This window comes from Amia ocellicauda, chromosome 16 (assembly GCF_036373705.1).
Source record: "Amia ocellicauda isolate fAmiCal2 chromosome 16, fAmiCal2.hap1, whole genome shotgun sequence".
Taxonomy (NCBI): domain Eukaryota; kingdom Metazoa; phylum Chordata; class Actinopteri; order Amiiformes; family Amiidae; genus Amia; species Amia ocellicauda.
The window spans coordinates 8991586-9063674 of NC_089865.1; the positions used below are offsets into that span (position 1 = coordinate 8991586).

Sequence of the window (72089 nt, forward strand, 5' to 3'; positions counted from 1 at the left end):
TTAATAAGCAAATTAAAGTCTTAATATATACACGAGAACGCCTCATGTTATAAAGATAAATATTTCAGCGAAACACAAACCATGGTTTTTAATAAATCCATATAAGTTTTCCTTTGTTTTAACCTTTCTCTACCTGATTTAGAGGTTACAGTCTTTTGGTCACATGATACCTTCTCAGAGAATAACTCAATTACTGTTATGGGCACATAAAATATTGTAGAGACAAGAAAGGAGTTATCATCTCTTTTATGTAACATTGATAAATTGGAGTATTACTACCACGACACACCTGCAGCTTAGACAAAACTGTTCCATATTTTCTCTTTGAAGTTTGAGGAAAAACAAAGACCGAAAATCAAAGAGACCTTTCTTGTGATAGGAGATAAATGGATAATCTGATCTCCCTTCTGTTTGGGGTATCAAAGGAGAACGAGTAAAAATATGTAGGAAACGTGCGCTGATGATATTAGCTATCTTATTTTGCAGCCTCTGATTGATTTCATTATTATATTGGAATGCATAAATAAATCTTCCAAGACTACAAAAGAACATGAGGTTTACATTTCTGCTCAGTTATACACTCTATATCCACTTTAAAGTGCAGGAAACCTATTTGTATCTGCTTTTGTCTGTTGGGTATAGATTTGACCTGTGATTCAGTTTATAGATAATTCGACAGGGTTAAAAAGCACACAACAGTAAGTGTAATAGCTATTTTATGCTTAGTATCATTCTCTTTACTTATATGATTTGGAATTGATAGCACACAATTCCCAAAGTACAGGGTGAGTAATGTATTGGGTTCATTATGAGTAACATGATGGCAATGAATATAGGAATAACTATGTGTACATCACAACAAAAAGGTAAGAATGTAATCTGTGCATGAGGTACTTATTAAGTTTCAAACCACATCATCAGAAGTTGTCTTTTTGCATGTGCAGACAGGATTCCCATGATGTGCACTTAGTTTTAACAAACGGGTGGGCATTTTGTGAGGATTTCTTGGAAGCTGCAGATTATGTAGAAATTGAGGGCAAGGATGGTGATAATGAAGCACATCATCAGATGACACGTACATGGCTATTAAGGCAACGCAAAACCGAAGCAGAAGCTGCCTGGCTGTGCTGTAACCCCTGCCACAACACTGGAGGTTCTGTTTAACAAGAATAATGACATTTGTCTACCCCAGCACAGGCTGTACTCGAGCTGACTGTCTGGGTGCCTTTACACCCGTCGAACTGGAGACAATCTGCAGAACGATTCCCATCCATGCAAATTGGATCATGGATAGTGGCGCTTTGTTCTTTCCTCTGCTGGGTCTGAGCAGTCTGCAAAGCATTTTGCGAAGTTTACGTTTACACAAGCACTGGGACATGGCTGTTTTTGAGCTGTGGTCTCTGGTACTGTCTGGATTGTGTAGCTATAGCTTCCTGGGAGACAGATGTATCACCGAGATCCACTGGCCTGATCCACGCAACACCGAATGTGTCTGGGAAGTCGGTGACAGTAGGATTGAATCCACGTATCTCTCCCAGCATGTTTCGAAGATAGTCATTCTCCTGATTAATAACAGACAACAAGAGGAGCCTGCAAAAATAGATTGGTTCCGTGACTCACAGCATGCTTTATCATTTATGGATCAGTGCCGCAGCTGGGGATAAGCCCATAGTTTTGGTGGGACGCAGGATGTTTACTGTATGAACTGACATAATTTACTGTATTTTCTGCTGCTTGATTTGAATTGGTCATTTTGTGTATTCTACCACTACGAATGTTTTAATGTGTGCTCGTACAGGCATACAACCAATTCTATGAACACATTATACAGACTTGCCTTTCCAAAAGTGCCCCTTTAAATGTCAAGGAATACCTATTGACCCATATGGAAAGATGGAAAGATCTGAATTCTGTGTAAAAGGTATACAGATACACTTCCAAGAGACATGACACACAAGTCATCCAAAAATATATTCTCTCTCTTTTTTTTTTTTTAAACAGGCAGAGATCACACCTTTGAACTGCTGAATGTAAGCACTCCCATCTTTTATGTACACGTGTTTCTTCATCTAATTTAAGCCACACAACTGACTGACAATGCATACCTTCTTGCAGATTGAACCTGGACTATATAGGATGGTCCCCATGTAACACCTGAAATGAGATCATCTCATTCCTGGGGGCTCTGATTTCTTTACAGTAAACAAAACACTTCTGCAATGTTTCCCTGTCACCCCCTCCCCTGCTCCCCTATACACAATCCAGCTTCATGTACAAATGATTCAACTTTTTGTGAGTGACAGTAAAGATGTGTGTGTGTGTGTGTGTGTGTGTGTGTGTGTGTGTGTTGGCCCCAAGCAACGTCACGTCGGGCGGGAGATGATTTCCCTGTAAAGAAAAAAAAAATAATTCTCACTTGAAGGGTGGAAAAAAAAAAAAGCTTTAACGGCACAAGTCTGCCTGGGATTGCTCCGATGTCTGTGCTGTACTTCACGCCTACCTGCAGCCGCTTCACCCCAGACGACTCTCAGTGTGGATGGTGGAGTGAAACAAACACACGTGGAAACATACTACACCTTTAACTCCAGCATTACCAGGAGAAGAAAGAAAAGAAAGAAAGAAAAAATGCTGATATTTCTTCACTGAGGCTGCTGGCTGCTCGGGTCGACTTGTCTGTAACTCCTGCCCGAGGTCTGGCTGCTTTCCATCCGCCCTCAGGCGCTCGGATCCCCGTCGCCAGATTGGAGTCGCGGCGCTGTTGGAAGTGCGGGTTTCTGACGGGGGACGGGGTTGTCACCTTGAGCGCAGTCCGCTCTCGTCTCTTGCTTTCCCGAGTCTGTGGCCGGGTTTTGCCGGGGAGATGATACTTCATTTACCCCGCTGATCTGCGCTGCAAGGACACGGAGGGCAGCGGCTCTCAGTGGTGCGTCTGAGGCGCAGTTCAAAGGAGTGCTGAACGGTGCTGCCGCCGGGGACTGTGCGGGACGCTGCGTAAAAAGCGCACACGATCACCTGGATTTCAGCGTTTGCGTGTATTTATTATTAGTATTAGTATTATTTTTGTTCCTGGTTATAACACATTTGCACTGCACAATGCTTCCTCTTTCCAGGACTCAGCTTGCCCTGTTTTTCATTCTGCTGTGTCCAGTCAATATCATTGGACTTTGGTGGTAAGTGAACTGAGAACAATGCGTTTTATATATCTGGTGCTCAAAACGAATAATAATCATTGTTTTCAGGAAGACCCAGTTGCTTCACTTTGCACTGCATAAGTCATTTTGATCTTCTGCAAACGATATAGTATTATTATGAACAATTATTGCACATGTTATGCTTGCTTGTCTGCTCAGATTTGGATAGTTAGCGGTCTGTGCTTATCTCCAACATCTCTTCTTCCTATATCATGTACTAGTTGCTACAAAGCACTGATCTTCAGTTTATGCCGAAATGATATACTTGAGCAATGTGTCCGTGTGTGCTATTGAAATTGAAACTGCACCACTGAATCCAACCGCGCTTCCCCTTTGGATGATCTAGTTTTTGCTGGGGGTGAACTGTAACATTGTCATTATGCTGCAGTTCATGATGGGGTTTTGTAGGTGTGTTAGGTGCACAAGCAAGCGCTAATGTGCTTTTACAAACTCTGCAGAAGTGCCCTGCACGAAGTAAAGTCAACATATGTGTGTCATATATGTGAGGACGACATTTACAAGTTATGTTGCATATAAGTCGGATTGATTTGTGATTGGATCAATGCAACATGTGCACCATTTCCTTATACTTGTGTGGAGATACTGTGCTAGAGTTGCCCGCAAATTCCTTCAATCTGGGTGTTTTGTGTGTAGTCTACTACTAGGTTTACTAAGAGTTAAGTTATAGCCTGTAGCCAAAGCTGTGAGACAGGAGAGGGTCAGAGTTGGAATTTCAGGTGGACCTGGAGGCAATGGATATGTCATCATAAAGCAATTCCCAATTCAGCATGCTGAAACTCCACTTTGTGAGCATCTCCAGTGGTATAAGGTCAAATAAAGGAGATCATGGAGATTCACACATTTTATATATGAACACAGTAACCATTTTCCTTGTAAATGAAAGGTGTTCAGTAATGCTGAACAATCAAAGACATCAGTTGTTAAAAGTGAATTAGGTCTTAGCTCCAACTAGATATGGGAGCACTGTGATGCAGCTCATATTGTGGTATGCAATGGAGATGCTTCATATGAAAGAGCTGATACAGTAAGTAGTTGTGGGACTGTATTCGTCTTACAGTGCAGGGTTGATTCAGATAGTATAGGTGGATGCTGCCAAAGTATGTGGAAATCAGCGTGTGTGTTTATGATAACTCTTCTTGGTACTTTTATGCATTGAAAGTTACTCTATCAGAATACAATTATGCTCTTCATACATATTGTCAGTGAGAATCATTTTGCTAGCTGTAACATCTGCTCTGTGAGGTATAAATGAAGTGAGATCAAAACTCTACTGGCTCCATGGTCCAATTTGTTCAAACAGGAATCTATGGGCCAGGCTTCTAAAGTTTAAGTGGGCCTTTTAGTTTTTTAAATGTGGGGTTTGACATCCTTAGTATCCACACTAATTTAGAGATACAACTGTGACAGGAGACAGCAACTTCAGTGTCGTGCAACTCTAACTTTTATTGGGGAATTATACCAAGGCTTGTGCCATGGCTTGGTGCCACAGACCACTGAATTGATCCCAAGCCACTCATTTGGTTTAGAAGCCTGTCTTGACTACTCCATATTCTGAATATTTACAGATACAAAATAATTTAGCTGTTTATGAGTGCAAGAAAAGGCTGCTTATGCACAATGCTTTAAATTATAATCTTTAAAACATTATAATTTTACTTTTTTGTGTACTTCTTTTAGAAAGCATTTCAGTTTTTTCTTTCTATTGATCTGATATCGTGCATAAAAAGAGGGAAAATTTCCATGGCTATTCTGTTATTCTTTACCATTCCAGTTTTGGGCAGTTTCAGAATAAGTCAAACTACTGAACTAAGCAAACTACAAACCTGTACATCATAGCGGTTACATTTATGATTAGAAGAAAGTGTCATCTTACTACAAATGAAGCTGCAACTGAGCACAGTTCTGTAGTTTTCTATTAGCGGGTGGGTCAAAGTTTTGATTTAATCCAGCCCTAAATATATATATATATATATATATATATATATATATATATATATAGCTTGCTTTACTAATATACTAATATACTGATGATTAATAAGGATGACATTTTATTAATAATATTACTCACTTTACTTGATCATATACAGACCAAAACTTTTGTAGCCACTGTGTTTATTCTGCATACAACTCATTCAGAAGATGCACAATATTTTTCAATTATATATTTTTATATTTTCAGGAGTCTCGAGGTTTTCTGTGAATGTCCTCTTTACAGTGGATCTAATATGTATCTATATACTGAATTTACAAAATGTATTGGAGCCACTGTATTTTTAACTCAATGCTTCTATCTCACTGAACTTTTATATCTGAAGGGTGAATCCTGAAGTGTTATGCCCCATTGTAAATTGAAATTGAAATCAATATGAAAATATGCTTAATCTATAGCTAATGCATTGATGGGTAAGGTTACAAAGACTAGAGCTTTGAATTAAGTCAGTAAGAAATTAATTGAGCTTGGCCAGGCCTCTTATCAGAGGGATACTGGGAATGCCTTCCTAATGGTTAGTGTGCATGTACATGGAAATCAGTGTTTCTACAAGGGGAGCAGTATCTCTGTTGTTAAATCACAGATTGTTATCCTTTTCCATTCAATACAGATTGGTGATTTACTGTGACATGTTATACACACCATCCTGATGCAACACATTGTTTACAATATGTAGAATTATATAAGTTCAGTTAATATGTTGTTACATAATGAAATATATTGATACTATTTAATTAGCTTTATCTTAATATATCTTATGATAGCAACAAGAAATGTTAAGTTGTATTGATCAGCCAAAGTGACAGCCATGTTCACAAAGTAGTACTGGTAGATAATCTATAAAAAGAGTCACTGTACCCAAATGTAGTCTACATGTACACTGTTTTGAGCAATTGTACAACAAAATAGAAAACAAAAGATTAAGCAAAATATGTCCATACACAAAGCAGGGCCCTAGTGTGAAAATATTCCTATGCCAGACATTTGACCAAGAAGTCTACAATAGATCCAATAGAGGTGGATAAAGGCTTAATAATATGCAGAATGTGCTGCAGACGACATCAGATTTTGTTTACGTTTTAAATACAAAAAATGATTTACACTTTTTAGAAATCATTATTTTACAATTAATTCATATAGTGTGAAACATCCTGTATAAACTAAAGGCCTTAAAAATATTTTTGTAATTACTTTGGGGGATTTATTTGATTAATTAAAGTATGATATTGCCATACAGATTTCACATTAAACATCTGTCGTGTGAGCATAACAATTCAGATTTGATTAATTATTGAACTAAAAGTTAGTTATATTTTTGTGTTTACTTTCAACAACAATGTAGTTTACTTACTCACTTGTAATTGTAACTTGTAAGTGATGGGCCGCATGTTTGAGGAATACAGAAGAAAGCCCAGAGGCAACAACTTAATTAAAAATGTGACCTTATTACATGTTGTGTTAAAAAAGGAGACCCCCTCCCCCCTCAGATTAAATTCAGGGCAGCACTTTGCTGAGATTAGATAGACCAATAAGATAATTTACTAGAATATCAATATTGTATGTATGTGTTTGTAATATTTTTGACTCTGAACTGAACTGAAATAATTAAAAATACAATGACAAAACTCACTCTTCCTGTATTTCACTTGGCAAATGTCTAAACACACTTCTAACAGGGCCTAGAATTGTGGTTAAGTTTAAGCAGAGTTTATGCTCATATATGGAGTGTTTGTTTTCTCAGGGCAGTGGGCAGCCCCTTGGTGATGGACCCCAACAGTATCTGCAGGAAGACGAAGAGGCTGGCGGGACGGCAGGCAGAGCTCTGTCAGACACAGCCGGAGATCGTCAACGAGGTGGCAAAAGGAGCAAAACTAGGGGTTAGGGAGTGCCAGTATCAGTTTAGGTTCAGAAGATGGAACTGCACCAGTCAAAATAAATATTTTGGAAAAATACTACAGCAAGGTAAGGCTGAAAAAAGGGAAATCTGTAAAGGAATGATCTTACAAGGGAGAACAAGGACCGCTCTTGTGCTTTGCTGGGTTTGCGCTCCGCTTTGAGAGAGACAGATTTACACTTGATTGCTCTTCTTCAGCATCAAATTGCAGATTTAATATTCTCCTCTAAATTGCCCCTTGTAAACATTCATCTACTCTGTCTTATGAACCTGCCAGACATTTGAAGTCACTCATGAAATCAATTTAGACCCCCATGCTGCAATTATTTTGCGGGCCTTTTTTACAGTATGCTCAATTCTTTGGGTATTTGACAATGAGAGGGTTTATAGTACTTGTGATTGAACAGCAATTGGCTAAGTAAAACATATTAAAAAAGTGATTTGTAGGAGGCAGCCAAAAGATTCACAAAACTCCCAGATGGGGAGATAACCCCTGTATTGTGTCGGACCTATTTGGGTAAAAATAAGTGGTATTTAGGGAGCCTGGACAAAAAAACAAACCCCAAATGTATCTGGCTATGATACAAACTATGAAAATGATTTGGGTAATTTTTTGGAGGGTTTTGTTTTTGTTTTTGTGTAACCCCTTGAATATTAGTGCATTTTACCATTCCTAAAATAATTTAAAATGTTATTGATTGATTATACTCTATCATAATCTAAAAAAAATGTTTTCATTAAAAAGGGTATTCATTTATATCAGGTGCAGAGAAAGAGGGAACAAATGTCAATAAATATTAGCTGACTTTAGTTTTGTTTTTCTATATTATTTCCAGCAACTGCAATATTGAAGTAAGATCCATATTAAGTTAAATATTGCATAATTACTGTAAGGAAATTCATACTAGTAATTTACTTGTCTACAGCTAAAAGGCTTACTTACTAAAGGCTATAAACAGTATTTTATACAGTTTTAGCTTTTCAGTAAATAAGAATATAAAACTTTAGCTGTTAGTGTCAGAGGCATTATAATCTGTGTAGAGAAAGTTTTATGATCTTATTCCCACCAGAGGGCAGTGCGAATGTAGTCTGCTATGGTCAGCGATGTTAAATCGTGTTTTGAGAAGGGTATGAAATGCACAGTAATACAGTACTAGTGGATTTCACAGCTGGCCTCAACCTGTGCTTATGCTGAGGTTCTGCTCAGTCACTTATATGACGCAGGGATGTCATTGCACAGCTGCAGGTGAAAGCGTGATCGTCAAACTACTAGTTATGCAAATCACCCCAGTGTAGTAGAGAAGAGTACTAATATAAAACTTTCAGTGCACTGTAGAACTATTGGGAAGTTTTTGATCTTGATCGAAACAAAGATACAGGAATGTTGCTATTGTTTCATTGCTTTTCCTCGTAACACAGATACATTAGTACATGTCAGTAAACAGAATTGTTATAAAAACGAACAAACTGCACTTTAAAAAACTAAAATATTTTTGCAGGGTTTTGCCTGATTCAAGGATTGCAAAGCTGTTGTTCACCTTTGTACAAATGTAAAGGAATTTCGCAACATGATTTGTTAATTACACAATGTCTGTCTTTTCCCATTTCTTGGCAGCAGCATTAATCACTTTTATGCTTATTCAAAGAATTTACAATATTACCCAGCTTGGAGGAAATATGCATGGACCTGTAGCTTAGATCATAACATTCATTGTAACGGGTTTTATGTTCCTTTCAGTGTTATTTTTCGCAGATAGTTTAGGAACAATACATTTCCCATCTTCATGTCATTCTGTATTTACCACCATTAATGCCGAATTGCTTTTTTTAAGAAAGAACATAATCTAAAGATAGGATGAACACATTTTCTGCAAGTGTAAATCCTGCAGAGAAATAAATACTTTCACAGTTGCGTATGGCCTTCTTAAAGTGGCTTACATTTTTCTCCTTTTGCAAAAATAACTTCAGGCTATTTTCATTTTTCCTCAAACATATAAACTAAACCTGTTGTTTTCTTCACCCTGGGGTGAGTCTGGTTATTGCCAAATTTCGCTTCAAGACCTGCTGACTGCTTAAACATGTTTTCCCTCTGTGTTGTAATGAAGTAATTAGGAATGCTTGAAGACAATATGTGGTTCTAATTTGAAAAATAATAATAATAATAATGCATGTATGTCTATAACGTTTTTTTTCTTTTTACCTCTACTGTACCCTTAGGAATGTATTTGATTATTTTTCTGTCAAATGTATCTGCTTCTGTCTGTTTCTCTGTCAGTCACGGTTTATAATTGTAAGACAGTCTATTTGTAAATATTTACCTTATGAAAGGGAATCAAGTAAGCATTTGGCTTTTTTCCCCCCTCTTTAAAAAAAATGAAATTATGTTTTCTAAGCTCAAAACACCAAACTCCATCATTGCACCGCTAGTATTACTGAAACATACCATAACAATTCAGGTAAGCATGCTGGATATGACATAACTGGCAAACAGTAGAAACTGATGCCTTCAAAACAGAAAATGTTGTTTTAACTGAACAAAGAAAATGTTGCATATGTTTCTGTTTCATAATTTTCACATGCTGGCCGATCCGTAGTCATGTGAATCCTTCAGTGGCTTTTGATAACCTTGAAACTGAACATCTTGTAGGCTTTTAATAGGGTTACTCGGGAAGGTTTATTGACAACTCTCCCATGCAGAACTTGTAGATCGTCCAGGATGCGTGCCTTGGACTTGTGAACTATTTCTTCAGTTCATTCCATTAGAGATTGAGATCTGGAGAGTCTGATGGCCAATTAGGAAGATTGATTTCAGGCTCCCTTATTCATTTAGTTGCTCACTTGGATGTGTGCTTTGGATTGTCATCCTACTGGAAAGTTCATTTACGAACAGGCTAACATATTCTGGAATCGAAGTAGCTCTACGTATGAGATGCAACCTTTCAGTGAAAAATGTACCCCAAACATCTCTAATTAAGTAATTATATATATGAATAATGAATGATACTAATACAACATAGGTTAATAAATACATTATTTTTTTAATGGTTAGTTTGTATGGTTAGTTTGTTATTTTCCAGAATAAAGTGAGTTTTTGGTACATACTTCAGGATGGTGTAGTTTCAAGTTAAATTGGATTTCAGGTATGCAACAAGATATCTGCAGTGAAAAAATGCCTAACTCTTATGGAGGACATCACATAGAGGCAAAATAAATCAATCATAATTATTCACACCTTTCAAGTTGTGTCTAATGTTCAGTAGAGGCACTTTACATTTTGGAAAACCTCTCTCAATTCTTTTGAACTAGTTTATGCATCATTGACTTAAAGATTGTGTATTGAAAAATTATTTGCTAATTCTTGCAGAAGCCCCTTCTGGCATCAGCTACTTAATCTGACAGGCCCAGACAGAGGCTGCTGGTGAAATTTGTTTGGAATTTGTGTCCTGAAGGAAAATAAAAAGGGAGTTGGTATCATGACAGATTTTAATGCCCCTATTTCTTAACCACCGTCACTCATTTAAACAAGATATACCTCAATGAGGCTGTCACATTAAAATTTGGCTCAGAAAGGCTTATCTAAGTATTAAATAAATATTAATTTAACCTTCTTTCATACCTTTTCTTGGAATTTATTACATTGCCGTTTTGTCAATTTCATATATTTTTTTTAAATCTCCTTTCATTATGCGGGCAAGTAACAATTTAGATGACAGATGTGGCTTGAAATTGTTCTTGACCTTAAGTGATAGTTAACAGTCACTTAACTGTATTAAAGCCTTGTTTTCCATCACTCTGTACAAGTTTTTCTTGAGCACCTTTGCAGTATTTATTCCTCTACCCTTCTCTCTGAGTGGCAGAAAGTAGTTTTTTATGTCTTATTCATTGGAACAAAAATAGCTTTAATATGTTTGGAAGAATAAGATTTTTTCATCTTGCGTTCAAAATGAAGATAAGAGGAACCACTAATACATTTTCGTGCTGCAGCTTAGTGGTTCACTATGTAATCAGTTAATTTATTGCTTATCATAGTTTAAAGGTTTTTTATTTGTATTGTACACCCCATATTTCAGGAGTACTTTGAATTGATACAGTGAGTGTAGGCCCTGTTTACTATGTATATTACTTAAAGTGTTTTTCAATTCCCTGAACTAAACTACTACCCTGCTGTAGTCACCTCTTCTCATACTAGTTCTGGAGTTCATTTTACCTGAGTGCCAGCTTTGCCACAACAAATCAGACACAATATAAATTACAGCAGCCGAATTACCACGGAAAACCTGCCAGCAGTTGTCAAGCATGTGAGATTGCCTCCCCTGTCCACTGATGCAGTACACTAAAGGAAATGTGTCCTCCACAAGAACAATAACAGCCAATTGCCTTGGGACTAGCATTGCAGTGTAAATACAATTAGAGGTATGAGCTGAACAAAGGTAGTGTGCTTATACAAAACGTGGCGCACCCCAACAAATGGCATAGGTGGAATTCCGACGGCCACATCTACGAGACCCTGAGAGGAAACTATAGGATGCATGTGCCGGGAGCCGAGAGCTGAGAAAAACAGGAGATGAGACTACGGCATACTCGAATCAAACCTTTATTACGAATGGTCAATTACAAACCTGGACCCTATCATTTTTTTTTTTGTTAATAGAAAGTACTGTGACTGGGTAGAAGTTAGTAATTTGTACAACATACAAACAATAGTATTAATATGATCTGTGTGTTGATTTATATGTAAATTGCATTTGAGAGATTCTGTTGCAATAACTTTAACGACCCACAATTCATTGCACCAGGTGTAGCGATAAAAAAGAGGTGCTCCTGAAATTGTCAACCATGTTTTGTGTTACAGACATCCGGGAGACAGCGTTTGTGTACGCCATCACTGCTGCAGGGGTGACGCACACCGTAACGCAGGCCTGCAGTATGGGGGAGCTCTTGCAGTGCGGCTGTGAGGCAACAAGGAGTCGCGCGCCTCCTCCCCCTGCAGCCGGGCCGGGCGTGGAAGGTGTGAAGTGGGAGTGGGGCGGCTGTGGGGACGATGTGGAGTTCGGGTACGAGAAGTCCAAGCAGTTTATGGATGCAAAACGGAAGAAGGGCAAAAGTGACATCAGAACCTTGATTGACCTTCACAACAACGAAGCTGGCCGACTGGTACAGTGAAACTATTTTGTTTGATTGTTTGCGTGTTAAAATAATGTTTCCCCATAGTTCAGAGGAAGTTTTATAAATGCATGGATAATCCATGGATGCAAATATTGAATTGGCATCTCCAGTAATTTTTCATTTAAGTTATGTGCTTTATTTCCGTTTACAGACCACAACAGATAGGGAAGCGTTCAAGTTTCACAAGTCTGATACAGAACAGATACAGTAACATAAAAAATCAATACAGTTGTAGTTGAAAGTATTCACACACTTAATTTGAAACTTTGTAAAAAAAAAAAAAAAGTTGTTATGTTAACCTATAACTAAGTCTTTATATACATACCTATAAAAAACACAGTGGCTTGCTCGCTATAAGGTGTATAGCTCACAAAATAGTTAATCTGAGACAGTGAACATTGGCTCTTTTCTGCACGGTTGACTGCAGCGCTTAATTATACCTAATGCCCGTACATTGTCCAGTGTTCACCTTTGCTCAACGTTTGTCAGTATCAATTTATCACTTTTTGAAATGCCGCCACACAGCTTAAGTCCTGCTTAGTGCGGGGTCAGATGCAGGTAAATGGGCAGGTGTGGGGTGTGGTGATGTGAAGAAGATAGATTCAGAGAGATCTGCAATATTTTCCACTGAATCAAAGTACATATGCTTCTATATAATAAGACAAAAGGAATAGTCCCTTCTTATGTTCTGTCATAAAGCATTTTAATTAAAACAGGACTAGAGATAAGGGAGTTGCATTTATCATGGGGTAATTCTCAAAAGTGTATATCTGAGTGATTCCTGCCATCAAGCATTGTAAGCTTTGAGATGGCTTGGAGGCAAGAGGGGTAAATTCTTTCGGAATATCGTCGGCTTTTATCTCACCAATCTATCTCTGTGTCTAACTACAGGCTGTGAAGAATTATATGAGAACTGAATGTAAATGTCATGGGCTGTCTGGCTCTTGCACACTCAGAACCTGCTGGAAAAAGATGCCTCATTTTCGCGAGGTGGGTGATCGCCTCCTGGAAAGATTTAATGGAGCTTTCAAGGTGATGGGAGGCAATGACGGTAAAACCCTCATCCCCGTGGGGCAAAACATCAAACCACCAGATAAACAGGATCTCATCTACTCGGCAGAATCTCCTGATTTTTGTTTGCCTAACCGAAAGACCGGCTCTCTGGGAACCAGGGGCCGGATGTGCAACAGCACCGCTATGGACGTCAGCGGATGTGACTTGCTCTGCTGTGAGCGTGGCTACAGAGATGAGACTGTGATATTTGAGGAGAACTGCTCGTGCAGGTTTCACTGGTGCTGCGTGGTACAGTGCCAGAAATGCTCCGTCAGGAAAGAGCTGAGCCTGTGCTTCTAAGACTTCGGAGACACGCAGAATGGTACATTTCTACTGGAGGCCCGACTGGCATGTTGACAGCAGTGCTACATCTCATATGAACCAGCAATAAACTCTGCCAGCTCAGGAGCAGGACAGCTGTTTACTATGCATTGTAATAATGATATTTGTAAGACCAAACATGTAATTTAATGAGTGTTCACAGGACATTAAGTGCAAGGAGAAAGAAGTGAATAGCAACATTTCATAAGGGAAGAAAAGATCAGTGGGAAAGAAAACGCATCATATATTCCATGATTCAAGAGTGACAGCTAAGGTCACTGTGATTTCACTTTGGTACTGTTTTTATTTATAATGGCTTAACAATAAGACTACTCATAGTAATAATCTGTGTAATGTGCCCACCATTGATTTTAAAGCACTTTGAATACAAGAACTGTATAACCATGATTTACAGACTGTGTTAAGGCTGTATGTATCATATGTTTTTTGTTTTTTAAGTAAATCATATTGTTTTGTAAAAAAAAAAAAAAGAAAAAGAAAAAAAGTCTGAATCCACCAGTGTATATTGAGAAGATCATTCGGGTTTTCAAAATTGTTTGATTATCACTGACTACGGGGCTTTACTGATGCACTTTTAACAATTTTTTGGTTGTGCGCCCAAAGCTGCTTTTCTTATCTTGTACAATGCAATATTATACAGAACGGCCAGGCTCCCTGAACACTACTATCTGTAGGTGGATCATGGGGTGTAAACTGATCTTACAGTCAGCCACTTTTAGTCAAACAACGTGATTGAAGCATGTTGCCAATTAAACAAGGAAGACACTATATACTTGTCTTTCTTCAGGCTTAGTCAAAACAACTAATAATCAACCTGCTCTTCACCTAGTCAGAACATATCCAATTTAATGACAGTTCTCAAAATATATTCCCAATAAATACAGAAAGAAACCTGGATTCTACCTAGAATTTGGGAAACTTCCATTGTGTACAATAAAATGAATACTGCAAATACGAATGTGCCCGTCATACACAAATAAAAAACAGAACATTTGGAATATTCAATAGTTAATGCAAAACTTAATAGTTTTCAGGAATGGATAAATGAACAAAGTTAAAAAAATGTAAAAAATGATGTAAGATTTCTGCTAAACCAAGTTTCGTGTCAAATGTATAAAGTGCACTGTGCATTAAATACTGTTTTTCATAATTTCATTATTTGCTGCATAGGATATACATTTAAAAGGATTTAGAGTGTGTAATAGCTTATTATTGTTATTTTTACAGTGGTATCTATGGCTTCTTCTTACACGAAAAGACGAGTACATAGTTCAGTTCGTGTATTTAAACTACGATTTGAGAAGCTGGTTTAATGTTAACGTCATATGTATTTTTCCATTCATCGGCCTTCAATGCAACATTTTGTTATTGTAACTGGTTGAATAAGACTGGATTACAGCTGAACAATGTTCACCTCAGTCATATACAAATAGAAAAAAAGAAGCTTTTCTACACTTTTGCTTCAAGCCTATCCTTTTGCAACTCAGCAGAAAAAAGGTGTTGTTTTGAGTTATTTATGCAGTTGGAAAAAGCTCCTTCTGTATTAGTTTGAGCTTTGCAAGTCGGCACAAGTTAACATTTTCCAGGAATTCAGCCTGTGGAGCCAACAGTGTTGAAGACAGAGGTAGACTACAGACAAGAAAACTGCCAGGAGCACTCTCTTGAAATTTTGACTCTCAACATGGGCAAACACAAGAATAAATCCATGGAAATGGATAGATTTATTGAACAGTTGGTATTAATGTAACAGCTAATTTTAATGGCAACAGTAATACATATATATATATATATATATATATATATATATATATATATATATATATATGTATATATATGTATATATGTATGTATATATGTATATATATATGTATATATATGTATATATGTATATATGTATATATATATATATATGTATATATGTATATATATATGTATATATGTATATATATGTATATATATGTATATATATATATATGTATATGTGTGTGTGTGTGTGTGTGTGTACTTTCCACAAACTAGCTCAGGAATCTCCTAGATTTAAATGAGAAGATTGTGAAACTAGTCTGTAAGCCTTCACTAAAACAAATTTGATATCTAATTAATGGCTGCCACCAAGATTATTATTACCAGGCATCAAATGCCATAATGAATGTTTGGTCATGCAGATACTTATCCTTTTGGGTGCTGGCCAAATAAATTAATACAGATCCTAGTGTAGCATTTAATTAACAGAAAGAACACAAATACAGTAGAACATTCTCCTGCTACTGGAAAAATAATTAAGTGTTCCTGGGGTAGTTTTTTTTTATTATTATTTTTTTTAAAAGGAAGACTACTCTATATAACAGGATCCTAGTGAAAGATGCCTATCAGATCTTTGAATGGATTCTGGCCATCTGCAACTACTGCTCTATGTAATTGAACTTTAGCATGGGCCAAAACACTAGTCTGATGATCTGTGTAAGTTTTCCCCACTGTAATGCATCTCTTAAGCCTTGATATTTCACTTTTCATATTTCAATGATTACAAGCCCTCTACTGTGAAAATGTGTTTTCGTGATCTCAGTCCCACTGATGTCAGAAACAGCCGTTGCACAGTTTTGAATTGTAATGCTATTATCACACTGCTGAATTGTTAGGTTTTAAAACCTCACAGAACACGTTACTTCTTTGTGTTTTGGAATGAAAATAGCTCCAGTCCTCAGACAGATTACTGAAAGAATATCTCTTTAGTCTGATAAAATCAGAGGGAAATAATAACAATAGGAATCAACAATAATTGTACACTAGCACTGCAGAATACAAGGTTAATGGTCACACTCCCCTGGATGAAAAATAAAAGTACCCCAGTGAAGAATACTCATACAGTGGTTGCTTCTATTTTGAAGAGTTGGCTTAACAACTCTTACTGTGTAAGAAACAGAACCATAAATATTTTTTTGTCACTCCTTTAGTATTGAACAGCTGTGCAGTCTAAACATATTGAAACTCAGGCCCTGATTAAATCAAATGTTTTTGACTAACCCTCCCATCACCAATTTCAAACCAAGTTCTTCGTGGTGGCTTTCCATTGGGTTCCGTTGGGTCTTGGTTTAATACAAAAGAGTCAGGCAGAAATCAAAAATTTGGGGGCATGCAATCACAGAGTGAAGGAATTTGTTAGGACAACATCAACATGATTATCAAAAGGGGCAAAATAACACCGTCTCTGCTCCTCAAAAAAAGTAAAGAGGTTCAAAACTGATATGTATTATCAGAAAGGGGAATGAGGAGGACGGAGTCTTGTGCTGGGGTTCGTTACCTTCTACATTGAATGGCAATGGAAATATTAACAATGCACACATATAAGAATGATATATTAAAAAAAGTGACATCTTGTTCTTCAAAATGTAAAAGTATTGTTTGGAAAATTCTCATATCTTTGAAAGTCACATTTTTATATGTGCTGTTATTTGAAAAACAGTATGGTAAACAATAAAGTTGATTCAATGCAATATTAAGAAATAAAGCAAATATCAGTTGTATAATATTTGCTTGTCCTAATACAGCAGGCATCATATATGATCTGGTGAAACATGCATTGTTTTGTGACTTTTTCTTGTTTATTGTTCCATATAAAACTGTACAAACAAACTCATTGTCATGCTGTATGTAAGGCTTTTATCACTTAATTTCATAATAAAAAAGTAAAAGACCCCCTGTGAAGAATATTAGTGCCATTGATCCTTCTGTTTTGAAGTGTAGGCCTAATGGGAATATTTATATCATTTATACCGAGTGAGTATTTTATGTGTGCTAAAGGGTCAGTAAAATTCAAAGAGCATTTGATCTGCATCATAAACAATATTGTTTGCATGCATTTAGGACTGGAATTTTGAAAGTAAACCAAACTTTCCTGTCTAAAGAACTGTTGATTGCTTTGTGTCCAAACATCATTTCTAGAGAGTGTTTATGATATGTGGTTAAGCTGTTTTCTACAGAGTCCTTTAGGCCTGCCAGAATATTTGCTCAACTAAATTCTGAGGTTCCTAATGTTTGGCACATAAACTTTCTTAACACAAGGTGGTGCCATTTGAACAGGGTGATTTTATTTGGAAATGCAGTGGGGAGAAAATACACATCTAGAATAATAATATAAAAAATACTTAGATGTTTGACATTGAAGCCTTCATACTTCCAATATATTTCACATTATAAATAGAATAGAAGTGCCATTTGTACTGTACTTCAGCATTGTGGGGTTAGGGGTATACTTTGAACTCCTCATAGCATTTGTATGCTATACAAATCAGAAATGTACTAAAAACTTAACTGTTTGAAACAAATCTTCTGTTACATTTTGGTACATCAAAATCAATTCTGTTGGAGATGTCATGTTAACTGAAATATACATGAAAACAATGTACTTTTAAATACTTTGCATATTATTTCACATTTACATATTATGAGTGTCAAGATTTATGCTGCTTGCTCAACAGTTCTTTGCAATTCCTTCCTCTAGCTAACAATTCCTAATATGTTGTTAAAGTGATTTATTAAGTTAAGACCAGATTGTAAAAATGTAATATTTCTTTACAACTTCATGCATAGACAATGCAGTTTCATTTTATGCACTGCCTGTCTCATGTTACTGTTATATTGTATAATGACTCATATGCAAATATTTTATGAATAATAAAAAAAGAGTACAAAATACCAAATTGCAGATTTATGGGAACATGTTTTTAATTAATGGAATACTAGTTGGGCATTAATAATACTATGTTTAACTTAAATGATTCAGAACAATATTCTTCTTGAAGTGGATGTTAGACATTTTACATTCCATCTCTTCTAATATTATTATTTATTATTATTATTATTAATTTCTTAGCAGATGCCCTTGTCCAGGGCGACTTAGAAAATATAAGTGCAATACAAAGTGATTATCAGTTAATGTATCAGTTAATCAGTTAATTTCATCTAATGCAGTCCTTTAAAATCTGGAAATAAAATATAAAATGTTCACATGAGTCGTGCATAGTGCTTACAATTTAAAAGGAGTGAGGAGGGGGACCGACCTGCAAGAGATTTTTAGGGGTTTCTTATTTTGTGGAGTGTGTTAGCCTTATCCACTTGTGAGACTTGAAATCACCAGGATCTCAGACATCTTTCCTTCCTTCCAGGAACCACAGAACTCTGTTTTAGCTTTTAATAGCTTAATCATTTAATAATTTATATGTCAGCATCTAAAGGATTTTTATCATAATTGGCCACCTCTGCAAACAACCATAAGTCAGAGAAATAGATAACGGTGTCTGATTACTTTCATATTGTTTGAAATGATGAAAATGTTCAAAGTGTTTTAGTCTTGATATGCATCTTGATGAACTCCATACTTTGTAATTTATTTTGGTTAAAAGAAACAAACCTCATAGTTAACTGATAAAAGTTTAATTTAATATAAGGAAATATGGAAGGCATACACTTGCATGTTTCCTGTTGTTTGTTTGTAAAGTGTTAAACATTATTTACAGAATTATTAATTTATTATGATTATGTCTATTTATTTGTAGTATTATTACAAATACAATATGTCTGTGGGGTGGGTGCTTAACAGCTAATGTATAAGACATACTAAAATGTCTATGTCTAGCCATCATTAAGGATGTATATTGGAAGAAAGAAAAAAAAAACGATTTTCACTTAATCTGGACTGTGACTACTTCCTGAAATTAAAAGCATCATGTATGCATTTCTGTCTCAGTCTTAGTGTAATTCACTAACACTATGGGGCCATTTCATTGATGGACATTTTAAACATTTATTTGAATGGAAATATTTGGAAAGTGTGTCATATTTGACATTCAGGGGGCTGAGAAACTCGATAGCTAAAAAGTTAATTTCCATGTGAGTAACTTCATTTGTACAGTAACAGTGTATTTGTCATTATGAAAGCAGTCAGATTGTGATTTGCTTCCATATTTTTCATTAAGTATTTGCTTTTCTGGTCTAGGGGGACATGACATTTCTTCTACTTCGACTTACTCCTAAGCACATTTAATTTACAACATCTTGAAACATTCAAACAAAGTGGATTATAAAATGTAAAAAACATAAACATCATTACTCAGTATTAATTGCATGTTTTGTTATTCACACTGACAACACTTGAAAACCACAACCTTAACTTATATTTGCCAAATCTCAGCTTTGAAGTATTTTATAGTCCAGCAGAGGGAGCCTCAGATTTGATAGTTGTTTGTTCAACCTTGTACCTTATTCAACAATACATGACAGAACATTCAAGATATAACCATAAACACCGAACACATATTAGTCAGAAACAACGTTATATAAAATTAGGAGTATTAGGAGGGCAATGTGCTTATAATCAATTTTTAATATGCTGATCCTCTTCAGTAAAATTATGTATATTTCTTTTTTCATGTACAGTCAAAGCCTAAGCCTAAAGATTAAAGACTTATAAGTTGTTATTATTATTAAGGCAAAATGTTGTTTTGGTATGAGTAGGTTCTTGTAATCCCAATGATCAAATCTAGATTCATTAGGTCTGGAAGACTATTTACACACTTACACACCAAATATTAGCTTTGTTTAAAACGATACAAGGATGTCATTCTTTGTGGTTTATAAAGCAGGTTAAACATTGACAGAAGTTATTATTGCCTTTTAATGAAATAGATAATAGCATGGGAGAACCACAGATTGAGTGAGATGATTTATTGATTGAGTAATATTTGTAGAACTTATTGACTATGTCTTAATTTTCTTTCTTTATGAGAGCTGAATTGTTTCACTTTATTCAACCATATATGTTCAGTCTTGCTAAATCTTGAAAGCTCAACAGGGTCTACTTAGAACTGAAACAAGAATCTGAAAATGCAGCGAGTCCTGGACAATAACTTTCAACCACACTTCTTACATTCATACCATCTTCTAACAAAATGGGGGTCACAAATACGAATTATACTGCGTTATATGGTTCAGTAACCTACAAGCTTATGGAAAACATTAAAGTATTTGATCTCAGAATTTTCAAGATCATGTCCAGCAAAAGCCTCAGACTTCTCCAGATTACACTAATACCATTACTGTCAGTAATCAAAAGCAATTCAAGCATTTAATCATGCTCTAAATAATTTCAATTAAACAAATACTGTTTTCATCATTTTTTGGGTGCGCTGCATTTGTCCTTCAGAGACAGGAGGAATCAAAGGAAACTGAAGTGCACACACTATTATGTTAATTGAAATGATACCTCATCCTCTAACCCTGCACAGCTTATTGTTGACAACCATCAGAGAAATAGAGCCAAACCAGCAACAGTTTTCAATATAGACACAGATGGGAGTGATGGGATGGCCATTGAAATCACCTGACCAGCATGCAAATTGTGTAAATCGGAAGGAACTCATGGCTACCAGGAAACCCACCAATGTGAATGTATCAAAAGCGGATTGCATTGAAGAGGGCAGAAACTATTTAAAGGAGTGCTATAGAAACCTACAGAGGCTTTATGAATCCAAATATTGTATGTATTTCAGAATACAGCCCATAACCCTCCCAAAGTGACACAACTTATATTCCTGTGGGTGCGCCTTATTGCTGTGTGATTCATGTCTCCTCATTTTCTTCATCTCTAAACTCACTCATCCATTTTAAGTGTTGATTGTTTTCTAGCTAGTTATTATATCCTTTAGGAACTCCTGTAATTTAAATGCTTTTTTTATCCTCACCATGTTTTTGTTTTCCCTAACGTTTTGCCTCATATAAACACTCATGTATTTGCTTGTTAGAAAATCAATTCTTCAGAGACTGTTTTTCAATTGCTTAACTTCTACACCTATCTTCAACACAGTGATTTAAGACATTGTTTCATGTAAGCAACAAACATTCTACTAATCATTTAGCTCTTAATAAATCAAAGAAGTGTGTTCACTTTAATTTCATTATTTTAAAATATGTTTTTTCCCATTTGTAAAGACTTTAATTAAATTCAGTTTCAGTCAAATGTCCTCAAACATTAGTAATACAAATGTACAAAGAATTATATCACAGTTTATTAATTACAATTGAAAAATGTGGGAATGTAATTATTTATGGGGCTTTCAAAGCTGTTAGTGTGAGTAACAAGGTGTTACGACATCTCTGTTGTAGGGAAAGGGGGTGGTTGTCTAGCGAAAAGAATCAGACTTTGTCTGCACTGGTTTCCTTTAAACAGTACACTATCGTAAATGTGTAATGAAAGCCATAAATACTTGTGAAAACCTAAGTACTAGCTAAGAAAATAAATAGCAGTAGAAAACATATAATTGTATGGTTACTATCCTACGGAATCAAAAAAGTATTAGGAATTTATAATTAAATATTTCATGTTTTTTTTTAACTATGAATGTTAAAAATGACAATGACATTTCTATAGATGTATTATATAGTTAAATTATAAATCACTGATTTAAAAGTAAAGGTATAGCCTAGGTGTAAACACTGTTACAAAATCTATGGAAATGTAATAGAATTCAGCATGACCTCAGTAAAAGTAACGTAAGAAACAGGATGAAATACATGGAAAAAACATATACTGTCAACAACTGCTTTTGCATGAACAGACAACAAATTCAAATGCATACTGATGATTTAAAACCAGTCAAGTCTACCTGCATTGGAATCTAATAATGAAAAAAAACTGATTACTAAAACAAATACTATTTTAGGAACTCACTTAACTTATTAAAAGCATGTCTTCTCTCTGTTGGACCAGCAGAAGGTATTTCCCCCTAAGGCTATTGAATGTTATCTGAGTAAAGGTATTTTTTCCTCCAGACAGGAAACCAAGCTGTCTTCTAAACATTAATCCAAGTACCCATCAAATGCCTTAGACAAGAATTTTAATTACTTGCAAAAAAGTCATAGAAAAGACATTACATGTTGGATATAGAACAGACATTTCTAAAGCATTGAAATGTGTAATATCTATAACGTCATATGACATTATGATCACTGCATGCATCCTGAGAGTTTGTCAATAACAAAGATTGAATGAAGGTTAAACTTGGTTTTTACATACAGTTAAAAAACAATTAATGCAATTATGCACACTGATTTGCAAACCCTCACCATTTCAAAGTCTCAATGAAATAAACTAACACAAGTGAAGTGAACTAAGTGAACTACTTTGGCAATGAGCTGGGAAGTTGGAAAGATTTTGGTCCCCTTGGGAGCAATGGGAAACAATTAAGATCTTTGTATATCGGTTTATCTGTTACAGATCTACTTGGCAATATCCTAAATTCCTAATGTGAACTTTTTAATGCTGATTATTTGTATTGCTTATAAAATTTCAAAATTAATACAAGGAACACCAGGCTTATAGGTTCACTTGAATAAGTGACAGAAAGTACGAGGTCCATTAGAATCCCAAATATTCAGCAAAAGTCTTTATCTGGTCATGTGTGAACGCAGGGGGTTTACCCCCCACTGATGTTTACAATCAGCTGTAGATAATGGTTGCACATTTTCTTGTGACTTGCCAATAATGAAAGTCACTCTAGGGAATGTTCACACACTGACGCAGTTGTCTTTTGATACTTAAATGTGTCTTACTTTATTTTCAAATACAAGCATTTAAATTACATAGGGTTGAGGTATGACTATAGGCAGATGGGGAAAGAAGAACTAAACTTAAAAATATATGGATGTTAAGGCAGGCTCACATCTTCTTTACAGCAATGCAGTTACACTAGACAGCAGTGGCTTACTCCACTTTTGAAGTCATATCTAGCGCTGGCAAAACAGATGTGGGGCTAATACTTTGTGGTTAATTCCTAGTCTTACACAAGGCAGCAACCTGCTGTATTGATTAGATCAGCAATCCTGGTTTGTGCGACTTCAGCATATACCTGACATTAAATCTGTATGAGGAAATCCCTGCAAGAATCTTTGCTGCTTCTGAGAGGATCAGTGAATGCTCATTCAGGTGTGTGGCAATGGATGTGTGTGGGGGCACTGTCTTTCATAAAAACAAAGCCTATTTTGAACAGATGATCAAGAGCAAAGTCAAGCGGAAGGGGGTTACAATTTCTTGACAGACTACATGCTGTCTTAATTCCTGTGGTGGATGGTACAACAAACCATTGTTCAAGGTGTGTGAAAGCTGAAAAATGAAAAAGAAAATAGATCAAATAGGCAGCAGTGAACCACAGCATCTGTCATGCCTGCAGCAGTTGATGACTGACCTTACATATGGTGAGGAATGGTTGGTATCTTGCTGTTCTTCCACGGTCTCCAATGCTGTACTAATAAAACCACATGGTTATCTTGTACACAGGCACACTTTCTGCCACAAGTTAGCTGTTCAGCTTTTGTTGAGACTTACCTCTTTTACCACAAAGAGTGTCTGATTTGTTGACTGAGGTTGTCCAGGGCATGCATGGACAGTTATATTTTGGATTCTCTTGAGGAAAACAAACATCAAGTTGACATTCAACAGCAAAATATCACTTAGCTTGGAGACACCATGTTTGTTTCAACCAGTTGGCTCTCTCAGCTTTCCTCTGGCCTTAGTCAGCAATGCAATTCTTTACATGGGATAAGGACCCATTTCTTTATTTCAAGCCTCCTCCTTGCATTCTTAAGCATTGCATAATTTATCTTTTACAGGGCTAAAAACAACATGCATCAACTTACTTTTCAAAGTCCAAGTTTGTATCAATTTCATAAGTTGAACAGAAAATGTGTTTGCTGGCCATAACCATCGAGTTGAAAACCTTGACTTTCAGTTCACCAGGAGTGAAACAAAAATAATAATTACTGACTGTGACTGACACATATTTGTCAGGAACTGTTGTGGAGCTGAGTCCTCTGAGGCTATGCTCTGATAATGTTAACTATTCCAAAGGAGAATTTAATGAGGTAATGTTATCAAAGGACACCAAACATATGTTACTCTGGAGTGGGTTGCTGTTTTGCAATAGGATGGATATGCACATCCTACCCCATGACTTCCAATTGAAAAAAAATATTCTAAAAAGTGAAATAGCTTGGTTGGGTAAGTGTCCAACCCCTTGTAATAGCAGGGGTTGGACACAGGTGTAAGCAATTGCTTTCAAAATCACACACCAAGTTAAGTGGCCTCCACCTGTGTAAAATTGTATTGATTCATATGACTCATCTGATCAGCAGTTGCTGAGATGCTGTAGATTCCTTTGCTGGATAGTGCCTTTCAAAGCAAAGACAACCATGTGCGCCAAGGAGCTTTCAAAAGAACTCTGGGACAAAGTTGACCACTAGACCTCTGAAGGTGTGCTGTGGTATCTGGCACCAAGACGTTAGCAGAGGTGGGGCCTCCATGGATTGGACTTATTTGTCCAGCACATCCCACAGATGCTCGATTGGATTGAGATCTGGGGAATTTGTCAACACCTTGAACTCGTGATTCATCAGACCAGGCCACCTTCTTCCATTGCTCCGTGGTCCAGTTCTCATGCTCATGTGCCCATTGTAGGCGCTTTCGGCAGTGGACAGGGGTCAGCATGGGCACCCTGACTGGTCTGCGGCTACGCAGCCCCATACGCAACAAACTGCGATGCACTGTGTGTTCTGACACCTTTCTATCAGAACCAGCATTCACTTTTTCAGCAATTTGAGCTACAGTAGCTCGTCTGTTGGATCGGACCACATGGGCCAGACTTCGCTCCCCACGTGCATCAGTGAGCCTTGGCCGCCCATGACCCTGTCGCCGGTTCACCGCTTTTCCTTCCTAGGACCACTTTTGATAGGTACTGACCACTGCGCACTGGGAACACCACACAAGAGCTGCAGTTTTGGAGATGCTCTGACCCAGTCGTCGAGCCATCACAATTTGGCCCTTGTCAAAGTCGCTCAGATCCTTACGCTTGCCCATTTTTCCTGCTTCTAACACATCAACTTTGAGGACAAAATGTTCACTTGCTGCCTAATATATCCCACCCACTGACAGGTGCCATGATAACGAGATTACCAGTGTTATTCACTTCACCTGTCAGTGGTCATAATGTTATGGCTGATCGGTGTATTTCAGACTTGTAGAAATGGACATTTAAATTGCTCATATATGTATATGCTTAACTATCAGAAAAAACATAATTAGAGATTTGTTTAATTGTGTAACTTTTACTGGACATTAAATAGCATAAATTGCATCCATATATCCATCTTTACTTCCACTTTGTCCAACAACCCTACAACGAAAATAGTGACAAGATTGGTGCTTTGTCAGATGCATTACTGTATAAATTACTGCTGGTATACAAATAATCCTAATTGTTTCAACGTCCATCTTATTACTTAAGTTTTAGTTTTAGTAGGCTTTAGTTTAAAAAATAACCAAGTTTGATTCTACCTTATACGTGTATTTATTTGTCATTGACTTGACATGTGTCTAAGTGATAAACATGACCCCACACTCAGCGGACAAGATGCATGCTGGGACATTCTCGAGGAAAGAAAACATAAACTAGAAATTATCATAATGAGTGCCAAATGAAACAACATATTACTATCATGTTAAGACTCAAGTCATACTTTTGTTTTCATGAATCATACCTTAAATGTCCTGTTATCATATTTGTTTGAGAAAAAAGGCATTTGCGTGTCTCCCCTTGTCTTCAAAATTAGATAAATGTGCAGTTCAAACGCAAAACATTGGATGAGTAATTTTGTTTCTGAACTTCTAAACCTAACTTTTATAATCACAGAGGGGAAGTTGGTTTTCTTGATGCTATACTACCAGGAATACAGTATTTTGTCTCAAATGGTTATATTAAAGGAGGGATAAAGGACGAAACGCTTTTATTTTATGTAATGTTTGATTTACTTTTTCTCACAAATCCATGAATTAATCAAGACATATTTGGTTTAGATTACATTAAATTCAAATCAAACCAAACAGCACTCATACACAATAATGTAACCAATAACAGTATAATGAATACAAGTATAGTATTTTAAGTTATGAAAATGTATGAAAACCACAAATAAGCCAAACTCATATGAATTGAAGAAAACTATAGAATGGAGGCTATTATATTTGAAATTGAATCACTACAATATCCAAATTATATTATTATGATGATGATGATTATTTGTCTTTGCAGATCCAAAATAATAACAATAATAGCAATAATAAAGTGGAATGTGAATTCAATAGGTATAGAAAAAATAATAAAATAATATCTTTCAATGGTAAACAGTAAAACTATTGCATATCACTTTTAAACAATCTAATACTTTCAGCACCAATAGTGTGAGCAGCTTTGGGTAGGTAGTGACACACAAGCCAAGTGTGTATCTATGGTCTCTGTGTTGGGGTGTAATCTCAACTGTGTGGATAAATAAAACGTATAACATTGTGTCCTACCTACCGACGAACAGATAACCGTTTGAGGTTATCTCAGGAATCACAACCTGCTTCTTCAAGTAATGAGGCACTTGTGATTTTGTGCTGCAGTTCTTTCTTCTTTGGCGTGACGTCAGAGGGGGCTGGCAATTTGCTAAGTGGGGTAGTTTAGAAAGCTATCAGGATAAGGAAACATCACAAGTTAGTGAGACTAGAGATAGACAGGGAGCTGGGAGTCCCAAATCAGCCGCAGTCCGGGTACAGTCCAATGCAAATCATATCAGGTTGGATCATTAAAAATAAAAGGACACAGCTTCCAGGCACATCTTATGCAGTGCACGTCTTGCAGAAGTTGCAAAGAGCTCAAGAAAAGCCAAACAGATCAACTTTCTGGTCACAGTGTGCCATCAATAATGCGGTTATGTGTTTGACAGGTTATAGCTGATCACAATTCTGTGTCTCGTATCTGATTTAAATTGAGCAGCATCTGTCCGCATTCATCTGAGCGCATATGGCCGGATAGGGGAAAAAAAGACAGTTTTCGTTCACTTTAATAATAATAATAAAAAAAAAAAAGCTTGAATCTAAAAAGAGATATTTTACCAGTACTTCGAAAGGATTTGAAGATTGTCTCAAACACACAAAAACTATGGAGGTCTTGATACTACATCTCTTTCGCTCGTTAATGGTTGTGGCTCTGTTCATGCAAAGGTAAGCTGATTGATACTTAATTTTAATTTCTCATGATGTTTATTTTCGAAATAGGTCAGTGAAAATGGTTTTATTTATAAGAAAACAAATGTTTCCTACTTTGAATGTTTGGCCAAAGACATTTATCTTTCTGTCTTTCTAATTGTTTTATTTTAGGTTGAACTACAGATTTGCACAATTAGCAATGCAACTACCGATTATTATTATTATTATTATTATTATTATTATTATTATTATTTCATGTAACGCTTGCATGTATAAGTTCAGCAAATTCTGTTATGATAGACTTGTTCATACCTGTTCCCATATTAAAAGGATCAGAGTTTTGCACATGCTTTGTACTTTAGGCTCCAGCTGTGCTGACACACACACGCACACCCAGTCGTTAAGCGGCTGTCAGACTCGATATATGCTCATAAAATACACAAACCTGCTGTTCTAGATGGGCACACACCGTGTTGCACTTTTAAAATGACTATACCGAGCATCTAGTCTGCTGAGGTTTTCAATTCACCAGGTGAGCCTTCCTCAGAAACAGCAGTACACCCTGCAGAGGACCTGGTCCACCTGAAATGGGTCAAACCCCCCAAAATACAATTCATAATCATTGACTTGTTTTGAAAATCAATGTTTCGCACTGAAACTGACAAGTAGCATAATCATAACAATAATAATACGTAACGGTATTGAAAAGCATGTCTTTCTTTATACTGGAAATGCACCAGTTACCTCACCAGTTGTTATACACTGTTGCACCAGTTACATCTACTGAAATGCCCTTATAATGTATACCTCCTTAACAAAGTAGGATGTAGACGTGGAGAAGGGAAAGCGAGTGAAATTCAGGAGGGGATCAAATGTAGTTTTCTGCTTTAATGGGTGGTAGGCAGATTATTTATTGTTGGCATATAAATAATTTTAATCTCTTAATATATTTATGGAGCTGAGTGGTTTTGCCCAATCGTTTTTCTTCTGAATCGACCCGAGGCTATACACCAGGAATTTATCTAAATAATTAGGCACAGTTCCTTGTCCAAGTCTGCGGTTTCTATATGTTGTTGTTGCTTTCCATAATAAATTAACTGTGAACTCAACAGTTTAACTTTTCTAGTTATACTAGTGTGTTTGTATGTATATGTCCAAATGTAAGAAACTCAAAGGGCTCCATATAATAAAATGCAGCTGACAACACAGGTCATGTAATTTAAAAAATATTTGTGTCCACTACAAATGCTTATTTTTCTAATAAAGTACACAAGAGATACTATGGTTTAAGAAATTAACATTAGTGGTACAATCAGGAACATTTGGACAATTGTATATGTTTAATGTTACTGGACTTGAGTTCTGTTGACGCACTGGCTTAATAAGGCAAAATCTTGGAATTTCTTTGATGTTTTAGGGATTTTTCATATTTATATATGTAAATACACGCTATATATGTATATCTTAATTTTGTAGACAGCTTTTCAATACATGCAGTATTGCAACTACACACTTAAAAAGTATCATGGGCAATGCGGCATGACTTAAAACTTACTCTTGTTTTTTTTAGGGTAGACTCAAATGAAATCTTGGGACTGAAAATCCCATTTGATCCAATTCTGAATGCCAATACGGTTTGCTTGACTCTCCCTGGCCTGACACGACGACAATTGGAAGTTTGTATGCGCAATCCAGATGTGACAGCATCTGCTATCCAAGGGATCCAGATTGCTATTCATGAGTGCCAGCGCCAGTTCAGAGGCCACAGGTGGAACTGCTCCAGTCTAGAAACAAGGAATAAGATCCCATATGAGAGTGTTGTTTTCAGCAGAGGTAAGACATACACAAGTATATGTAACAGTACAAAAGACTGTAAAAAGAACATTGGACATGATGTGAAAAGAACCTGCCTGCTGACCTGGGCAATCATTTAGTGATCTGCTTATAGTTTCAAGTCAAATTGTGAAAGATCTCAATGTAATTGCCTTCATACTGTGACCTGGGGATGTATTGTCACCATAACAGCACCAGAAAGCACAATTGTAAAGTGTTTTGTTTAAAAAGGGTTCTTTGAAGTTTGGAAAAAGGTTACAAAAAACCTCTAGTTACTTGTTTCACTTGTAATGATAAATGTGGTCATTATCAGTGTCAAATTGACATAAATCCTTACAATATTTTGTTTTATTTGGTGTGTACCTATGCATAGACTAAAAAAAAGGTATGTACAAATCTATAACACCATAGTTTTTTAAATCAACTATACATTTTGTATTTTCTGACCTGAGCTTATATTTTATAGAAAAACTGAATGTAATACTAAAGTACAAATGCATACAAATGTATTGAGTAGGCCTCTTCAAGCTGGCTAATGCTTTTCCTTTCACCAAAGCAACTGCTGTGAATTTGCTTTCAGCACTTTTCCAACTCTCTGTGGCAAAGCAGAAACTTGTTTAGTAGGTTTCTATAACCTGGAGTGACAGATTTCTTAAATCTTTAATTCATTTTCCCACTTCTTCAGCCATCAGCTCAGCCGTGCGTGTGTCTCACTTTAAATTATTTGTTAGTTTGATTTGTTTCAAGTCTCTCTTACTCAGTTTTAGAGTAAATCTAAAACAGCATTTTCATGTCAGTGTCTCCGAGCTGCTTTTAAGTGCCATCCGCCCCCACTGCAATCTTGGGAGTATGGGGGGGGGAAATAGTAGAAGCGTGTACCAATGTGTTAGTGGAAAAAAATCGATTGAACATCATATGACAATTTCTGACCTGCGATATCTCTGACGTTTTCGAAACGAAGTTATTTAGGCTTTGAGGGAAGTTTTATAGATTTTTCTAAATTAAGCAAATTCCAGACATTAGGTATTTCACACTTCATTAAACTGTTTAGAGATTATTATGCATCAGCTTTCTGTAAAATGGACAAAAGGAAAGACTGAGGTTAAGTGAGGCCATATGTAAAGGTACAATGAGACAAGTTCCGATCTGTATTCAAAGTTTAATGCCTGGATTTTTTCCAAATATGGAGGGTTCAGGGACAGTTTAAAACATGTTAAAACTGGAAGACGTTTGGTCCTGCAAAGACAAATAATAATAATAATAATAATAATAATAATAATAATAATAATAATAATAATAATAATAATAATAATGCATACATGTTTTCCAAATGGATAGCTTGGTTTACAATAAGCAGACTAATTTCTGTTGTAATATGGAGAGTAAAAAACAAGTAAAAATAAATCTGAATTAATTAAATTAATACACTTTGAAAGCTATGTTTTAGCAGATACAACAAGACCAGGATGTTTTACACCTTTACTGTTCACATCACTATGTGACAGATCACATTGTATTCACCATCTGCACCAGCACACTGGAAAAGAAAACTAATATCGCTTTAAATGTAATATCATTCTCACTGCATGAGACATCAGGAGACAATGTCAACAAGGAAACAAGCAAAAACAAGCAAACAAAAAACACAAAGCAGTAACACTCAGCTGCACGCACCAGGAAGTAAGGGTCTGGTTAACCTCGGACAACAGATCCTCTAGCACTGATTGTTAGAAGATTTTATTAAGGTAGAAGTTTAGATATGAAAGAAAAAAAGATCTTGGAAGTATCTTTTTCATGGTATTGAGATTAGTGCGTCCCCTCACCAAGTATACAAATATAAAATGTCCATATACTTGCCAGCTATTGATGGTGATAGATATTTAATGAGAGTGCATTACAGCTTTCAAATGTACTATTCAGGAAGAAACTGTAGGGAATATTCCTTAACCAAAGTTGTCACAAGCCAGGTTTCTTGAAGCTTGGTTTTATACACATCATTAAATCCAGTTTCCCAGATCAGACTTTTAGGCCCCCATCAACTCTGTGAGGAGATGTCCCAGAAGTAGCTCTTTATGAACGCCTGACGACAGACATTTTTGGATTTCCATTTTGTTTCAAATTGATCATTTTGGCTATGTATTTGTTGTAGAGGACAACATAGTTTTCATTGTAATTTTGGCATCAAGGCTGGCTTCAGTATGTAGCTAAAAGGTTCAAAGAGCAATTTTTACATGAAAATAACAAAAAATACTAAAGGATACAGTTACATTTAACTCAGTTTAATGTTAATATTTTCAATTTGAAACTAAGACCATTCACTTGTAAGTATACATTAGCTTCCTTCCATATGTGTCTTATGAAGAAAGCCGAACACTGCAGGTTGTAAAGTTAAGGAACCTCATTATATCTGAAGCAGATTTCTCTTTAAAGGCTCCCAAACATCTTTCCCTTTTATGCTGCTTCTGTCCTGTAAGGTGATCTGGAAGCACAGAAATTTTATAGACGCTCAGTATGTTACTGTTAGGGGCTAATAAGTATGATAACCCTTACAGAAAACATGGCAATGTATTCTGCATTTTACGAGGGAAATTAAACAAACTTAATTCAGGAAACCCTGTTGTGGTGCTACTGGGTCTGTAATGCCTTAAGACACAGATGTTCAATTTATTAGTTTGAAAAAGTAGTAAAAAGTTAAAAGTAAAACATAAAATGTTTATTTTGTTTGTCTGATTAACAATTAATATGCTACTGATTAAAGGGTGTGCATCAGCAAATGATTAAAACACGTATTTAGCCAGTAAAGCCCCCTGTTTATAAGGGAGGTAAAACACAAGACTGGTTTCATGGTATTGAATGTATATATTTGAGTTTAGATCATTTTTGATCAACAGAATAAGCTATTTATTATCACAGAGTATAGGGACAACTGATTGTATTTACAAGAGATTGGCCATGATTGGTTTAGATTAAAAGACTTGCTACAGTAGCTAGGTTAATTGTAAACATACTCATACACTATGTCAATTGTTAATTAACTGTCACACTGACGGTTGTATTTATTATGATGTAGAATAAATATTTACAATAAAAATTTCAAACTTTTAAGAAAGTTCTGAGTGTTAGATACCTAGTTTGATATTTTTTCCAGAATTTGTTTTTTAAAAAGGCACTTGTACTTTGGTCCTTCCAGGGTTCAGGGAGAGCGCTTTTGCATATGCAATAGCAGCTGCAGGTGTGGTCCACGCAGTGTCTAATGCCTGCTCAATGGGGAAGCTGAAAGCATGCGGCTGTGATGAGAAGAGGAGAGGGGATGAAGAGGCTTTTCGTATCAAACTGAACCGACTGCAGCTTGAGGCCATCAACCGTGGAAAAGGGATGGTTCACGGAGTCATGGAGCACATCCCAGCTGATGCACCCGGACCCCAGGATTCCTGGGAGTGGGGGGGCTGCAGTCCCGATGTGGAATTTGGAGAAAAGTTTTCCAGGGACTTTCTGGATTCAAGAGAAACATACAAGGATATTCATGCCAGGATGCGACTTCATAACAATAGAGTTGGCAGACAGGTGAGAATTTGGCTATTGTATTGTGATTTGCACGATCTATGGTGGGGGTCCAGGGACACACATAGCAGCTGGTTATTGCCTTGCCAGGTGGTCTGGGCCGATTGGTGATGCAGTAAAAGAGCTTTCCTGTAGTTCCTGTGATTGGGGTCCAATCTGTGCCTGAGATTGCCGTTGTTGTATATGTTGTGTAATGTATTAGTAAAGCCAGTTTTTCAAGCCATCAGACACTTTTTCCTTTCTCAAAGAACATAGTGAGATTCTACTCTTATTCTTCTGTGATGAATGTGGCTTCAATAGTTTTGAGTAATGTCCCACCAAATTTGTTCTTTCAGCTTTGACATGCTGCAGATTTATTTAAATTAGAAAATGTAAACCGAAATCAATCACTTGTCAGCTTGGATTCGTGCAGAGGTTGTGCCCTTCAGACTGCAGTCATAGTTACACAGGCAGAGCTACTACAGATACGCCTTTCGCCACAGTTACCTGTGATGGAAAAACATGTAATAGACCTTTCTCCAATAACTCCATGTGTCAATGTAAGATAACATTCAAAGTATTTTAAGTTGACTTAAAAGCTTCTAAGGATGTGACAATGAGAGGAAAAAGAATAATGAGAGGATTACCACGCAGTTACATGACATAAGATTTGGGAAATCTGTTGTGAGTCAAACAAAGAAAGCAAGTGCCAAAAACCTCAAGAGAATTGAAGAAATCATTTTCATTACAGTTCGTGCACCAGAATGTGCTGCTTTGTTTAATGTAAAGAAGGTGGATGTGTAAAATTGTATGACCTGTATATTGGATTCCATGGAAATGCTTCCAACAGAAATCCAAAATAGCTTTAGTATATTGGCTACAACCTATTGTCTTTTTAGTGGCTCTGATTCAGAAAATTGCACTCTGGAAGAGGAGTCTCTCAGAATCCCATATCTTTTGTGCATACATGCATAACGATATCTAAGATGAATCTGTCCAGACAAGAAGCTACTGATCAAACTACTTCCACATGTTGGGGAAATCTAGGTTGTCTTACTGTTCCGTATGGATGTAGTAGACACATGTGAAGACATAAAATGCATGTCTTGGCGATGAAATCTCATTTTATCGAATTGCTCATTGCTAGTGCAGCTTGCTTGTATATATTATTTTTCCAGTTTCAGTGCTTTCTAACTGACTTTACATATTAGAATATTGTTCTTGGTTTCTTTTTTTAATCTTTAACAGCCCGGGAATATAGTATTAAAGAGGAAAAAAAAGTATGAAAGCTTAAACAAAATAGTGAAATGTGAAATGCCAAAGGATATGTTAAGTTCCAGTACACACTGAACAAGGGCATTTCTCTTGAATATACAGGATGCTCATATAGTCAATTTTGAGTAATTGTATATAATAGTTTAGATATGAACAAGAGAAGCTGTGATAGCCTTCTTTATTCACAGTGAGCTAAATATGTTGCCAGAGTACTAGAAGTAACTCAGATCTGTAGCATCATTAGGGTCTACATCAAAATAAGAAGAACTTCAAGCGCTTGTCCGTGGGAAGGCGAAAAGAAAAGGGTGCTGTTTTCAAATGTGTGCCATTTGTGACAAAATATACTAGACAACTGTGACTATCAGGTTAACATAAATAAACTATTTAGAATCATTAACATCAAACATGTAACCGAGAATTTGCAATCTCTAGATTTTGAATTCATCAATGCTAATTTCCAGTTGCTGTGCCTGGTAGATTGTATTCCCCATGCAGAGTTTCAAACATATTTATGGACAGCCACATCTTATGTCAGCAGCAGCGAGCTGCAGATATATTCATGACTTATGCATGCTCAAGCCTCTGTGCTGTCACATTTTATGTATGCTCAATTTAATGTACTCATACGTCAGTAAGCTTTTCCATTATCCGTGCAGCAGCTTTGTACCCACTTTCAGAAGTCATACCAAGACAGGACTTATGCAATAAACTGTGATACACAAGGCACTCTTTCCAGTTTCACCAATTTCAAACTGTTTCAAAGTTATATTAAAAAAAAAAGAGAGTGCAATCTTTTGGAATTATATTGATACCACTTTTTTTTGCATTTCACTTTGCAAAATCAACATTATTCTTCCGTAGGGATTAAATGTTTTATTGGCACTGTTGTATTACACCAGCAGACAGTGGAAGCAGTCAAAAATAATATTATTGAGGGTGGATGTATGATGTTAGTGTTTTTTTTTTTTGGTGGTTTTTTTCCATGTAAAGCAAACACTTAGGATAACATTAATCCCGAGCTGTCACTTATGAAAAGGGAGGGTAGCCAGCGGAGGTGATATAATTAGTGTAGTAACAGGAAGTTAGCAGAGGAGAGTAGATTTTAAGAAATTATATTTGGACTGAAAAGATATAGGCATGCAGCTTCATTGGCAGCCCCCAATACCTGTAATTTTGCAACGTTAATATCCTACCTTTCGATTTAAAAGAACCATATTAGATCAGCACAACAATACCATGACCCCAGACATTGCTGCTCTTAAAGCAGTGCAAATAATTTTATATACTGATGCAGCTACATTGATGGGAAACATATAAAGAAACTCAAGTCTTTGAGAATGAAAGGTTTTGTAATGTTGTAAATGTTAAGAGTGGTTATACCCATTAAATGTCATAGGACTAAAAATAGATTAAAGCAAACAAACATCTGCCCTCTTATTGGTGAGCAGTTTATCACCTATTAAATTATTCTGCAATACTTTGTTGCTTATTTTCTCCCCATTTTTTTTTCACAATTCCAATTAAACTCACCCTCTCACATCTCTTTCAGTTCTCTCATACAATTGAGAAAAACAGTAAATTACTCATTGTTCACAGCTTCCCCTTATGTCATGTGTTCTCGCATCCTATCACCAAGTTTATTTCTGGCTTCCTTCAAATAAATAATCTAGTGATTGTTCAGACAAAACACAAAGCTGAGTTATTCAGCTGATGCGGAAAATTAAGAGAAAAAAAGATAACTACTGTTATCAAAGAGCTGAATCTTTTAATTGTTAATGTGTGTGTGTGTGTGTGTGTGTGTGTGTGTGTGTGTGTGTGTGTGTGTATTTGTATATTTACGTAATGTGTGTCTTAAATGCAAAAAAATAGACCTCAAAACAAATTTGCTTGCATCTGAACCAGCTGGGATAAAATACACAAAGATTAAAATTACATGACCTTAAGCCAAAAGCTTCACAGCCTTAATAATATCTTAAGAACTATAAAATGAGAACAGACCTCTCAGATATGCAGAGCTCACATTTATCCCATAATCAAAGGTAACCTAACACAACATCGCACTGATTCTAGACAGATCCCTAAGTGTAAGATTCAATTGTGTTTAATTTCTTAAAACTTCAGCTTCTCCCCATATTCTCCTGGGTAAGTCCTGTTTGAAATAACTGCAAATGTATGTATATATTCAAATGTATTTACCATATTCATTTTACTAATTTGAAGACCTCTATCAAAGTTAACTTTGGCCAAGTGTATTGTGCCTGTAAATCTATGTCAGTCTTGGACATATAATCTTAAATTATTTGATGTGACGCAGTTGGATGAGTAAATTGTGTGGACTTTATTGATGTTAATATTGCAAATGACACTGATTTAGTGTTTTGTTTAGTGTATTGTCAAACTTTTATTAAAGTATGGATCATTAACAGCTTCAAAAGATAATACAAAAATGCACCTGTAAATATTCAGGATATGACTCTTGTGTGTTTTGTTGTCGAATAGGTGACTCATCAATTAATCCTGCTATATCTTCTCCAGAAATATGATAACTAAATTAATAACTTACAAGTATATAGTCATTCTGTATTTCTTCTGATTTTCTAGTCTGTGTCTAGACATTCAGTAATGGACTATGTACAGTCATTTACTATAGTTTTAAATAGTGAAAATGTAATAGTTCTGTTACAAATATAATACTACCTAGGTTATTTATTTATTGATCAGTATCAGTATCTTAATAACCATTAAGTACAAGCCATTTTAAATTGCATAGTCCTTTATGAGTTATGTAAAAACTGTTAAACAACACCAACATGCACACAGAATTTACTATAAACCTAAAGGTCTGCAGTGTATAAATAGCCCAAATATCCTTTTCTAAGGTGCAATGTTATAATATCACATCCTCTCCACTAATGAAATCAGTCATAATGGATGTCATTTATTTGGGTTTAAATTGCTGTACATTAGTAATCTTCAGCAGAATTAATGTACCTATAAAATATGTATATATTTGTATTTATTCTATCATAATACTACAGTACAAATAGAGACAACATTCAAATCAAGAGTTCACCTTTCAAGAAAGCACCTTGATTACTTCAAACAATTAAAAGAGCCCCCCAAAGAGAAAAAAAACACAGGTGAGGTCTCAAATAATACCCCCCCTAAAAAATCCCCTGTTTTTGTGCAAGAATGTGGCGGTTTGAGTGGGGCCTACATGTTTTTTCATGCCCACCCTCTGGTTCTCACGATGTCGAGTCTTGTTAAAAGCACTAATTAGTGGCTGCTGGCTGTTTGGAAACAGATGTTTAAACTGAGCAAAAGATTTGAAACATCAAACAAGGCGGAAAGTAGAAAGAGATTCGCCCTTCCTTCCCCAAATACAGCTTTAAGATAAATTTCTCAGAGAGAAGAGACATTGAAAAGGGGGAAATTCCAACAAAAATGAATAAATGGGCTTAATTTATCAAATATTGTGTTTGCAGTGACAACATACTTTAAATATAAGACAGTTTAACTGCCATTAAATGGAAAGGACATTAACTGAAAGTTACCTTTCAAGGGATACTTGCATTGTAATGTACATTTTGTCTTGGTCAATGGTTAGTTTTAATTAAGAAGGCAAATATTCCATGCTATCGCTAATTTTGACAATTAAAACCAACCGTCATGTCATGTCATACAGTGTATGTCTTTGAACATGAGTTTAATAAATACAGTATACAGTATAGATGACAGTAATGTTTTGATGTGCTATTCTTTCTGGGTTTCAAAATGTGGTGTCCATCTGTTTTCATTTTTTTTTTGTAATGCTTAGCAGAGATTTTTTTCCTGTGAATTCATTTGAAAAGGATAACAGGCCACCAGAATATAATCTTGCCAAGACCAATTTGGTTGCCCTGATAAAGACTTGTATGGACACTGAGGTCCACATGGTAAAGATTTTGCATCATCAGTGGAAAACCATGCAGGAGGTTTGAAAGTTTATCAAGTCTTATCAGATTATAGACACATGCCAGTTCTGCTATCATCTAACTCACCAGACCTACTAAGTATTACTATTATTAAGTAATAACTTTCCTTTGAACCAAGTTAGGCTTTCCTTCTTCACATGTATCATGACAAAGCAGTGTACTATAATGACATAGCTGAATGGAGCGACTCTCAAACTGTATTGCTTGGCTGCAGAACATCATTGAATGTCTATGATTCCAGTCTTTCAGGGGTTAAATAAAAAAGAAGCACTTTACTTTGCAGTTTGAAATCCATGCTCTATATTGGATATAAGAAAAAAATTCTGGACTCAAAAGTTTATTATTGAAATTAGCTCAATTTAAATGGTAGTGAGAACATGATGTGAGTTGGAAATGTACTTTGCATAGTTTTTTTGGTAATAACGCTAATTGGATATCATTATGCTACACAAGTGATGGAAAAGGATTTTACTTCCTCTAAGACTCATGCATTTTCATCTCAAAACACTTAATGCGTGGATCCCCTGTGCAACACATATTTTCATTTGTACTTTGTAGATGTAGCATATTGATGTCCTGATGAAACATTGAGACTTGGGGCGGGATTAAATCAAACTTTGGATCCGCCCGCTAATAGAAACTACAAGCCTGTACATAATAGTTGTTACATTTATTAGAAGAACAAAGGAAGCTGCCTCCGAGAGCAGGTTTGTAGTTTTCTATTAGCGGGTGGGTCAACTTGATTTAATGCCAGCCGTAATGTAGCTTACATCAGGGATATTTAAATTATTATTTATGTCGTAATTTATAATTAGAAGAGTTTACTTGCAGTATATACATTACATTTAATTGTACAAGTTGAAAATTGAAATCTACACACAAATTAAACTTTATGGAGGCAGTAAGCAGTTAGTAAAGCATTCACATTTTGTTAAGTCTTCATTTAAGGAGTCCAAACTATTATTATACATGATAACAACTAGCCATTTCCTCAGGCTATATTCATGTGTTTCTCTGAAAACCTGTTTGGTTCAAAATTATTAGTTGCATAGACATTTTAATATGACTGACACTTTTTTAGAAACGTGCATTATTTTTTTATAGTAAGTGCTCAATTAACTTTGTGGACCCTTATTGTTATAATTTCAAGCAAATATACAATACATTGATGAAATTAATGCATTTAGTTTATTTTATTTAATGGTTAAATCCATGGCACAAAAAATATATAGCACTAAGTCATAAAAAAACTAATAATTTTTAGTGTTTTTCATTAACTTCATAGTAAACAGTTAATATGGTGTATATGTTCTTGTGTGCAGTAATTGTTTATATGATTAAATATAAATATTCTGAAATAGACAACTATCAATGTGAATAAATATGATCAATAACACACTAACAAAGACAGGATTATGTCCGGTTATAATAAGATATAAAAGAAAACACTTCAGCTTTTAATAAATCCTCAGTCCCATACATGGCCCGTGGTCCTAATGTGCCACCAATATGTCTTATTTGATCTCACTCAGGAGTCAGTTTACTGAAGCACTTTTTTCCACTGTTCTTCAATTAGAAAATGCCAGATGTTGTGTATTTGTAACAGCTCTTCAAGTACTGATTTTGCAGTAATTACTTCAAATGCTTGTTTCCACATCTATTGAAAACCTACATACCCTGGAAGCCACATCACACATTATGCATTTGAAAACCTTACCTCCTTTTTCATTACAAATAATTAGAAATATTTTTTTCGCCAAATGCGCACCCGGTGAGTGTGTAATGATGGGATAGATCAGGTTCTAAGCAAAAACATATATATGTCCTTATGGAAAGTTTTTGATGAAGAGCCACATACATATAATTATTTTTTTAATTAGGACATCAGGACAGTTATTCCATAAATAAAACTCATATCCATGTGACATGTGACTTAGTTTTCTTTTTCAAAGTTGAGATTTAAAATGACCTTTTCTTCAATTTCAGGTACTACCTATGACTTCTAAACAAATTAAGATTAAAGAAGCAAGGTTGACCAAATAATCGCAGACACAGTTTATCATTCTGATTAGTTTCACTAGATTCAAGGTGGCAAGTGGTTAAAAAAGTCTGTCGGTACCTAATTCTTATTTTTATTTTCTTGAAATCTGTGCGTGTTGTACATATCAGCAATTCAACTGCAATGGCCTGATTGAATTATCACTAAATTCATGTGATGTAAACTGTCTTAAAAGACATATTCAACACCTACTCTGAAGGGCAATGATAGTGGTGTTCATCACAATGAATTAATGTTAGTTTTGGCTTCAGTCAAAACCTGATGTTTATGACACCTATCATCCCCAATGGATGATACAAGGAGTTCTATTCATCAGCTTCCCCCCCACCCCCCCATTTGTCCTAAGACCAATATAATATTGGTGTTGCAAAACCAATAACAGTATATGTTATGATAACAAATAGTAAGCATATTGGAATTAATTTTATGTACAGATCTTAGTAGTTTCTTTCTAGCTGGCAAACATTGAAACTGGCCTTTATTCTTCTGCGTAAAAATGCTACCCGTGAACTGGAGGAATGCACTTGTTGAAAGAATCCCAGTGTAATGGAATGGAACAGAACAGATTATTTAAATGACCTTGACTTGTTTTTGCAATGGGTGAAATGTTCTCTGGATCTCCAATTTGATCCTATCACAGGGAAGAGTCGCAGAACAAGTACATGGAAAGAAACATAGGACTGAATGAAAAGCAATATGTTTCAAATTGCTGTTTTCATTTCCCACTAGTGCAGACCACAATGCAGCCTTCTGTAAGATACGTAGGACAGGATTCTTTGTAGTTTTTGATGCCTATGAATTACATTTTTCGTTTAGCAATATAGACATAGTAGTGATGAGATCAGTGTTGAGTAGGCAGAGCATGTGTAGAGCATTAAGGTGTGTTGTACTTGGTTCTTCCCGTGTTGATAGGGGTGTGTGCGCTATGATCTGTCATTGCCAAGGGTGGCCCTTTTTCCTGTTGGTAATTGGATCTAAAAGTGTATAACTTATGCTGACAGATGACTGCTTTGCTGACAAAGCTGGTGGAGATTTGTGAAAGTAGGCGAGAAATCTGGAGCTACATTGTTGTATAATTTGCACTAGGAATGAAATACAAAATGCTGCTTGCAAACATACCCCATCCATTCGTGGTTGTTGTAAAAATAAGGTCAAAATACACATAACGGTCATGTGTCATCTTAAAAATTTATTTCTCACATCATTCGCATACATTAATTAAAAGATGTGGAATTCTGTATGGTAACTGTTGTTTTGTTTTACTCCTACAGGTTGTTATGGACCATATGAAGCGGAAATGTAAATGCCACGGCACGTCAGGAAGTTGTCAGCTCAAAACCTGCTGGCAAGTCACCCCAGAGTTCAGAGACGTGGGGTCACTTCTCAAAGAGCGCTTCCACATAGCAACGCAAATCAAAGCCCACAACCGAAACACAGGCCAGGTAGAACACGCCCACCCACCACATCGACGGAGAGCCAGTCTCAATGAGCTCGTCTACTTTGAAAAATCACCCGATTTCTGTGAAAGGGAGCCGGAGTCAGATTCTGCTGGAACACAGGGGAGAATCTGTAATAAAACAAGTCCGGGGATGGACAACTGCGAAAGTCTTTGCTGTGGAAGAGGACATAACATCTTGCAGCAGACCAGGAGTGAAAGATGCAACTGCAAGTTTCACTGGTGTTGCTATGTGGTCTGCGAGGAGTGCAGGATAACAGAATGGGTTAATGTGTGCAAGTAAAAAGACCATTCGTTATAAGGATAGTGACATGTCTGGACTGTCAGATACTCTTTCCTTCGCTGTGGACTGCCGATTTCCATATTTAAGTATGGAAGCACAAAACATGACTGGAACACGTGCAAGTGTGGAGTACATGTGAAATGTACACAGCATGAGATGTAACACTAGAGTACGGATTGATTCTTTAAATCTGCACTATTTTTCATTTACGAAAAAAGTGTTCTTAAGTTAAATAATTTAAATAAAACAATACTTTTTTATTTTTTATTAAGAACTGAGCACTCCTTAGTATTTAAGTAGAGATTTAAAACTGAAAACTTGCTACAGGTGTTGTACTTAACATAACCATTTTACGAAGACACATAATGGGATTGTGGTACTGAAAAAGAAAAGGAAACAAAAAAACACCAGGTTTGAAAAACGACCAACAGACAAAGATGCATGTTGTTTTCCTTGTTCCCTATCTGTGTGCTCATCCCAAAGGCCTGTCATTTAATAAATGCACATCAATATAAAACACAAATGTTTGTTTAAAATGCATTTATAGATACTAAATTATGCACTGCCAGAATTTGTTCACCAAAGTTTTTCTGTGTGTGTTTTTGTCGTTATCTTCTGAAATGTAGGCAGACAATTATATTATCAGATATATTAATCTAAACATGGTGTAAGTACAAAATTAATCCTTGATGCTTCAACTGTAACAAAAATATTATTGGAAAAGAGTGAGCATACACCTTAGGTCATGCCAAATGCAGTTCACCTGGGAGGGAGATATTTTGTCTACTGTAGGTTAGCTTACAGGAATGTCAGATGTGTTAGTTTCCCCGCAGTGATGTCTACAAATGGATTTTGTTTTCAGTTTTCAGTAATGTTTGTGGAGATGTCAGTGTGCATTTAGGAAAAACCCTGTGTGAATGCAATTCTAATTTCACCAAGCTGATGTTTTACAGTTTGGGAGTCAAAAGCACCAGGAGTACAGAATCTACATTATATCACTAAATGTACTGAGGAAGCAGTAAAATGGAAAAAAGGTTTTCGCAAAGTATTTAATTGGGTCTTAGCCCAATCTCGACTGTTGCAATCCTTTTGATGAATGGTAGAAGGAATACTGTGCCATTACCCATGCAACATAGTTTGTAGTGCAAAGTAATTTTCTGTGGCCTCTTCCAATTCACCCTCAAGGTGCTCCGTCTTTGATCTCAGCAAGTGAAATACTTTTAATTGTTATTTTTCAATCACTTTGTTACACTCCCAATCTTATGAAGTGGTGCAATATAATGGATGTACAACCCTTCACATTAAAATCCCATCAAAGCTGGCATTACACCGTTGTCCAAAATAACATGTTCTAGTGCTCACGGTTGCCCTCACAAGAAACAATAACTACACAGGACCTCTGGTACATCCGTTACTGTGGAAGAAAAGCCACATCCCATTCTTTTGGTAATATATTACGTGTACATCTATAGACTGTGGCTTATTCACACTTTGTGATGCAATTTAATAATTTGCACAGGTGTCTTTGACATTGTTCTGGAGAAACAACTGTGTGATGGACTAACAATTTTGGATGGTTAAAAACCCTCCAAAGATGCCTCAAAATACAATTTATCATTGTATGAATTTATGTTTTAAGTTTGTTGATATACTGTATTGTAAGTTATTTTTTGTGAATTGCCTATTTGTAAAATCAATTGTCTTCAGAGTCAACACTTATAAATATTAAAGGGAATTAAATGGTGATTATGGCTTGATAAAAAATGATTAAAAGAAATAAGATGTGCGGGGGGGGGGGAACAGCAAATAAACATTGAACTTGTTTTTATACAAATCATTAAGTTTGGATTGTAAAACCATTGAATTACAGAAGTGTTTTTACAGTTACACATCTTTTCATTGTGCCATTTAGATTTTCTCTATCTCTTACAGTCTACAGTCTTAATATATCATTACATTAAAATGAAAATTACCAACAAAACATGCAGACTTCAGAACTACATATATTTTCCCTTAAATTGTATTGTAGGCTTGATATATTTGTCACTGTGATACACTGTTCTGTTTAAAGAAAAAATAATAACTTAATCATTACAAAACTTTTATACGTCTATGTGTACAGTGTTGTTGTTGAAAGCATTCAGGTTTTAATGTTGTATTCCAGTGGAGCCCTTTTCGTGATTTCATTGGATGGCACGCATGAAGTTGAGAAAATACTGTGGGGTGCAATTTATAGATGTGAGGGAATTAAGGTCAAACAATGTAGAAGAGTACCTTTACATTTCATCAATGTACACTTGAGCGGTTATGGGAATTGACTCTAATATGATTATTTTTTAAGAATTAACCTATCAAATGTTTTTTAAATTTCAAATTTAAATCCTTATATCTGTCTTTTTAATTAATATTCTGCACATTTAATTACTATTGTAGACTGTTATAGTCACGCTTTGAGTATATCAACAATTTCTCTATATGTTCTCACATTCTATTATTTTAATGGTTTCTTCATCACCTATATATCTCAATAACTTCCCAAATTGAAAACTATATTTTAGTGAACAATACCAATACAGTATTGTCAGGTTTCCTTGATTCTGTCATGATTTTATAGAAATTAATATTGGCTGATGAAGAATCATGAAGCAAGACTGTCCGTTTTTAGGAACAGGATCAATTTGGTTTCCTTCTCAAATCACAACAGATTATTTGACTCAGGCTTAGCTTGCCGAAGATATTTTAAATTTGGTAATGTCTTAGAGTTAAAGTCTTATGGGAACAATTGGAGAGGAATGTTTTTCATGAAGATTAGAGAAACTGCTACTAAATTATAAAAAAAGAAAAAGTGAATGTACCTATCAGAATGTCTAATTACACTCTTACAACATAAATGAGATAAAACTACATGTATCATTAGATAATTACAGTACTGCCACACATATATGCAGTGAACTTCAGTATCATTGAATATAAATATTCAAAAATAATTTGTTAGTCTTTTGGACAAAAGTCCTTCTTCAGCTGCATGAAAAGATTAATTCCAAAATATTCCAGTTTGGAGTTTGAAGATTCATTCACTTTCTTTTGGTTTGTGGGCAGCATTAGTTCCCCAGTACTGACTAATTCCACAGATGGCAATATCTTCAGCAGTGTGGTTATTGCTGCTGAAGTGACAAGCAACTGCAAAGGAAGTGGTTCTAAATCAAATGCTTTGTAAATGTTGGAGAATGGTGATGGATGATTTGGGAAGGGTTAATATATTTGCAGTATGGGATACTCATACCCTGGCCAGTTTTGCACCCTTGTGTGACAGCCCAATTCCCGCCACCTCCGCCCCAATGCCATTTCCTTAGAAACCATGACACACCATTCCAAAAACGTAGCAGTTTAGCCATTGACCATGGAGCTTAAACAAAGCAATCACATCTTTGATTTTATAAAAATTAAACTGGATTCTATCTATAGCTGCATAGACTACATATAGACAACATCATTCTACTTTGCACTTACCTAACCCACAAAAACATTCACCAGACAGCAAGAAAGCAAACATATTCTTACCACTAATGAAAGTTGACCTGCTTGGCTTTTCTCCCAGCATTCGCACTGTATATATGGACAAAAAACAAAAACAAAAAAGTATTATTCTGCTCCATATTTTATTGTGATTTTATTATTACTTTTAAGTTTTAAATGATTTATTGTTTTACGCTGATATATATTATTTATTTTTCCATCTCTCTACCTGAATTCGGTAAGCCTACTGCATTTTTTCTACCAACAAAGATACTTGAACATATTTAATGTAATACATTAGCCAGTACTGTATGTGTTGATTATCACTGATTAAAATGTAATTTAGGAAAATGTACATTGGAACTATAGTTGTTAATGCCAGTATTTATTCAAAGCAAAATGTAAATATAAGTACAATATACTATTTCATATATTTCACGGTTTCACAATGAAGGTCTTACATCTGATCGCTACTTCCACGTTTCCAAACTCCAGTATTACATTCTATAGTTTTTCTCTTTCAAATTATTCTAACCTGTCAAAGGCTATCTGGACTGTCGCTCTGCTTAGTCCTGCCTTCAAGCACAGGCAAATGTTCCAATCACTGAAGCAAAGTTTTGGAAACCAACTCTGTTATGACAGAACTGCACTGGAGGTAGAACATATATGATGCATCTGATTGGTTTCTTGCTTTAAGGAGGCAGGACATACATTATACGACCTTGGTTTTGAAAGGTAAGTAAACTTGGAGACTGCATGACCCCCCCATGTCTTGCCACCCTGTGGTTGCACACACTTGCTCAATAGGTGATAACACACATGCACGCACGCACATACAGACATATTATGGGAGAAATCAAAAAGTGGGTGAAAATAGGATGGAGTGCATTTGGAAGAAACAGAATGTTGTTCAATGGAAATCTACCCATTTGCCTGAAGAGAAACAAGTATTTGATCAATGCATACTATCAGTGTTCACTTATGGTTGTAAAACCTGGTTACTAAATGCAAAAATGTTACAGAAACTGTAGAAGACAGAAAGAAGCATGGAAAGATGTGTGCTTGGAATAACAAGAAGAGAAATAAATGGCTACATGAACAAACAAAAATATGTGATATCACCACTTCAGTAAAACTGTTAAAATGGCAATGGGCCGGATACATTGGAAGAAGAGCATATCAAAGATGGACAAAGGAAGCTACTGAAGCTATCTATGGAAACCAAGAGATTAAAAAAACTAGAAGATGACACATAAAAGATGGGAAGAAAATAAGAAATAATACATTTTGCAAGCATGACATGAAAAAGAGAAGCTGTAGATATTAGAAGCAAGTGGAGATATCTTGGGGAGGCCTTCATCCAGCAGTTGATCAATATGGGCTGTATATACACTCACCTAAAGGATTATTAGGAACACCATACTAATACTGTGTTTGACCCCCTTTTGCCTTCAGAACTGCCTTAATTCTACGTGGCATTGATTCAACAAGGTGCTGAAAGCATTCTTTAGAAATGTTGGCCCATATTGATAGGATAGCATCTTGCAGTTGATGGAGATTTGTGGGATGCACATCCAGGGCACGAAGCTCCCGTTCCACCACATCCCAAAGTTGCTCTATTGGGTTGAGATCTGGTGACTGTGGGGGCCAGTTTAGTACAGTGAACTCATTGTCATGTTCAAGAAACCAATTTGTAATGATTCAACCTTTGTGACATGGTGCATTATCCTGCTGGAAGTAGCCATCAGAGGATGGGTACATGGTGGTCATAAAGGGATGGACATGGTCAGATACAATGCTCAGGTAGGCCGTGGCATTTAAACGATGCCCAATTGGCACTAAGGGGCCTAAAGTGTGCCAAGAAAACATCCCCCACACCATTACACCACCACCACCAGCCTGCACAGTGGTAACAAGGCATGATGGATCCATGTTCTCATTCTGTTTACGCCAAATTCTGACTCTACCATCTGAATGTCTCAACAGAAATCGAGACTCATCAGACCAGGCAACATTTTTCCAGTCTTCAACTGTCCAATTTTGGTGAGCTTGTGCAAATTGTAGCCTCTTTTTCCTATTTGTAGTGGAGATGAGTGGTACCCGGTGGGGTCTTCTGCTGTTGTAGCCCATCCGCCTCAAGGTTGTATGTGTTGTGGCTTCACAAATGCTTTGCTGCATACCTCGGTTGTAACGAGTGGTTATTTCAGTCAAAGCTGCTCTTCTATCAGCTTGAATCAGTCGGCCCATTCTCCTCTGACCTCTAGCATCAACAAGGCATTTTCGCCCAAAGGACTGCCGCATACTGGATGTTTTTCCCTTTTCACACCATTCTTTGTAAACCCTAGAAATGGTTGTGCGTGAAAATCCCAGTAACTGAGCAGATTGTGAAATACTCAGACCGGCCCGTCTGGCACCAACAACCATGCCACGCTCAAAATTGCTTAAATCACCTTTCTTTCCCATTCAGACATTCAGTTTGGAGTTCAGGAGATTGTCTTGACCAGGACCACAACCCTAAATGCATTGAAGCAACTGCCATGTGATTGGTTGGTTAGATAATTGCATTAATGAGAAATTGAACAGGTGTTCCTAATAATCCTTTAGTTGAGTGTATATATATATATATATATATATATATATATATATGTGAGAAATTTTGTATTTTCACATATAACAGGTTATATTTTACAAGTTAATTGAATAGCAATGCTCTTGCAAGTAACTACAGTGCCATTAACACAATTAAAATGCTGTATAATTATCATTTCAAATGCCCAGTTTGGTGTTAAAACTATATTTAACAATGCAAATGTATACATAGACCAAACCTGTTGTAATATGATGCATTATCTATATGTGTAGACAAAAATAATGCATATTATTTAGGATTCCTTTAAAATTTTGTTTTTCTTCCAAAGTTTATATTTCAGGACAAGCCGTTGATGAGTGTGAGCCCTGAGTAGTCTGAAATCTTCCAATATATTTGACCCTTTTCCACTTGGATTGAAGATCTGGGTAGTGGCCAGCTAGAAGACATGAAGTAAAATCTCAAGCAAGTATTCAACAGAATTAATAGCAGGGGTGGAGTCTCAGAGAGATGTAGGGACACGAAGTTACAGGGAAGTGTGATCCTTACCCTAGCCACACCCAACACTGTACCCTAGGTTGAACTGTTAATTACCCTAATAGACATGGAGAGGATTGCTTCCTCTCTTGTGTTTCTCCCAGTAGGGTGCTGGAGATTACTAATTCCTGGAGACTCCAAGACAAGCCTTAAAGATTGGCAACCCTGGTATATAGCTGCACTACATGCAGAAGTAAGAGATCTTATTGGATTATGCTGACAAACTAATTGGAGTCTGTAAATCTAAATGATTTATTAACACAGGAACTGTGATTCATATTACAATATAGGAATATACCTTTATAGAAATATTTTCTGCAGTTAAAAAGTCAATATTTTTTTCTGTTCTGGAGTTAAATGCATTACCAGTAGATACAAAAATACAGATCACCTGTGCATGTAGAATTGTTTTTTTAAGACTGTACTTGAATTGTGAGAACATGTTCCTACTTTGAAGCCAAACTTCAGTCTGACATGTACATTTTGCAATCTTTATAGATACCCCGAGGAGGTGCGTCAGTTGATATCAAGCCCAAGTATTAGCCAAGTCACAGGGTGCCGATCATTTTGCAGTTTATATAAACATTCAGTACTGTAAATTATCAAAAAGAACTTGTGTAAGATTGTATTTAAGCTTTCCTTTATGTAATTATTCTCTCTTTGATTGATTTTAAAAGTAGCCACGTGTATACAGTCATGAATTATAGACTTAATCACCTGAACAATTGCTCCTTTTTCATATTTTTGTAGGTTGGGAAATATACAGCAGTAAATTAAACACAGTGTTGGCTATTATTAGTCTTGATACTCTCCCTCAATATCTTGGGATCTATACCTGATATAAATTTCCCCATATTTGTGTGGGCTGCCCTCTGCTGACAGTTCTCTCATATAAATTATATAAATGGTAGAAGCTCGCTAACAGACTTTTAGCTGAATATATGTTTGTCTGTAATCTCAGGTGTGACTTTGCTTGCATTTCATATTGTACATCCATGATTACAATTCCTCTAAATATGTAAGATAACACAGAAGTTAAAAGCATAAGTAGAAAATATTACAGATGAGATCCTTCACTGATTATACAATATAATACATATGTAGGATAATGAGGTTTCATTTTAAACAAAGAAAAATACAGCTATATTATAACAAATACATTGATGTATGGAAAAGGTATTCACGCTTTGTGTTTGGCTCACAGGGTAATTTGTAGCACCACTTCTATGTCTCTGGGAATGCTTGAGCATTGCATCTCTGACCCTTATCCTAACCATACCCTGAACCTTAACCCAACTCTCATCCAAAACCTAATCCTAACTGTAAAACTAACCATACATATGATTAAACGTGCCCGGGTACATAGCAGTGGTTCCACAGAAAAAACACACCCATTTTCACTTAGAAACCTGTAATTTCATATGAAAATATAAACAAGCTATCCTAGCAGTTGCTTGGAGGATCTGTCTCCTAATACAAAGTTTAATCTCCCACATTTCCGTAGGAGGACATGTGGAAGGTGTCTTGAACAGGGTGCTATAAATGTTTCCACCTGTTTTCAACCAGGGTGATCGTCAATACCTACAGTAGATCAAGATTTAAATTATTACTTATTAGTTGAAATACAATCCTAAAATACATCAGTATTGTTCACTACTATTGGGATGCCACCCCACTAATGGCATTTGTAAAACAATTTGTGGAAAAGCATTCAAATTAAAGATTAAACAATGAGCCAGGTGGCATTTACAAATTGCAGCTTTACACAAGTGTAAAATTTGGTTTAGACAGTTTCACACAAACAACATGTCACCTGATCACCATGAGTTTGCTGGCAAGATATTCTCATTTGAATATTCTCTGCACATGAAAAACACATCTTCCTGACTTTTCTGCAAAACCACTACACGAAGTCTATGAAAGGCTAATTTGCATATTAACCCCAGGTTTTCCAATTAGTTTGCTTAATTTTAGGCATGCAGCTGGTCTACTTCTGTTAAAACACACAAAATTAAACACACACACATTGGAACTCTAACTAAGACGCCACTTAACATTACCAGCATTTGCTTGAGACATCCACAAAATCAGTGTTGGCAATTATTTTAAACAATGTTTTTATCACATTACACTGTCCCATCATATCAATTGTGCTAATCTCCTGCACAACACCGGCCAAGTTTCCAGGCTCAAATGTGGTCACCTTGTTTTAGCAAATATCCTTTTTGAGTCATTCATGCATAAAATGAAATCTGTTCTACATTCAGTTAAATATTTTCATATTTGTTTTATGTGACGTGTTGTGAAATGATCAGCGGGCTTCAGATTTAAAGACAAACAATTTGTTTATTTAAGCGATGAATCAAAAACAGCAAAAGGGCTGTACTAACTTGTGTCTGTGGTCTATTTTCTTTTCTATAGTCATTTATTTTGCAAAGCTTGACTGTTTTAAAAATAAAGGGCCTTTCAGATTAGGGACATCAACAAACACACATGCAAAAAGTTCTCTTTGCTTGTTTTCACCCTTTTTACCAAGATGTGATAACAAATCTCCTCCTAGATTTATCTGAAACAATGTCTTGCTTAAAGTAATTAAGTAACATTGAAAAACGGTACACCCCCTTTTTCTGCATTGACTGATGTTGCCTTACACGTTTTTACAATGTAACACAATGGACTGGAAAATAGTTATCCGTTAGAAGAGGCACCATTTAGGGGGCAAGTGGAATTAGTTTTAAACCTCACAGTCATTTCATTCACTTTGCAGGTAAGCAAGAATGTACCAGAAACAAAAATTACACATTAAAAACATGCTTCATCCAAAACAAAACAAAATTGTTGCATCGCACGACAATAATCTTTCCTATTAAGAGGTAACATATTTCTCTCTTTCTTCTGTGAAAGGAAGAAAAACAAATCTGATAAACTATCCCCTAACATCTTTTCCTAATGCAAGTAAACACTTTGTAATGTATGTATCAATATTTGTCCCTTTTTAGAATGTCTGTTTCATATTACAAGCGCCTTTAGGTTATTCTTAATTTTGTATCTGTATCAAGATTCAAGTTATCTTGTATATGTTTTACAAACTGATGAGGCACACTTCAATGCATAACTGCAGCGAACAATAAGATGCAGCTGTTCTTGTAGTTGAAAAAACATTTGGCTCTCATTCTTCTAACTTTCTTTTAAAGCGGTCTGTGTTGCTTCTATTACAAATATTACTGTTTAAATTCCTATTTGCTATTCATTTCTCATTTCCACAATCTGGTACAAGTTTAAGTGTTGATATTTTTCAAATGGTTATGAAGGACAACCTCTGTGCATAATATGTTCAAGCAAAACTGAGTTTTATCATTAAAAAGGCAAAGTAACAAAATGTTGCCTGAAGGAAATATGTAATCTTCTAAGATTACTAACTTCTTTCAGCACTGTACCAGAAAGAAAATGCAATTTACAGTGTGGTGTGCTGATATCCAGACATGAGTTGGTGATTGGGGGATAGTTTTAGTTGAACCAGAATAATCCTTAAGCTTTTAAAATATCTTGACTTCCATCCTTTTGATCCCTATGAAGTTATTTATCAGATCATTTTACAAATGCATGATGATTCTGCAATGCAGCTTAGCTTTCTAACACCACGAAAAGTAACAAATTGTCACAGCATAATTCCAAACTGCATGTATGCCATTACTTTCTTCTCATAAATATCACAATTGTGTGAGTTGCTTCACAACATTAATATTAACAAACATTAACTCTCTGCAAGGAAGAAAAAATATAAATATTGTTTAAATAGTTTTAACAGGCTTGTGTCTAACAAAATACACAAGAGTTCTGCATATGAACTATTCAACACATAAACAGTGCTACATGCTTTAACATGCAATTAAAAAAAAGAAATTAAAATCTATGCCACCAGTCATTTTCAGGACAAGGCTAGGCTTTTGAAGAGGTTAGGTGACCTTACTGAATTGCCAGAAAAAGTCCTGGTATGATTTTAAATCAAGTAACTTTTTTGTGGTTAAAAAGCTGAAGGACCCAAAAAGCTGGGCAGAAAAGCAGATGGAAAAATTGGCAATCGACTGCCAAGGCCTGATGTGAAATAAATGTTCTCAGTACATATTTCCCCAAGGGTGGATCACGTCAAACTGATCTTAAGAACCAGTTCATACAAGCATGGTACCAAATAGACAGAAGGTAGACACAAAATGTAGATTTGTAACTGCCTGATTTTGATTTAATAGAGGATAATAATTTGAATGTTTTTCTTTAATCAAGAATATAAATACATAATTCTATATTAAACTAAACTTATTGAAGGCTTTGTGTGTGTGTGTGTGTGTGATGCAATTAAGCTGTTTATTACAAGAAGAGCATGAATCATCCTGTTTATTTTTATACTACATGAGGAATGAAGTACTTGGTCCCCAGAGAGCTATTTGGAGATTATTCTATAATTAGTAGTGTGCAAACTATGATGAACTTTAACCTCCCCACTTACACAGACCACATGTAGTAATGTTGTTACAGGCATTGTATCTCAAGGTTACTAAAATTCTGCAATAAGTGTTCCTGTATGCACAGAGAAACACCATAAAACAAGTATAAAAGTGAAACCACTAGGTAGCATATTTAAGTTTTCCTTTCTGAAAAAAATACATAATGTAATGGAATTTATGTGACTTAAAAGACAAGTCTTCTGTTTATTTATGGTACAAAATTCAGAACTACCCGTCTTAGTTTTACCAATGCTACTATCCTTCAGCCAGGGTCTTGAGATATCATAAAGCATTTCAGCTTTTATACCTATATAATCCTTGGTTAGATGTGGGAACATGGAATCTTAAATGAAGGACAATACATAATGTCTGGATTGATTAAATTATTTAGCAGGCTGGAGTTTTGTCAGCACTTCTATATCTTCTCCATTAATCAAGGAAGTTCTGTTTTGGGCATTTTTTTAAGAGTTTCAATGATTATAAAGTATATTGTTTTGATCCACCCTTCCTCTGTAAATACTTGTAATGATTTTATCCCATCTAGCTGGACATGTGAAAAAGCAACCAGTTGGTCAGGATAGCAGAATGGCTAAGCACATTATTTTAAGATTTTGAATCTGTGATTAGTTGTAATGTTATTGACCAATTATAAGTAATCAAGATATGTCTGTCTCACAATCCTTAAATCATTAATTACCTTTACAGGCACAGCAAATGGGTAAATTAATGCATACAGATTGGGCTTTATAATTAGTTAAGTAATTATGCAATAAATTTATGTACATTTTATATTAAATCTCAAAATCTACTTCAATGTTCTATTGTAGAGTTGGATTTGTATTACTGATTATTGAATATACTATGTATTGAATATATAACTGTAAGATTTTTTTTGTATTGGATACAAAATGTAATTGCACATTTATAACAAGTGTTATAACATATCATAGTTTATCATGAGATAAATACAAATACAAAATCTCCTTTTGTCAAAACCATTCCATATTAAGAATAGCATTAGGAATATCTTCTTCTGAAAGTTGAATTTCAGTTATTCTCAAGGGAGTTCTAAATGTGTTCCTTGAAATCTATTAAATCTATTAAAGTAACCCACATGTGAACTTGGGATTTTGGAATTTCCACTCCCATTAGTCAACATCACTCAAAATGAAATTAAACACCTACTGATATTACCAACTGTTGTTTGAAGAAAGTATGAGGTGGCCTCTTCAAAAGTTTGTTTTACTTTTACTAGATACATTGTACTGCACCCAGTTAGAAGTAATTATAATCCAGTCAATAACAATAGTTGCGTACAATAGATCTCATGAACTTCTGCGTACTGTTAGTTTTATTTCACCATTTGATTGCAGTGTATTTATTGAGTGTCAGGAAATGTTCCATAAAAATGCAGCAATTCCATCAAGTTTAAATATTAGAATCAACACAGCATAACCTCGGTGCTACAGTCCATGTTGAAGGTAGTAGCCTGTTAATGGTGCTAAAATCATAGACATTGTTTAATGTTGTCATAGTAGTGCCAACTGTCGATTTGTATGCTTAATAACCACAAATGTATGGACTACTGCATGTATTTAAAAGGTTATTGCAGTTTGTGCAATAAATTATATTGAATCTTCGTAGGACTACAAATCAAAAACATACTTTTTGGTAAGATTTTGCCCCATTAAATAGACTTAGGTGAAGCCACGTTAAAGTATAATAATAATCAGCAAAGATGGAAAAGTTTATGCCAGATCAGAGGGCCAGTCAGGCAGTTAAAGAAAGAAACATAATCTCTTTAAAGTTCCCAATTTCTATATAAACGTGTATTGCAATAAAGCACGTGGTGGACATTTGGTATTGCTTAAGAAAAATACTAACATACATACTAAACTTTCTAATTTTAATAATATAGTTGATTATAATGTTTCACTGTTAAATGTGGAGCTGTAAAGAATAGTGTATACTTAAATCTTTTTCTCTTAGCCTGTGATCTTCAGTAAATCTGTTGGTGTGGGGTGGTATACTTCTGTTAGTCACGGCTATAACATTCCTTCTCCTTTGAGCGACTGACCTTTTGTTCATTTCACTTTACTTCTCTTATTAGACACGGCCTGTCAGTTGCATCAATTGGATTATATTGCAGTTCAGTTGAATAGTTCAGTTCACTATGCATAAAGGCAAGGAAATATATATATCTATATATATCTTTTATAATCGAAGAAAACACAAAGTCATGCGTAATTCTTTGTAACATTTTTATCCACAAAGTCCCAATGTTTGTTTTTCTTGTACTTGCTGTGAATAGAGTAGGGGATGGCTTGGCGGTGCACATCTCAGTGGATGTGTGTGTGGTCTTCAGCTCTCCTAAACTGGTGCCCGGGATTGTATTGATACTCTGGCTTGAATAATAACTGTGAAAGAGGGAACAAAATGGAAATTTATACTGTTAGTATATACACATATATTTAGATAGAGTATGCAGATTTGGCATATAGTTCCAGATGTTTTAAAGTTAATAAACAATAACTGATGCTATTACTCCCAAACAATTTAGCAGCTCCATTTTTCTTTTTTGTTGTTTTTGAATCTGGAGCCAACACCTTCCTCATCTATATCAGTCTTCATTCATTACTTTTGTCAGTGCAAGTACATAAATGTTTCTTTCTGCTGATTGTTTTAGTCAATGTTGAGCACACAAGGCAGCCATGATTTTCCAGAAAAAAACTATACCTCTCAAAGCTCCAACTGTGAAGTACATGCTGTCACCATTTGCTTCATGTACAGAACGACCTAATCTGACATTACATGTGGATTTAGTTCAATTTTCTTGATGGTTCTTTGCAATGAAAGCAATGAAGCAATGTGCACCCAAGTGACTGCACCACTTTGGATTCAATTGGGTTTCTTGCCAATCATCTTAACAGAAATGTGTGTGGTGGGATGACACGGGGAGCAAATCTGTTGAAATATTAATTAACAAGGTTAAATATTTCTCCACCATCGGTGCTAAAAACAGACGGCAGCTAGGCAAGTTCGCTAATCTAGCCTTTTTAAAAACCACATGCTCACCACCAGCCTTCTCCTCCCCAGGCCCCATGTCTGTCATTAGCTAAAATCTGTTCTGTATTTAAGTGCGGTCTCTGCATTGTAACTTCTTTAATAATTCATAAGTACTGTTAAAAAGGATCTTAAGTTACTGGTCACTTGTTGCCTGTGCTGTTCAGAACATAGAGTCCTTAGTAGTCAGCAAGTTCGTAAGCTGAAGCCCCGATCCAAGCAGCGGATAATGTATAAATATTTTACATTTAAGAAGTTCTGCAGTCAAACTTTTATAAAGAACTTCTCACCATTTAAGTAAAAGAGTCTGGTAATGTCTTTGTGGATCCATCTGTAATACATGGACTGCCATGTTTGAAGTCAGACAGCCCGTAGCTACCAACACAATTGCAATTACATTTGTTTATGTACTTGTATTTGCATGCACACATTACAAAAAGTAACAAATGTAATAATACATATATGAATACACACACACACACACACACACACACATTTTGGCTGTAAATGCAGACTTAGTTTAGATACAAATGTAAATAAATATAAAATAAGATGCAGCAGTGTTTAATTTTAAACAGGATAAAGACTGTAATCAAAAAAAGATGTTGCTACTTATCAAGTATGTAAGCATAATGTGTGGTTTTTATAAAGTGTATCATTTGAGGCATCAGACTCTTTAATGAAAGTATATTATAACATATTTGAAAGCACACTTCATAGGGAATGTTGTATATAGCATAGTGAGCATGTAAAATATGAATTTGACTTTCTTTCTTTAGGAAAAATGTTTGATTGTCGATACACAAGTGAACAGATGACAGTTTAAGAAAGAACACCTGTATAATCTGGAGCAATTCAAAGTATACACAAAGCACAAGGATTGTACTGTCAGGAACCATCTTTTGCCTATGGAAGACATAAATACATAGTGTGTGAACAGCACTGTAGCACAGAAAGTGATTAAGGGAGTTCTGGGAAGGGGGATTATTGGGATGCATTTAACAGTGATAGACCAGTCAAAGCGTGTAACTGGTGGTTCTTAAAAACATTTAACAGCTCTATCTGTCTTTAAACTGCTGATCCGAAATATTAAAGGTGTAGATTGGATCACTGAAAAATAGTTTTTTAGGGATTTTTAGGTAAGGTCTCTACAGGTTTTAAATAATCCATTTGCAGACACAATGGCAGGTGCTGACTTGTAAATGTTGTAGTGGAGACCCGAATAAGAAGGGATAGTATGTCTGCAATAATCACAGGAGCTATAAAGCTTGTGAAAATACAGTGAAAAAGGTTTGGGAAGAAATAGAACATTAATAATGAAATCATCCATATAGTTAGAGAACTGAAGTCTTCACCAAAGAGGCAGATGTTTCCTTTTATCTCGATACACAGCCTATTCTACAGCTAAAGCCTTGGAGGTGTTCAAGTCAGATTCATTACGTGAAGGATTAAAATCAGTGTACCTTGTTAACTCATACAAAATATGTTTAACAACCTGTGAGGAATAACATTGTGTGAATTACATTGTGTTTTAAGACAAAGACAAGAATTATTACCATCTTCAAAATATAATTCAAACTAACTATAAAGGTATAACAATCAGATTCTTAATGCTTAACATAAATGTTTAAAATATTTTAATGGAACACCTTGCTTGTTTATGCGAATTTCCATTAGCTTTGATACTTTGTACTTAGAATCAGTTCACCCTTTCAGTCTGAACTCTATACTATAGCTTCAAAAATACCCAAGACTTAAGTAGAGTTAGAAACAAAAGTACAAGACTTGAAGGAGAGCATGGCAATGCAGAGTAAGCAGATGATAAAGCTCAATACATTAATTCTTCCACTTCTGCCTTCACATGCTTATACTTCATATGCAAATAAGATCATGTTCATTATTTTTGTCTACGCGGCTCAGACAAGAGCAAGACAACATTAAAGTGTGATTAGGAGAACTGGCTTGGGAACACACAAAAGAGAATACAAAAATAAGGAAGTAATTTGGGGTTAAGACATTAAAAAGATAAGGGGTGAAGGCAAAATCATTTCAAAAATGTGAAACATCCTCTTTTAAATTCAGAGCAAAGAGATTGCTTGAAGAAAGCCTTTTTGTTAGACGAGAGCTCAATTGATTGATGGTTTAATGTGGTTAATTTGATTTCTTTTGATGTAAATTTAATGAGTATTTATATTTACTGTTTCATTCATACCCTCAGGCGTACAGTTTATAGTGTCCCATATTCAGAGTTCAGTCAAAATAAGGCCAGATCTAAAACACTGATGTCTTCTTGATAATGAGAAGGGAGGAGAAAAGCATACAATCACACTATGCATAGAGTTAATATGATAAATACCATGTTGAAATAGTGTTATTCAGTGATTAAGTTAATATTTTATCACTGATGACTGGATCAGAGTTTGTTGAGCATTCATTCAGCCTACTCTGTAAATACTCAAGTAGCTTTTACATATTTAAATTAACTTTTTAAAAGCATATTATAATTTGTTACTAAAACTAAATAAGTAATGATTATTTACTTAATTTGTTAAGTCATTATAGCTTTTACAGACTAAGTATACATTACACATGTCCAGCATGTAAATTGACTTGCAAGAGACCACAAGACTGGGAATTAAGTTTATATTGTAAATATATTTTGAATTATGTACATTTAAAGTTGGTGTTTTAAGTCTTCATTACATTGCAGGATGTTTATGTAACTAAGACATTGTGTAGCATTACTCAATTGTTTTAATATGTGATGTATATACATGTGATGTGAGGTATATACATATGTACATACCTAAGTACATACATACAAAAACATCAGCTGCTTTATTTTTTATTTTATTTTTTTGAATCTCCATTATTCCACAGCAGGTGTTTTGTCAGTAGTTTTGTTTAGTTTGAATCCCAGTCTTATTTCCCAAGGGTAAACAAAGCAATGAGCTTTTTGAATACTAGACTTTGTGTTACACTTAACAGGATTATTTGAGGGTTCTTGTTAAATAATCATAAATATTCTTATTATATGATTTATTTAAAACATAAATATGGAATATGGAAATATTTGTTTGGAAAATATTTCTGTATTCTGCTTTCCATCTGAAATCACCAAAATGTCACACTTAGATATCCTTCCCTGTTGTTGTTATAGCTCCTTTCATTTGAAATTGGAACATCATAAAGCTATTAAACAGAATGGCTGATTAATAGGCAAGGGTATAGCAAAGACAGGAAATTGGCTAAATAAATCAGCCCACAGCACTGCTAAGGAGGGTTAAAGAGAGGTCAGGAATGGAGGGAGAGTCTTTCTGTTTTTTATATGACCTCCAAGAAAGAGTGGAACTGAACCTTTTAGGGATGAAGTGATGAATGTAATTCTATCAAGGCTAAATAATACAAAATAAAAATACATAGAATTAGATGATCTGATGTCTTAAAGAAAATGTGTGGTGTGTCAATGAAGAAACTGAGATGCTAGCTGAAAAAGGAGACTTCATGATACTTTAATAGCTGCACTTTAGGGTATTTGACTGGATTGTGGGTGTGTGATATGAACATTTAAAAACTCTTTAACAAGATAGTGTGGATTTAATTTCTAGGAAAATGTCCTCCTAGTAACCAATATGAGACACCTAATATTAAATGATTTTTATTTGCACATCAGTGTCAGCATAATGTTGGAATGTGCATTCTGGAATGGGTCCTAAGTGAACATTTTTATTTCAGAAACATTTTTTGGTCATCTGTCATACATTCAACAGAGCTTGACAGCTGACAGCTGTGAACATAGGTTCCCTATCCCCTTGTTAATTTAAATATAATCTTTAAAATGTTTACACTTGGTCATTATGGAAAGAAAATGCTTTAACTGTACAGCTGAAATTACCTCCAGAGTCCTGGCAATCTCTTCTGCTGACCCTTGGCTCTACAGCTTTGATCAAAGATATCTGTACTAAATGAGTTAAATTACTGCATCATCAACCTACTCTCCAAGTTCCAAACAGTATAATTAGCAATTTCAGCATTAATAACATAAAATGTAAAAGAAATGTTACCCTTTAATCTTGGTTCTTCAGCTTTTCGAGATGCAGACCCACTTAAGCCACAAGCCATATTTTATGGTTGCTTTATATTAAATCACAGAGCTTTAAATAGTAAATCTGTTTTATTGACAGATCTCAAAGCAGGGCTTGAATGGCAACAGAAGCAGAAGACTTGTGGATAATTTGGAGCTGCTAAAGAAAAATATATTTTGTTTTACTTACTTATTTTTTACTATGATATATGATCTTATAATCTGAAAGGCAAGCTACAACAAAACACAGATAACATCTTAAGTTATAAGAACAATTCTTAAACTTTTAAAATCTATTTGGACATCATCCAACATCACAAAAGTGTGGAGTTGAGATAAAGTTTATTTTGAATGTGGGTTATGAAAGACAATAAACATGGCAAACGCCACTGATAAGACTAACATACTGAAATTCATAAACAAGATTGTGTGATATCAAAACGAAAAACTTGCAACAAGTCTTCAATTCCAGAAGTAACTTATTCAATGAGTAAATAAGAGGACTGTCAATCATATTGTCCATTCAAAGCTGAAGTGTAGTAATGCAGAAAAAAATATGGAAATGCAATTATTGGAAAAGGAACACGTTCGAATAAGGAAAGTTAACCCATGCATTAGATCAAGCAAACACTTCTCCTTTCAACAGTATACTTCCTTTTTGATCCCCCAGGCAAACTGAAGATTATTAACTTAAGCCCTTTTTTAAAAAAACAAAGTAGCCCTTTGAAAGTACATGCTGATTTACAAAGGCACTATCTGTGTTTTCCAAAAGATGTCTTAGACCCTACCCTAAAGCCATAGCCTGTTTTACACTCTGATTAAAATTCTTTGACTGGGGTCGACTTATTGAACATCAAAAAGCACTTTATTGGTTAAGAATGGCAATTTAAGAACTACAAATCATCAAGCATGCCAAGGATTGGCTAATCATTAGATCAAGATTAATCATTAACACCCCCAAGCCACCAGAGAAGTCTGATAATATAGTTAAATAACAGGCAGACGTTTAAACTATCCTATTAGACTGCCATTAGCCACTGGGATATGGCTTAAGAGTGAAGGACTATAGAGTCTTTGGAAGTTGTTTGACAAATCTCTTTCTATGTGAAATCCTACAATAAAATAATCTGTTGTGTAAAGGAAAGGTTTGGTTTATTATTATTCATATATTTTAAAGCTTCTCAAACTAAAACATATAAGAGAATGATATCCTTGTAAATGGTAACCTTATCGTATTGGCACTTAATGTTATATGCTAATAAAAATGCTTGTTATGAATCTTCCCTATTGTTTAATTGAAATGTAGAAACTAATATTTACTTACATGTGAAAGCATTCAGGTGGTGTAAGTATGGAAAAGAGTAATAACTGAACACAATGATGCAATTCTTTTCCAGATAATTAACATAAGAAGTTACAAATAATAATTCAAAATTAGTGTGAAAGTTATTGTATTGCATTAGGGAGACTAACACGCACAAAAAAAAAAAAAACTTTCTTTACCCAAAACAGAATTAGCAATGTGAATCATCATCTTCATCACCACCAAACTGTGTTAATCAATGTAAGACCAGTGAATGAGGAAACCAGGAAAGGAAAACTAAATATGGGTTAATCAGTCAGTCAGTAATAGTAACAGCCCCTTGTTAAAAAAAGCCCCAAGCAGTTCTCCTACCCCAGCCTGCTCTGCTCAGACCTGTAAAGCTGCAAACACGGATCATTCCTAGCATTGCTTTTTCTTTCTTGACGAGATCTAGCAATACAATGTTTTTTGCTGCGGCTAGTACAAATTGAAAACTCTCCTTTAGACGTGTTTTGTCAAAAAGAATATCAGTTTAAAATGTCCTATGCTTTCAATTTGTAATATTCTTAATAATAATCTACATATCCTCTGACCTTTACAATTAATAAAACAATTTGTCACTGTCTCGTGTCACTAAAATTGGATTGGATTTTTGAATAGAACAGTAATAACATGTAACGGTAGTCAAACATCAGGTTTTCAACATTTTGTGGTTTTGCAGTTTCCCTTATATGCTATTTCTTTTTTAACTGAATTGATGTAATGTATAGCATCATAGAAATGGAAAGCATTACCTTACATGGTCAGAAAATTACCCTGATTTTAATTCATTTGCATGAATTTACATAACATTTACAATGATTCTGTTAAACAGTAATGAAGGGTAAATTCAGAAGGATATTTGAACAGGGTCAGACCCTTATGACAATCCTGTAAAATGCATTTCCATTTTGTCACTAATGCTTCATGTAGTTCGATTCAATTATTCAGAAACAGCAGAAGTCTATGGAAAACTACAAAAAACAGAAAACTGGAATTCTATGAAGTATGGCATACAGTTCAATCTCTGTTTCATATGTGTTATGTTTTAACACTGTTGAAAGATTTATTTTTATAAAATGGCATCTTGAAATAAAGAAATGACACATTGTGCAATCATACTCAGACTGAATGAATGCTGCTGTTTAAACACCACTGGAATGTGGCAGGTGAGTCATTCGTCCCGGAAATCGCCATTTTCCCCAAAACAGTCACTCCATGTTTCTTATATTTGCTTGGCACTCATAGGAAGGTAAAATTGCCTTTTGTGTTGTTAACTAAGGGATAAGTTTTGGGAATTTGCTGCACCACTCACTCATACTTGGCATGTGACCAATGAAGACCAATAGAATGTGTCTGGCATGATCTCTGTCCTATTAAAATCAATATTATCAATACATTAGATAAGAGGCCTTTGTCTGATCTGCAATCTGTCTTGCTCAGGTGTGAATTGTCATTAGAGAAGCGATACCTGAATTGGGTGTGCACAAAAAAGGAAAAATCTGAATTGGACAACCTTAGGGGTTAAAAGAAAAAAGATATTGGGAGTATTTTGTTACATAGATTAAAAAAAAGACCAACAAAAGGGAAAAAAAAAACTTCCTTTAAGGCATTGCAAACAAAAAATGACATACAGGTATCTACTTCCTCTAAAACTTCAACCACATCTGAGAAGCCTTCGGGCTTCTCCTCTGTAGACTGACGCAATGTGGCACTTAGCCTTTATTGATATAGTTTCATTTTGCATTTGACTGGGGGACAAACCAATATGGGCAACAGCATGTTTTTATCCACATGCAGTTAGCCTCACTATTGTTTTAAAGCTGTCACAATGTAAATGAAGGTTCATTTGAGCTTATGCTTCAGACAATGAGAGTACAATTGGTTTCTATTCATGTTACTGTTGCAGTGTTCACACCCCTGTCAGAGATCGCAAAATTGGCAGCTCTTATAAACAAGGATCATGTGCACACCTGAGCCAGCGCTGTAGTTACAATGAAGACATCTCACAGACTTTCATGCAGAGAAAGACAGTAATGACATGTTGTTTGCATGAGACTGTAATAAAAAAACAAAGCATAAACAAAGTAAAACAGTCTAAGCTGCTTTGTGATCTACAGCAAAATCGTTTGATGATTTTAATCAGCCTAAATGTGTTGTTTAATGAGTTGTAAGGAAGTTTTATAAATTCCACAATAAAGCCTGCTGCTAAAGACAAGTCAGTCTGCCTTTACTCATTTGACAGCTACTGTACATGGTTTTTATTCAAGGTAATAATTTGACCCGAGACAGACATGCGTAGATATCAAAATGTTATTAAGACATCCCTAAAAAGAGAATAGTAGCAAGCCATCTATGTAGAACAGGTCATTATCTGAATTGTATTTACTGCCTAAATGCTGGACTGTTTAAATTGTGATTGATTAGGTAAGGCCAAGGCCCTTCTGGCCGCGGTGCAGCAGAGCGCTTTCGGAGGCCTGGACACTCAGCGGCTGCGCTAATCGTCCGCCGTGCACATCAGTAAGAGTAGCAATAAACACAAGTCTTTAATCTCTCCCGAGCAGCTGGCAGGGGCTGACAGCGCTGAAGTTCTCATTATCTCCTTATTTCTTCACCGGCCCTCTAATGTGGTCGCCCAGCTGCATGTGGCGTGCCTCAGCCTCATAGCTCCCAATGAGAGGGACTTTCCAAAAGGAAAGAAAAAAAGGAAAAAAACGTAATTATAGCATCAACATAAAGAAAGGCACTCCTAATCGCAGACATGCAGAGGAGCTATATAGCCCCTGTTACAGTTACTTGTTGCGCCTTAGTAACCCAAACATTGCAGAGCGTATATTGGGCCTCGCTTATAGGAGAACGAAGTTAAACTGACCTGTTTTGAATGTTTTTTCTTTATTTCTTTTACGATGCCATTTACCAAATTAGGTTTTCATGGACATGCTTTGAATGTTGTCTTGCATATTGTTTCCACCCCAAGAACACAAAATAAAGAGAGTCAGCTACGTCACTTAAGTCTGATTTTTAGATCACTTTTACAAAGCCCTGCTTTTATAGACCTTGGGGACCTTTCAAATGTTTTTTCCTGTAGATTATTGTGCTGACGAAATGTGACTGAAATTAAGTCATGGTTTAAGACTATTGTAGAAAATTGTTGTTTTCTTGGAATGAAGCATGAGATTGTTGTTGAATAAATATATATTTTTAAATAAAATGTTTTTTGTTTTTATTTTAAGATTCAGTAGTGACCTTATGTTCTTCACAACCAAAAATAACACACACAAAAAAACACCACCACCAGAGAACTAATTTAGATGATTTCAAAGTATGGAAAAGCAAAGTATTAAGACAATAAATTATATGAACCAAACAGATTCAATTTAAACTATTAGATAACAGAAGATCCTTTGTTACTTCGACTGCCCCTAATGCCACAGCTGTTACTTCTTAATATTACGTTGTACTATTTTGGTCATTAAACTTTCACATAAGGTTAAACACATGAAGGGAAACCACATTCACCAGTTACAGTATTGCCTTCAGCAATTTATTTCCTATTGCAGATGACAGGAAAACAAATGTGTGACAGATATATCAGTGTGCAATTTGATTTTGACAGCATGTATTCATGAGCTGTACTGTGCCAATATTTAGAAGTTACAAATCAAAAATGCAAACCCGCTGAAACATTTATAGCCAACCACTGTCTTAAATATGTTTTTTCTCCAACACAGGGAAATATTATTATTATTATTAGTAGTAGTATTAGTAGTATTAGTATTAGTCGTAGTAGTAGTAGTAGTAGTAATTGTAGTAGTAGTAGTAGTAGTAGTAGTAATAGTAGTAATAGTAGTACATCCTTCAATATTTGTTTTCAAGTGCAAACGGTTGGTGGATTCACCCCTCGAGTGGTTTCACAATTATATCATCTGTTTTACATGCTGGGTTTAGCCTGTATTAAATTTGAACTTAACCAAACACTTTGAAAACATGTGGTTTCTGAAGAGAAGTTATTTTTAATTACCATTGTGTGTAAGCATATTGCATTTAATTCTCCAGAAAACATTTGTAAGGCTAACTCATGGACAAGTGATGTAAGGAGGAACCTCAAACGTTTCAACAGATGTAGGGATGTAAGCCTAATGTTTTTCTACAGGTCCAAATGCAGGCATATAGAGTAATGCTCAACCCAAACTGATGACACCAATTGCCGTACTGTTGATTGTTGAGTACAGGAATACAACAGTGTTCCAAGTATTTTAAATAATTCTAAATTTGAATAAAATTTAAATACAATTACATTTTAAATATGATTTCCTTTCAAATGAATATTGGCTCTGCTCCGAGGTGCTGTTTAATGTCACCTTACGTATATATTTTATTTTATTCTGTCCTAATTCAATCACATATCTCAAAGTTGTTAATTCTCCGCAGTAAAGCTGAATTACTTTATCCAATTTTAAATGTCAAGCACCTATATTACTTAAGCTCATGGGAATATAGTTCTACAAAATAGGAGTTATATGTAAGGGATGTTTAACTTAAATTAATAACAAGTGATTTGGAAAATTCACTGGTTCATATAAGGCATATTTGAAGCCACAGGCTGACAACAGCGTTATTACTCATGTGGGACAGCAATCCATGTGTTGCGTGGCCTCTGTGACATACTCCAGACCTAGTTGAAACATTTATCATTTATGTGTACATGTCCCTATTAATTTTAAAGGCTTACAAAATCCCACTTGAGAGATATCTGAGACAACCTTGAAGTCCTCTGGCAAAAAAAAAAGTGTACGAAAGCACTGGAACATCAAGTGGTGTAGCACTCCTACGTCAAGTTTTTTCTACTGGTTTGCCTATAAATACAAACACACATATATTTATATAAACTGCACGTGTGTGTGTGTGTGTGTGTGTGTGTGTGTCCTTATGGAAAATGACTTTAACTGAAATATGCATGGAAAAGTTGCTTTAATTTTTTATAATATTCACAAAGAGAATTTGTATAGGATTGTAAAATATTTCCTGTTCATATGCATTGATATCTAGCCATTTAATTATGAATAATAATAATAATCATATAATAATAATAATAATAATAATAATAATAATAATAATAATAATAAACTAGAATCACAAATGGGACACACAAGCTAAAGACGGATGTTTTACATATAAAAATAGGCAATAAATTAAAGCATCTGATATCATTCCCATTGGAGTCTTCAGCTCAAAGGCTGTTCTGTTGGGCGAGGGATGCTTCATTTGTGAAAAAGACCACGTTGTTGTCAATGTAGCAAACAAATGACACGAATAAAGGATGGAAGGATGCAAAGGAATTCTTAATGTCCTGTGATTCAGAGGTGTCAACTTTCCCTGACACGTCGGCCTGTGCCACCTGGAACACACTGCCATCTTCAAAGCCAGCACATGTGAGAATTGCTGATATTTCCAGAGGCTTAAAGAGTCTTACATATCATTGCTTGTAGATGACATCATACAGAAACCAGCAGAAAGAGGATTTCTGTACATATTTTAAAATTTTGCTATTTTAATGCAGCATGTCTTTAAGGTGACATTGTTTTTAATGTGAATTTCAAAGTATTCAAGCAAATAGTAACAATTTATAGTATCTCATTGGTAACAGTTTAGCCTTAGTCATTTTATGTAAATTAAGAAAACAGGTGAACAGTGCCTTGTGAGTTCCTTAAAAGTGTACTTGAAATGAATGCATACTAAAAAGTAGGCTTCTGTTGTAGAAAACCCCCCAAACCACATTTTAAACCTTTATAAATCATGTAAACCACTCATCTCCAATCTGAACTAAGAGTTTACGCATATATACAATTAAAGTTCCCACAAATCCTTTTATTATATTTAGTGTGCAATTTTAAAATGTGCTGTTCTTTAATTTAAATGTTTTAACTGCTAGAACCTTGGCTTTTTAATGAAAATAGTATATTTTTGGTTCACGCTTTTGTAGGGGATTCCTTCATTGTCACTCAGCCTTCTATTTTCCCCCTTTCAAACAGTTGTGCAAGGTATGTATTTTAATTTATGATCCCTCAAGGCAGAGAATCTGTGAGTCAAAAGGACATAAAAGTGTAATTGCACACACCATATGTTGTTTTAGATATTGTAACCGACAAGTGATTTCATTTGGTCAGTCTTCAACCCACTACGAAAAGCTTGTGCTGGGATCTATTAAAGCATTATAACATACAGGTATTCCCAACTGTGCAAAGCTAGAGAATCTACATGTATGAAGCATAAAAGGATTATAGACAGGCAAATAAAGGTAATCGGTTTCTATTTTGGGGCTGGATTAAATAAATGTGAATTGCAGGCAGAAGCATTAGCAATATTATATATAACTTTTGTGTATTTGTAGAGTGTAACAACCTTCACACAGCTATTGCTTTGCACAACAATGCTGGAGGTGGTCATATTCTCGCTGTATTACAGCAAACAAACAACAGAAAAAAACATTGGGTATTATGTCAAAAGGTAAACAAAGCACATTCTTAAAATGGAGAAGATATACAAGCTTTGTAGGTATACATCCATCCCCGTGTTTCATGTGCCTATTTTTAAACCATAAAATGACCACGGGAGAGCTGAACAATTCGACTAAGCATGTACGTGATATAATTTACCATACAGCCACTTAAATTAACACACTAACCCACACTCTAGATTTTAATGGAAACCAGCACAGTTATAATTTGATGCTTCAATTCATTCATTTATAAATCGAAGCTCATCATCATAACCAGTCAATTTTGTCCATTTCATCCACTGCTGGATGAAGGGTGACACAAGATGTTTCCACTTGCTGCAATCTGTAGATTCTCTTTCCCACGTCAGGCCTGCAAAATTTATAATTTCATCTTCCCATCTTTTATGTGGTGGTTTTCTAGGTCTTTTTTTATCTCTTGGGATCAATTCAGTAGCTTCCTTTATTCATATTTGATCTGTTCTTCTTGCAATGTGTCCAGTCCATTGTTACATTTTCACTGTTTCAATAATGTTATTTTCATTTGATCTCAAATGCATTCATTTATTTCTCTATCTTTAGTTATTCCAAGCATACAGCATTGATCAAATACTTTTCTCTTCAGGCAAATGGGTAGATTTCCTTTTCATATATATATATATATATATACAGATGTGCTTAAATTTGTTGGTACCCCTCCACAAAAAATGAAGAATGCACAATTTCCTCTGAAACAACTTGAAACTGACAAAAGTAATTGGCATCCACCATGGTTTATTCCATATTTAATAGAAATCAGACTTTGCTTTTGATTTTGTTTTTCAACATAATATTGTAAATAATAAAACAAATGAAAATGGCATGTGCAAAAATGATGGGACCCTCAACCTAATATTTTGTTTGCACAACCTTTAGAGGCAATCACTGCAATCAAACGTTTTCTGTAGCTCTCAATGAGACTTCTACACCTGTTAACAGGTAGTTTGGCCCACTCTTCCTGAGCAAAGTGCTCCAACTGTCTCAGGTTTGATGGGTGCCTTCTCCAGACAGCAAGTTTCATAGATGTTTGATGTTCAGATCAGGACTCTTAGAAGGCCACTTCAAAACAATCCAATATTTTGTACTTATTCATGCTTGGGTGCTTTTAGCTGTGTGTTTTGGGTCATTATCCTGTTGGAGGGCCCATGACCTGCGTCTGAGACAGAGCTTTCTGACAGTGGGCAGTACATTTTGCTCCAGAATATCTTGATTTAATTGTTCCCTGCACAGATTCAAGGCACCCTGTGTCAGGCGCAGCAAAGCAGCCTCAAAACATAACCAAGCCTCCTCCATGTTTCACTGTAGGTATGGTGTTCTTTTCTTTGAAAGCTTAATTTTTTTGTCTGCGAATATAGAGCTGATGTGACTTGACAAAAAAGCTCCAGTTTTGACTCATCTGTCCAAAGGACATTCTCCCAGAAGGATTGTGGCTTGTCAATATGCATTTTAGCAAATTCCAGTCTGGCTTTTTTATGTTTTTCTTTCAAAAGTGGAGTCCTCCTGGGTCTTCTTCCATGGAGGCCACTTTCACTCAAAAAGCGCTGGATGGTGTGATCAGAAACTGACGTACCTTCACCTTGCAGTTCAGCTTGTATCTCTTTGGCAGTTATCCCTGGTTCTTTTTCTGCCATTCGCACTGTCCTTCTGTTCAATTTGGGGTTGATTTTCCTCTTGCAGCCACGCCCAGGGAGGTTGGCTACAGTTCCATGGACCTTGAATTTCTTAATAATATTTGCAATTGTTGTCAAAGGAACATCAAGCTGCGTGGAGATGGTCTTGTAGCTTTTACCTTTACCATGCTTGTCTGTTATTTTCTTTCTGATCTCCTGCTTATTTAATCACTTTTCAGGAGGAATGAAGCATTATTTCAATGAGCTGTAAGGGTAACAACAAATTTGAGCACATCTGTATATATATATATAATGTTTCTTTATTAAAAAATAATAATAACTTACAAGTGGGGTTTCCTGCCCTGGTCCTTGAGAACTACAGTACAGTACAGTGCATTACAGAGAGAGAAAGGTTGTGTCATAGATTCACATATATTCTATAGAGACATACAACAATGATATTGGTATCATGAAGGTAGACGTTGTAGATTTTACAGCTACGAGTGAGAATTTAATTGTTTTATTTCAGTTTAAGGCAACTACAAATTCCAGTTCTGTATTTCCAAAGTGTCTGTATGTACTGATTGATTTATCTGTGGATTTGCTGACTACACTCAGTACAGCACTGAAATATGTAAGTATGATCAAAAGAAGGCGTATGTCTTGTATACATAAGTCTAGAAAACGTGCTTTTCGCAGCTAAATAGATAAAAAAGATAGACATCGGGGGGCTAAAGAATAATGCAATAATAAATTATCAAAGCTTTCAAATCTTTTAAAAAGCTGTAAAGGCCTGCCCAATGTCCTCAGGGAATGCAACACAAACGTCCATAGGTTTCCATGATATTTACGCCGTTGAAATGCACGTATGTCTGAATTGTATTATACACAGTATGTATGTAACCACACTAACTTAAACAGGTAAGAACTTGCTGTCTGGAATACGAACGTTTTCAGTGCATTCCCCACATTCAAAATAATATGAATGACGCTAATGATGGGAGTGGAACAAGCTTGCCAATAGAATCACATTCATGATTTATTTCAGTGCCGAAACTGACACGCATTAGTTACTGTAACTGTAGTAAACAACAGTGATGCATTTGAAAGATCATTCAGTTCTATGAAGGTCTGCAATGCATAGATAGAGCACTTCTGTAAAAAATGATTTCCACCTACTCAATTTCCACTGTATGGTTATACTTTCCATTATATTTATTTAGGATGTGATGGTCAGTGACCTCCTGACATCTTGTAACTTGAGCATGATGAATGTAGTGGTCTTCAAACAGCTTTGTGGGTTTTAAGTTTTGCTCTCAGGTTTGAGGCCAAGGTTCTGCTGCCTACAAAAATATTATAATATGTATCATATGTTTTCCAGCAGCATGCCAGGAAGCAGACTGTCCTTTCTTTTGTAATTGTCTGTCCTCTATTAATCCTACAACATAGTATCAAAGATACTGAACAGATTAAAAAGCTTGTCAGAATGTATGTATGTATACTTTAGGCAACACGTTATGTTAAGCATCTTATTTTAGGCATATTATTTTAATATATCATTGTAAGGTATCTTAGTCACATGTATCAATTTTTTGTTGTGTACGCATTTTGATATTATTATTACTGCTTAGGTTGGGAGTAAATTTGATCCTGCCATTATCTGCAAGTACAGTAAGGCTTTGGTAGAAGCAGTAGTCCTCTGCCAAACAGAAACCTGCCATAAGAAAAACAAGTTTTTCCATTTGAAATTGGTGGGTGGGGTTCAATTTTGATTTAATCTGTTTTAAACACCATGCTTTGCATATTGGTCTGCTAAAAGGATGAAGAAGAATTTGAACAAATAAAATATTTTCCAAATATTGCTACACACTTACCTGTATTATATTTCTTAGCAGACACCCTTATACATATATCACATTATTTTTATATGCAATTACCCATTAATACAGCTGGGTTTATATTGGAGCAATCTAGGTACAGTGCCTTGCTCAAGGGTATAACAGCAGTGTCCCCAACCTGGGACTGAATCCACGACCCTCCACTCCAGAGTCCAGTTCCGCTTATTTCTCTGGTTTATACTTATTCACAATCTTTTTTCATATGACAATTCAAACCTAACCAAAATGAACAAATAGTCAACAAAAAGACAACAGCGTGGGAAT

The 72089-nt window shown here is 35.5% G+C and overlaps 2 protein-coding genes across 2 annotated transcripts; both read left to right on the forward strand.

The window, feature by feature from the left end:
• The first annotated feature begins 2176 nt into the window (after positions 1–2176).
• wnt6b (wingless-type MMTV integration site family, member 6b) lies at positions 2177–14812 on the forward strand. Its single transcript, XM_066687950.1, has 4 exons — positions 2177–3170; positions 6944–7164; positions 11949–12250; positions 13154–14812. Exons 1-4 carry the CDS (start codon positions 3094–3096, stop codon positions 13613–13615), a joined length of 1062 nt encoding a protein of 353 aa, XP_066544047.1. The 5' UTR covers positions 2177–3093; the 3' UTR covers positions 13616–14812.
• Positions 14813–27222: 12410 nt separating this feature from the next.
• wnt10a (wingless-type MMTV integration site family, member 10a) lies at positions 27223–44254 on the forward strand. The gene is made up of 4 exons (XM_066687963.1): positions 27223–27746; positions 29302–29564; positions 32755–33128; positions 41684–44254. Exons 1-4 carry the CDS (start codon positions 27685–27687, stop codon positions 42149–42151), a joined length of 1167 nt encoding a protein of 388 aa, XP_066544060.1. The 5' UTR covers positions 27223–27684; the 3' UTR covers positions 42152–44254.
• Positions 44255–72089: the final 27835 nt, after the last annotated feature.

Excerpts from the sequence above, each read along its gene's own strand:
- wnt6b (XM_066687950.1), top strand. The coding sequence starts at position 3,094 with ATGCTTCCTCTTTCCAGGACTCAGCTTGCCCTGTTTTTCATTCTGCTG. Across the intron at positions 3,171-6,943 it reads AATATCATTGGACTTTGGTG|GGCAGTGGGCAGCCCCTTGG; the intron begins GTAAGTGAACTG and ends TTGTTTTCTCAG. Across the intron at positions 7,165-11,948 it reads TGGAAAAATACTACAGCAAG|ACATCCGGGAGACAGCGTTT; the intron begins GTAAGGCTGAAA and ends TTTGTGTTACAG.
- wnt10a (XM_066687963.1), top strand. The coding sequence starts at position 27,685 with ATGGAGGTCTTGATACTACATCTCTTTCGCTCGTTAATGGTTGTGGCT. Across the intron at positions 27,747-29,301 it reads GTGGCTCTGTTCATGCAAAG|GGTAGACTCAAATGAAATCT; the intron begins GTAAGCTGATTG and ends TGTTTTTTTTAG. Across the intron at positions 29,565-32,754 it reads GAGTGTTGTTTTCAGCAGAG|GGTTCAGGGAGAGCGCTTTT; the intron begins GTAAGACATACA and ends TGGTCCTTCCAG.